General features: G+C 38.2%; 1 non-coding gene across 1 annotated transcript; it reads right to left on the bottom strand.

The window, feature by feature from the left end:
* Positions 1-30,934: 30,934 nt before the first annotated feature.
* LOC145033205 (small nucleolar RNA R71) lies at positions 30,935-31,041 on the bottom strand. Its single transcript, XR_013677441.1, has one exon. It is a non-coding gene; the product is annotated as a small nucleolar RNA R71 (small nucleolar RNA).
* Between the last annotated feature and the right edge of the window lie 41,048 nt (positions 31,042-72,089).

The following is a 72,089-nucleotide window of genomic DNA, read 5'->3' as shown; positions in this document are numbered from 1 at the left end:
GGCGAGTCATCGCTATTTGATGAAACCCTAATTCCAAGGGTTTGCTCCCTATTTAAGCTAGCTTGTACGACCCAAGCTCACCCCTATTCACCCTCATAACCCTATATCTCGTCCAAGCTTTGTTTCCTTGTGAGTTTGAAGCATTTGGTGTGTCCTCTTGATGTTTTGGAGTGGGAAGAAGAGTAGATCAAGAAGAAGAAGAGGAGGTCAAGAATCATTGAGCTATCTCAGTGTGTTCCCTAAGGTATACCTCGTTTTCCCCTTGTCTTCATGCTTATTGTCCCTTATAACTCGATTAAAGTCCTTATTGAACCATTTCCAAGCTTGGGTAGGTTTGAGGGTTCGTAATAAGCTGATTAACCTTTAGATCTAGGCATGGTTGAGCGCCAGGAGCTCAGATCTACTATCTTTTTGGAACCATATTACATGAAAGCCCTAGATCTATCCTTTTGATGCATTTTGGACCCTAAAACTCTCATGGTTGCCTATTTACACGTAAAGTTGGAAACTTTACGTGTAAATCAAGCCCCAGGATCACGGATCTATGTTTGGCATGAGCTGGATTCGAGCAGAATCAACCATATAGTAATTGCATGGTAACGACTTGGCGAGTCGTTCATCGGACTCGGCGAGTCGAGATGCGAGTCCCCAAGTTTTCCCCCTTTTCGTTATGGCGAGTAGTGTAGTAAGTCCGGGGTGGACTCGGTGAGTTGGAAGCCGAACTCATCCATGAAGGAAATCGGCGAGTCAATGACCTGACTTGGCGAGTTCAACACAATCTTCTTAGATCAAGAACAGACTCGACGAGTCACAACGTAGAGTGTTCTTCGGATGAAGGCGAACTCGGCGAGTTGTTCATACAACTCAGCGAGTAGGATGCAGGACTATTAAGACTTGGGTATAGAGAAAGGGACTCGGTGAGTCTGCAAGCCAACTCAGCGAGTCTGGTCAACTGGCAGTTTACTATGACTTAACTCATGACTTGTTAAGGGTAAATGGGCAATTTACCCTGAGGGCGGTTAGCAATATTTGACTAAGTGTTTGGTGGGAATTGCAGCCGGAGGATTTCCAGAGCAGCAGCAGCAGCAGACAGACTATTCCCACACAGATCAGCAGCTACGAGGTGAGTTACCTTCCAGTAGCGGTGAGTCTAAGGCCACAATGCCGGCCCACCAGTAGGAGATGTATGATAGATGATTGTCTTTGTGATATCATCTATGTTTTCTACTACCTGATATGTTATATGCTAGCATGATATGTTATATGTGATAGTAGTACAGTTCGGTTGTTAGGACCGAAGGGTAGTCAGACACCCCTGATACGACTGACAGTATGTGATTATATGTTTGCATGCTGGCTTGTTATGTTATATGCGATAGAGGTAGTAGGAGGGGACCAATCCCCGAGTTCGGTTGCTAGGACCGAAGGGTAGTTTAGGCACCCAATATATGTCTGATAATATGTTATGTTATGATATATGTGATAGTAGCAGTAGGGGGTGAAATAGTCCCCGAGGTTCGATCGTCAGGACCGATAGGTAGTCAGCACCCCAGAGTGGCTTGACATGGGTAGTCAGCACCCCAGAATAGCTTGACACGGGTAGGTCGGTACCCCAAAATAGCCGTACCGGGTAGGTTGGGCACCCCAGAAATGCCTGGCAATATGTATGATATGTGATTGTATGGTATGCGGTATGATGGGGGAACTCACTAAGCTTTGTTCTTATAGTTTTCAGTTTTGGTTTCAGGTACCTCTTCTTCGAAGGGGAAGGAGCTGGCGTTGTACCGGCCCATCACACACTTGTTTCGTATTCCGCATCATGAGATCTTCCTGGGGATTTGTAATATGACATTATTATGTTTTATGAAATGTGTTCCAGACATGTGATATCTTTATAAAATGCTATGATCAGTAAACGTTTTAATTCGAATGTTTTGCTAAGTATATGTTTTCAAAAATGAAATTTTTGGCTCGTATTTTTGGGGCATTACAAGATCACCACCAAAAACATCTTGCATGTTCTGTAAATGGTGTTGTTCCATGATCAAACCAAAGTCAAGAGCAAAGGTGAGCACATGAAAGCCTTATCTAGCACCAAAAACCGATTTTTCAAAAGTTTAGTCTCATCTAGGTTGGTTGCATGTAAGATCAAATGGTTAGAAAAAAACATTTCTATAGAGTATATTTAATATAATGTTTTTATACCTCAATCTAAGAAAAAGAAAATGATATCATTAGGTAAAATAGAAGTTTGGACTATGTTATCATGAGTTTTACTCTTGAACATTCTCTTAGATTTGTTTACTTAACTTTTAAAGGGCATAACTCACTCATTTCTTGACCAAATCATCATATTCTTTTTCTGAAGACTAGTTCCATGAGTTAAATTTCAAACCCAATTTGCCTTACTGTAAAACATTAGAAATATGATATTTGATGATATTTACAAAGCAATTGCGCAAACAACACTTTTTCTGTGATCAATAGATTTTCACTAAATGATTAAGGCCCTTAGACCCCACAATAAATCTGGAGAAAATTATTTTAGGAACTTAATACATGTTTCTCAGAAGATCTATAGCTTCATGAACAAAGACGTTATATAAGTTAGTACTAAAATTGTTGAACTTCTAGCTACATTTGGAACTCATGCACTAGTTAGTGCTACATTTCTAAACTTGTTGGGGTTGAATACCCCATTTAGCTCCAAAATAATTATGTAACCTCATGGTTTGAAGATATGTTCGGATGAACACCAAGTGCTAGAACATAATCTTTATTTTTCTACAAAAATAAGGATTTAATGGCCAAATAATTCAAAATAAATACTTAAAATTAAGATAAAAATCTAAAAAATTAAAAAACTTGGAATGATGTTGTTTTATGAACTTAGTGAACTTGGAACAACATTGATTTATGAACTTGATGAACTTCGAATGATACTCTTTTATTCCCCTGGTTAGGAAAATAGGGATCTCCTGGTGGAGGGTATCCTGCCATTTAATCTATACGAAGAATTAAAGATAAGATTCATAGTAATGATGTAGTTTTACAAAATACTCCTATAGTATTTTAAAATTTTGTTTTTCTCTAGAGTTTCTTCTCTATATGTAGTTGGTAAGTTTTAGATTTGCTGTAACACTACCATCACTTCTAAATACATGTTGGTCATATCTCAACCAATATAGTTGATCAGGCTATATTAATCCTAGATATGCTTACATAACTGCCCAGGTTTGACTGCAATGTCCAACATCCAAATACTTTTGAGTTGTTATGACTGTGATATTGTTCTTGTAAGTACGAGTGTTAGTATACTTCTTGTAAAAATATTTAAATTTTTAAACGCATACTTGTAGTCAGCGCTCTCAGCTCCAATGTATTTATAGTTTGTATATCTTTTATGGATTGATATACTAAGTTCACCATAAACAATGCTCTGATATCAATCTGTCATACCCCCAAACCAGACGACTGAAACGTCTAGGGGTGGATGACTTCATTTGTAGTATCACAACACATGCATCACAGTAATCAAAGTACAAACAACCAATGAATTTAAAAAGTAAAAATATTTACATATGTTCAATCTCTGTATATTGACACCAAAATAGTTATAGCAAAATACAAAAGATGCGACTCAAAACGGCTCTATCTTCTCAAAAGCTCGGGGAGTACCTGTTTATTGTTTCAATGAGAATACAAGTAATTTGAAAAGATAGTATCAATAGAAATTTGAGTGAGTACATAAGTATTTATGTTTAAAAGTATGTTTTCTGTTCCTTGAATATGTAAACTGTTCAGGAAAATCCTATATTTTCTGTTGTATATGAAAAGTAGTTTTAATCTCATTAAACCTTTTTATTTGTAAAAATTGTTTAGTGTTTATATCCTTTTTGTAAAACCTGTAAAAGTGAATGTTCTTGGCTTAATCGTTATTGTAAACTGTAATGTAATACTGTAAACTGTATCTTTGTAAACTAGTACTTTGAAAATATACTCATGTTTGGTTAATTATACACTAACATATTGTTAATATCTTTTTAATGAGTTATTATAACCATACTGTGACTAAGTGGCCTGAAAGAAACGCTTTAAAGGCATTTAGACTGTTGATAACAATTGTCACTCATAGGCGTGTATGCCCGACTGTAGCTAGCAGCCCGAGTGCGGGGTTGTCAATCCCAATATAGATCTATACACACTTGTTTCAATCCCCGGCTGGACGTTCTGGTTATAATGTCAGAACTTTAACTATGTTGTTCAGATGAATAAACATCCTGAACATATTGTCTCATAAAAAGCATATAAACGTTTTGCGTATAATGAAAACCTAGTCATTCTGAATTAAATGATTGATAGTATTTTCCCTTGTTTTTATACTCTAAATGTACTTGAAAGTTGTATACCCTTGTTTACTTTTGAATCAAACATTTGTTCTTGTACAATGGTATAAACCCATGTTCTTGTAAAATAGTGTACTCTAGTATACTTAACTCATGAGTTGGTGTTCTTGAATCATAAATTATACTTATTATAATTTATATGCACTTTCGGTATTGATACTAATTGTTCATGAATGCAACCCCTTACTCGACTTCTTACAAAGGGTATTTGAATCTGAATGAAATAACCTTTGTATATATATATATATATATATATATATATATATATATATATATATATATATATATAATTAAAATTAAAATTGAAACGATAGTCAGACAAATAACCGATACCCTAAATCCACATCCAAACAAGGAAAATGGAATAAAGTGAGTTATCAGTCCTAAGTCTTTTAAATCTTATATATATATATATGTATATATATATATATATATATATATATATATATATATATATATAATTTTTGGGGAAAATATAAGTTTATAAAATAGTGTAACATTTTGAAATACTTTTGATGACTTGATGTCATTTTATCACAATTTGAAATCATTTGTTTGTAACACAAAATCCTTGTGTTAGACTTGTATTCCCCCCCCCCCCCCCCCCTTTCAAATAGTAAAAACCATGAAAAATACGGGGGGTATGAACTCATATGATAGGTGGTGAATTAGGCAGCGTTTCTTTTCTCGAAAGGAGTTTTCTTGATGTAACTGAGAGTTTTGATGAAAATTCGGCTTTACTCGGGCAGAGTTTCCGCTACAAGATTGAGAACTTCGAGGCTTTGGGGGTTGCTTCAGGTGTTAGTTATGTCATCGGGGCTTCAGGATAGTTTAAAGAGGCTAGAATGTGTGTAGAAAGGAGAGAGGTTTTTAAAAAAACTAAACAAAACCTGAAGGTCTCGCATCCTATTTATAGGAGGGCTTCTAGCCTCATTAAATTGTGTGTAATATTCACGTACGCGAGGCATACTAGTGAAATCATTAGTTTTCTAGGCATAGTTCGTGTACGCAGGACGTACTGGTTGGATCCTTTTCTGAACTTCGAAGGTGGCAAGTCTACGAGGAACGCATCAAAGCTAGTATCATTATACTGTGCGTAATCTTCTCGTACAATGGGCGTAATGGCCACCTAGCTTTAGACGTGTTGTTTGTGCAAGATACATGTCATCTTGCGAAGAAAAGAGGCTATGTGGACAATCCGAGGCCTAGTATTTCAGTATGTTGGGCGTACTCTATATACCCGAGGCATACTTCTCTTTTTCAAACTTCAAAAATTCATATCTTTTGCATACGAACTCCATTTTTGACGTTCTTTATAACCACACATAGGTGAGACCATGCTATACAACTTTTGTCTTGAGTCTGTCGGCTAATTTTGATTTATTTTTAGTGTTATATTTTTTAATTGGTCGGGATAGGAAAAATCTATTAAAAATTCATAACTTCTTCATCCAACGTTCGTTTTCGTTTGTCTTTTTACAGTTGAATTTCTTTTGATAAGATCTCCGATTCTCGTTTAGGTTGTTTTGGCCAAATATTGATCAAACTAAATTTCGAGTTTTGGGTTGTCTACCGCTGTGTCGAAATTTAGAAAAATCATAACTTCTTCATAGCAAGTTAGATTTAGACGTTCCTTTTATGGATGTTCTCGATTTAACGAATTCTACGACTTTAATTTTGATTGATAAGGCTAGAAGGCATTCGATTGTAAACTCACTTTTTATGACACACAATGTCGTTTTGGCTTTGTCGTGGATCATCGATTGATTATTACGTCTTTTTTATAACTCGGATTTGGGTGTTCCTTATATGTTTGGAATCCTTGACACAATTTCTACCACCATATTCAACCCCATTAAGTTTATTTAACTTTTCATTTTTGAGGGTCAATTATGTAAAGGTACATAATATACGAAAATTTCTCTTTATTATTTTAATAAGAACTACAAATTGATCTATACTATTACATATATTTGACATAACGAGTTGTTGTAGTATTAGAACCAGCATGTTACTTTTCAAAATGATAAGGAGATTTATACGACTATCATCAATAAAAAATTTACTATCTTAATTCTCGTCACTGCACACCAAACATCTAAAATGGTGTATAGATCAATATGGTGAGAACTCGAAGCGGATAGATCGAGATGGGGATGTCAATCTCGTATAGATCTATACATATGTATCTCGCTCCAAAGATTAATAGTTATAGTAGTGTGAGTATTCTAAGTGTTTAGACTCAGCTAATGAATAATGTAACATCTCACTAAGAAGAACTTAACTGAAAAGCTTGTGAACAGCTCTTTGTCGTAACTTACTTATGGGTAAATCACGAGGCAAACTAAATATCATTGTATAAAGTTTATAAAAGCGGAGTATGTTTGACATGTATCTAAAAGTGTAATGTCTTGCTTTATAAAGATCTATGTTTGAAAATAATGAACATATGTACATGTATAAACTTTATGCATTTAAGCTTAGTAATATCTTGAATCCTTGAAATACTACATAGTTTTATAACGTGCTAGTTATAATTTGCAATGTCACATAAAAATCATATAATTTTGTAACATGTAGTATTTGTTGTGTGAACTCGTTATTTCATGATAAAATAACCATAGTACGTATATGAAATATTTATACTAGTTTATTTGTAACAATATGATAAATTGTTAAATAATAATATTTTTGTAAACTAGATTTATTATATTTTCGCATAAAAAGAAAAATGATTTGTATAAACAAAATATTTAGGCACATGTACTCCCCCCTCCTCTCCGAAATAAGTAAAATATTAAAAAGGGTTTGTAAGCACTCACTTTCTTAGCGTGAACGGGGCTCGTGGTGTGAAACATGTCGTGAAAGTTGTTATGTGACGTTCCTTGCTCTTAAAGCGAACCACCAAGTATATTTTATATTACCAAATAAAGCAAATGGATAGTTTTGGTATCAATTATTAAGTATATGGCTGTCTTTCATAAAATAAATAAAATCTAGTGTTCGATTTTGCGTAAATCATACTTCAGGAACTGATGCTATGAATTATTCTCAAGACAAGGGTTAATCATGTGCAATTGACACTATTTTGGGGTTTTAGGACTTAATTTATTAGGTTTTTCTAGGAGGGACCAATTATATTTAATTTTAATGAAAGTTTGGTTTTTTCATTCACCTTTGACCTTTGACCGGGTCAAAATCAAAACCCATTTTCTTAACGAAGCTCGATGACGAATCCAGACAAGTGAATCCATTTAAAAAAAAAAGATTAGGGCTTTTATCCATTTTCTTGTTTTGATCGGGTGATATTACAGGAACGGCGAATGTGCCAAAAGGAAACACGAAGGCAGTAGCATCGGTCCGACGATTGATGATCAGTCTTAGGAAAAAGGAGCGTCATCGGTGGTCGTTGATGCAGCGAAGCTGCTGTGGTCTTCGGTTTCTTTCCTGATCGAAGGGACGCAGATGAACGGAAGCAGATGACGTAGGAAGGCACTGAAGTTCGTCTATCGGCTCGCAAGTCGATATGGTCTTCGGGGGTTCAACGAGGCCAGAGGGGAAGGTAGTTGAAGCAACGAGGATGCGCCCTTCGGCTGCTAGGTGCGAAGGAGGATCGACTGGTGACATCGTGGGTCGATGGGTCGTAGTGGCTGGCAAATCGCAAATCGCAAGAAGGGGTGAGGGGTTCGACGATAGCTAACCAAGCATGCCGCAATCGTTGGGAAAGATTCTTTGTGTTCATCTGATCGATCTAAAAAGGAAGGAACACGAGGAAATAGAAAAATTGATGCAGGGGCTGGCAGATTTGTCGAGCAAAGAAGAGGAAAATGGAAGCATATGGGGCTCGGCTGTGGTTCTCGATGAGCAAGATGGAGACGGACTGCCCTCCTCAGGCGACTGCAGGTAACAGACGGGGGTCTTGACACGAAATCAAATGGGGGTCTTGGTGGTTGAAGGTAATTGGATGGGGGTCTGCTCCGGCAGCCTCTGTTGCTCTTCTTCTTTCCCTTCTTTAGACTGTAAATGTTTAATCAATAGGTTTAGATGGGCTTTTGGTGTTTATTGGGTTTAATATTCAACACGAGGTGAAAACGGTGATTGAAAAAGAAAGGAAACAGGAAGAGCTCCATAATTTTTCTTTGAATCTGACCAATTTTTATGTTCAAAAGTTTAATGGTTGTTTGATTGTTAGTGAATCAGTAGTTGATGAGTAGAAGTAATCTTTCCTCATACCTGTGTGTGAGCCGTGTATGCAGGTCAAAAAAAAAACGTGGGGAAAAAGTATAGTGAAGTGCAAGAATGTATTTCCTCTTTGAGTGTTCATTTGTACAAAATATAATTTAGAACAAAATATAATTTAGAAGTAACCACAAATGTGCTGGCATTTTAAGTGTAAAGGTATAAGTTTTATTTTTAATATTTTAAATAATGTATTTAATGTGTGTGTATTTGATTTGAATAAATATGTATATGTGTATGAATTTATATGTATTTGTTGGTACAATTGATTAAGTGGGTATGTGTTTGGTTTAAATTTGATATATACATTAGGAAATGTATAATTTTTAATTTGTTAAACATTGGTTTCTTAAATTAAAATTGATATATATCTAACCTATATTTATGAAAATTTAATCGATTATATATATATATATATATATATATATATATATATATATATATATATATATATATATATATATATAGACACACACACACGGAAGCACATACTATGAGATTAAACATTTGTTTTTCTCACAACGACTTAATACGGAATTTCAGTTTTTTAGACACATTCATATGATTTCAGTTTGAGCTTTTTGATTTGTTTACCAGCTTACATATTTGGAAGTAAGATACCATCTTGTATCCTATAATAGTTGAAATAAATCATTTATTTTAGAAACTTACTGTGAACTTGACCGTTCACCGTCCTTGACCTAAATTCCGGGATGTTACAAGTATGATTTAATTGATAACTGGTTGTCGTTTTTCTGCCTTCTCAAATTGGTTTTGGTATCACAATCAAGAGTAGTTAATTAGATCATTTATTGTGTCTGTAGTGTTATTTTGCTGGTTATTAGGAGGCTGCCATCTACTCATCATGCTTTGGCTATTAAATGGTTATATCTCTCTTTTTTTTGTCTAGATTAGTTCATTATGTTTGTTGGTAAATGAAAAGCAACACCATTTATGGGGTTTTCCTCAATTTGATCATATATGAGACCATATGAAATAACTTGTTTCTATAGGCTACTAATATATACGGAAGAGATATGCATGTTCTCTTTGTTAATAGGTACTATTGAGATTCTGATTGTTGTTGATAGATTGATAGATGCTATTTTATGCATCTTTTAGGGTAGTTTTTATTAGCATTTTGATTTTTTTTATGTTTTTAATGTGCATTAGATTAATTAATGTTCAGATAATGTATTTCGTAAGAATTACCGTACTGCCAATGTTTTAGTGTTTATTTTAACGTAAATTGAAGTGGTGCGGGAGCTTGAATGATTTTAGAGCACATTTGGAGCTTATTTGGAGCCAAAAACGCTAAAAAAACACTGATATGAGCTATATCTCACCAAAAAGGGTCATTCTTCACTTACGAAACATAACCGGAGGATTTCTGATTTTTCTATTGCATTTTAAAATTCCGGCCTTGAAGCACGGGCCGTGCCTCCAAAGCATGGGTTATGTCTACCTCCTGCTGTCTTTATTTTGGGTATTTTAACCTACAAAGACCAAGCACAGGCCAGGACACCAAAGAACGACCCGTACTTCCCAAAATTTTGAGGTTTTCTGGTTTATTTTGGATTATCAAGTTGCAATAAGTTGGCACGGGCGTGCCCCCCCCCCCCCCCCCCCCCCCCAAAGCACGAGTTGTGCTTACTGCTAAAACCCTTATTTGTTTCCTAGACTATTATATAAATACCAGATACGCTCTAAGACGAAAAGAGAGACGGTTCCAGACAACAAAAAACCCTTCTGAAGGCGATTTTCTACAATTTTCATCACTTTCTGAAGATTTGAAGGTTATACATCATCTCTCACGTTTAGTTTAGTAAGATTAAGTAGTTTAATGTTTCTTTTTATTATTCTAGATCATTTTTTAGTCATGTCTAGCTAAACTTTAGGTTTCAGTTCTACATAGACTAGTAATTTACATGTGATTAGTTTTTAAATATGATTTTCGTTTTGTGTTTATATCCATATTTTTCAGTTTTGTTCTTAATGAGTGTTTGATGTAATTTCTTGTTAGTCTGATCACCTAATTAAGGTTTTTTCATTCCATTTAATCAGTTAATAGAATCCGTAATTGTTCTATTAATTGGTAATAAGTAACAAGTAATATATTGGTTCTGTGTTTGGGATTTGACTTTATTATAAACTAAAAAATCGCATCTTTATGCTTCTGAGCTTGCGAGAAGTATTGCCTATTGACTATTGTTGGGAATTTTAAACAGAACTTAATGCAAGTTTTCTGATCTTAATTATGAGCTTGTTTGATTAGACAGTAAAAAGTTAGGTTTAATTGAAGTGCTTGTTTTGATTAACTAATTTAGGTAAAAGAGAATTTACCAGAGCTTGTTCATTTTTCTCAATACCAACTTAGATAGAATACATCTCAAATAATCAGATTTGGGTTAGTTGCATGGTTAGGAAAGTCGCAGCAGAACCGAAACTATTTTTATTATTGATTTTGGTTTAATTTAATATCACTGTATTTTTAGTTTTAAGTTTATAATTAAAAATCCACTTCTTAATAATTTATGTATTAACTAGATTGTGCCCGATGCAAAAAGACATTTACTTTTAGGCTGTGTCACTGAGGATTTGACCCTACTTCTCTGTGCTATATTTTTAGTGCAACCACCAATGACAAATTTATTTTTTTAAATCGGGTATGACACCCGGTTTAACAGAGTCTAATATGCCAAATAATAGTATTGTGCTTTGTCTATGTAGGATTGTTTTGTGCCAAATATCATGATCCAAGAATCTTGAAGACTTTATTTCGCTGTGATTTTTTCACATCTTATGATCATATTCATTTTTTACATTACTGGTATTTCATAGTTCTATCATGACGGGAGTCTTTTTTTTGTTATCTTGATTTCTTGTTGACAGGTATATCTACGCTTGTATGTGGATTGGAACAGATGATTGGCACTTACATTTGATTAGTGTTCTTTTTATGACTTATAATCTCATTTTTTTCTTAGTTCCCAAATGTCACACCCCGCTAAAGCGGTAACACATGGCGCGACAGTATAAATGGTTTCATAGCAAAAGATAAAGATAACACCAACCATAGTATTTAAAGCTTTAGAATTTACAATAAGTTTTGAATTATTTTGAAAAGAATTACAATACAATCCAAAAATAACACATGAGAATACTCCTGCAACTGATGTGTCTCTATGTGCCACTTACTAGATGATCCCTGAAAAAACATGTAAAATGCATGGTCAACTATCAAAATAGTTGGTGAGTTCACAGGTTTATAGCATAACATAGTTCAAATCATGAAAATTAAAATATTGATAAAAGTTTTCAATAATGAAAGTTCGTTGCTAAAACGAGTATACATGTTTGTATAAATAGTAGTTCATTGCTAAAATGAGTAAACAAGTGTATAAACTATAGCTCGTTACTAAAATGAGAAAATAAGTTTGCATAACAAAGTTCGTTGCTAAAATGAGCTAACAAGTGTACAAACTGTAGTTCGTTGTTAAAACGAGTATACAAGTTTGTATAACCAGTAGGTCATTGCTAAAATGAGTAAACAAGTCCATTGTTATAATGAGTAAACAAGTACATTAACAAAGTTTATTGCTATCATGAGAAATAAATCCCGTTAACATCATGAGAAACAAATTTTGATGCTAACATGAGCAACAAATTTCGTATGTGCATAAGGAACCAACCATGAGTTCACAACCCAATCTAAACAAACAAGTGCCCTCTTGAATACTATGTCTATCGCTAACATAGGGTGAAATATGGTAATATGCACTCCGCGAGTGTGTGATTGAGGAGTATTCTATGTCCTAATAACGCTATACATAATGACCATGGGCTTAAAATAGTTAATGAGTTGTGTGAAATATTCTAGGGGCTTAGTGCAATATAGGCGTCATGAATCAAAATAACATACACATACATAGAAAAATATAGCAACCAATATTGATACAAGTCAAATTACCAAACTGTTCAGAGATGAGTATGTTCAGAGATATGTAGACACGTGCGATATAGGCCTCCTACAGATCATGCTGCAGTGAATTGGGAGAGGTTTACCCACCTGTTCAAAGATAAGTATGTTCCCCCAGTGGAGAGGGAACGTTTGGCCCAAGAGTTTCTGTCTCTCAAGCAAAATACAGAAACCGTGAAGGTCATTACAAGGATGCTTCATGAGAGGGTGCTCTTCTACCCTGGGCACATGTCTACTGAGCAGGCACGTGTGAGCCAGTATTTGAGAATCTTGAGGAGAAATATTTGGGAGTTCATGGCGAACCCATCATATCGGACATTGGCTGAGTTGCAGACCAGTGCCAGAAGGAAAGAGATTGAGCTGGATATTTAGACCAGGGAGGAGGGAGAGCAGTATAGGAGGGATAGGAGACTAGTGCAGTCGCAGCGGACGACGAAGCAGGCTAAGCCCACTGATTCGAGAGTAGGAGGCCAAAAGGGCCGAACTTGTGGCAAGTGCGGCAAGAGTCATGAGGGATTTTGCTAAGAAGGCATTTGCTACAAATATGGCAAGGAGAGGCATATGGCGAGTGTTTGGTGTTAAGTGTTGCATCATTGGGTTGTTTTGTAGTTAGTCCAACATGTATACGGTTTGGGCCTGTCCAACTGTCTTATTGTTTAGGGTTTATGTATATATAGTGCATGCATGCACCGTAGGAGGTTAACGTTTTTATCTTTTGAAATCATCTATAAACCCTAACACACCTATATAGTTGAAATTCTTTATCGAGTTCAACTGAGGCGGGACTTTTAATCAGTCAACATATGTTTGATTATTATTATGTCATTACTTTAGCTGTTTGAATCCCATCAATCTTTTAGATTTTAATCTCACCAGTTAGTATTAGAGCAGGAGACTGTGTAATCTATACACATCTCTTCTGTTAAAAGAAAGTAATAGGGTTTTCGCTAATATTTGATCTTTTTTAGCCATCATCTCTGTGTTCTTGACGTTGTAATTGTGATCTCAATATTACCCTAAGTTTTTACACATCTGATTCTTAAACAGGTTTCGAAGATCTTGTTAAAATATCGCATGAAGATGCTCAAATCAATTCCATCGGCAATATTGGGTCTACAACAAGGATTCCCATCCTCTTTCCTAACAATTATGAAGTCTAGGCATTTCACTTTGAGGATTATGTCCTAGGTTTAGAGGATAATGGTTAGTTGATTTGACAAGTTATTACTATTGGAGCTTGTGTTCATTCTCGAACAAGAAGGGTGATTAAAACTCAAACCGATCACAATCGACTTCTTCTTGATGTCAAAGAAGTTCCTCAAGATGAAAGAGACAAGCTGCAGAGCAACATCAAAGCAATAAGAATCATCAGATTGACATTGCAGGCTGATACCTTTCGTCCCGTGAGTTCCTGTGATACTGCCAAAGCAATATGGGACAGGCTAAAAGAGCTTCACTTGACAGCCGCTGTCACACCCCAAAACCAAGAACGGCGGAAATGTTCTGGGGCGGAGGACGTCATGTAATGTATCACAACATAGTAAATGTAAATAAGAAAACAACATCATCCATTGCATTTAAATATATAATTTTAATACAAGCGTGTTCTTTACAGTTTTAGACACCAAAAATATAATGCGAATCAAAATAATATGATGAGTCTTGAATGCGCTCCATCTTCTCAAAAGCTGGCATCGGTACCTATCTACTGATGACCTGAGAATACAAGTTATTTTGAAAGAGTTTATCAGCATTAAGCTGGTGAGTTCATAAGTGTTTTTAGTGTCGGTGTTTGTTATTAAAAACATTTGAACCTGTTGCAAGTATAAGTTTGTAAAATGTATGTAAGTGTTTGAATCTCTCAGAAAAACCTATATTTTCTATTAAAGTAGCCTTCTACCAAGGCTTAACTGTTTTGTATGCTCGTTTGATGTAAAAGTGTGTAATTTCCCAAGTGTAACTATCTTTTAACAAAATATAGTTTGTACATTAAAGTTAAGTGAGGTTATCACTAAAATGTAATGGGTAAATCATTGTAGTACTGTAGTTTTGTTTTATAGGAACTACTAATGTACCACCTACCTTAAACCGAGTTTATATTAAGGTATCATGTGATAAATTTGCACCATACTATCGACTGGTAACAGCGACAACGTATAGTCGAAAAATAAGGTATGACGTTTGGCACCCGCAGACCTGTCGGTACCGCTGTAGCTAGCAGTGAGGTGTAGGATAGTCAATCCAGTATAGATCTATACGCAAACTCACGCTCTCCCTCCAAGACTCTCTGGCTACAACTCGGGTCATGACAATTAAGACATGCTCCCATACAGTGGATCACAATTGTTAACGTATTCGTATATATGTAATATAATGTTACTTGTTCTAGTATCGTTGTATATGTTCTCTTAGTAATAAGTATTGACTCCTGAATGAACTGACTCGTTGAGCTAGAAATTGTAGTAGTATGATCCTGTGTTACCCCGATGGTAACTTACTAATGATGTGCTGATGAGTATGAGTATGAAAGTACTTTTATGTCTATATATGTATAGTTGATATATAATTAATATTGAAACGACCTTCGGATGGTTACCCGAAATCCCACCAGACCACATCTCAATGCGCGAAAAGGAAATAGGGTGGATAGCCTTCCTAAGCCCTTTAAACATTTCTTATATATTTATACATATATGGCCATGCAATTTATAAAAAGTAAAACTAAGTTTAATAAAAGAATTTGATAAGTAGAAGAGTTTGTAATTTTTTTTGAAGTGAAACAGTTTGATAAACAGTTTGAACAGTGATAAAATCATTGGTTTTCTAGTTATTAATCACATGTGATTAAACCAATCACATGTGATTGATGTAATAACTGTAAGTGTTTAACTTGTATCCCCCCCCCCCCCCCCCATAAAGTATTTAAAACATTTAAAAGCATTTCAAAGGTTGAATAAAGGGGTATGAACTCACTTGGAAGTTTGAAGATAGCGAGATGGAAAACCGGGCAGAGTTTCGTCTCGGAAAACGGATTTTTCTCGGGATTTTCGGGAATCTCGGGAGTAAAACCGACCCTCAGGACTTGAGCAAAAAGACCAGAGCTTTGGGTTTGAATGGGCACGGAAATCGAGGCAAGATCGTGAGAGAAAGAGAGAAAATGAGCAAAATTTTCGGAAAGCCTCGCATCCCTTTTATAAGGGTGCTGAACCGCCTCCGTACGCGGGGCGTACGGGCGTACGCAGCGCGTACCCGTGCGTCATCGCTTACGCACTTCGGACGGGACGGGTCGGATGGGGCGGGTCGGATGGGACGGGTCGGTAGCTTCGCATAGGGCGATGTGGACGATCCGAGGCCCTTGATTCGAGTACGCGCGGCGTACGAGAGTACACAGCGCGTACTCCGGCCCTATCTACTGACTCCCCTTCGGATATTACCAAGGATTTTTAATTATTTTTATATTTATTTTAAATAAACTTCTAAAATTCATATCTCCTTCATACGAACTCCGTTTTCGACGTTCTTTATATCCCCGCGAAGGTGAGACTACGATCTACAACTTTCGTTTAGATTCCGTTGGGAAATTCCGAAATTATTTTTATTATTTATTTATTAAAATGATGTGATTAAGGAATTTCTTTAAAAATTCATAACTTCTTTATCTGACGTCGGTTTTTGCCAGACTTTTTACCGCTGAACAACCATTGTCGAGACCTTCGATTCACGTTTAGGTCGTTCCGGCCAAAAGCCGCTCGATCTCTGATTCGAGTTTTCAGCTGTCTGTTGCTAAGCTGAACTTGGAAAAATCAGAACTTCAATATACGGAGTCGGATTTGGGCGTTCTTTTTACGTACGATCATGGTTTGATGACATTTAAACATAGAAGAAATTTAAATAGGAACTTTTTGGACTTTTTAATATCGAAGTTAATTTTATTAACTCAAAAGTGGTTACAATACTTGACTTTTTAGGTCATTACAAAGAGTTGAAATATCGGGTTGTCACAGCCGCAGATCCAGAGCATTCTATTCAAATGCTCTTGTTGTCTGAATTTGGTGCTTTCGCACAAAAAGCTGATGAGGATTTGAGTCAAACGTTTAATTGCTACAATCATCTTCTGAGCAGGATGAAGAAGCATGGGATTGGAAGAGAAATCATCGAGCAGAAGGTGACATTCATGAATAGTTTAAGGTTGGAATCGATGGCAGTGGATTCAATGGTAAAAGCTCACGAGCAGTTCAGGAATTATACCTTGGCAAAGCTGTTAGGTATCTTGAAATGACACGAAAATGAAGTAATAAAAGAAACGAAAGTTGTATCTGGCATGGGTATGTTGGCTCTAGTTGCAAAGGGAACACAAGTTGTTGAGGATGATGCTGAGTCTAACCTTTCTGACTGTGAACTCACGAATGAAGAGTTCGATCCAATAGTGTCAAATCCGAGGATATTCGCAAAGAAAAAGTTTCCCTCCAAAAACCGAAATTGGCAGGGAATCTATAGTTCGGAAAAGGAAAAAGAGGATAAAGTAAATATCTTCCATAAGGAATAAGATAAGAAAGAAAAAAAATTTGCAGGTGATTCAGGCTATGATTGCAACTATTGTCACGACAAGAATCATTTGGCAAAGGAATGCATGCTGAGGAGAATGAACGAGAAAAAGGAGGGAGAATGATATTGCCATATTTATACATGTTTTTAGGCAATATTTACTTATTTTTTTATTAATATTTTGGTGATTTGCATTGAATAATGATACGTATAAGGATAAATTTTTCTTTGTAGCCCAATAGAAGCATTTTCAAGGATAAGGACTAAAATGACAAAACATGGAACTTTGGAGACTTGGAGAATAAAAGAAGAAGAAACCAATGAAATTAGCTACATTCACGACGTGAACCACCAATTCACGACGTGACATGAATATTTTGAGGGTAAGTACAACCGAGGTAAAAATCCTTGCCCCATAAGGATTTCTCCCAATTCATGACGTAAATGCATTATTCACGACATCAAGCGCAAATTTTTGAGATAATTATATATACTCTTGCTCATTACGGCTTGAAGGACTTTTGGCTAATTAAGGGAGTTCCTAGAGACAAATATCAGAAGAAGAGAAGGCCTAGAATTCACTTTCAACACCAAAGGAGAAGAGAAGTTCATAATTTGGTTCTAGTTTTGGTACTTTAATTATCTTTTTGAGTATGAGTTATTTTTGTTTATTTGCTAGGATGTCTAGCTAAATCTAGCTGCTTCTGTTAGCTAGATGAAGCTAGAACTCATGGTGTTAATACTTTGGATTTGACTTACTTGTTGGTTATGAATTGTGTTTGATTGTTTGAACCTAGCATGTTTGATTTGATGTTTGATTGCTTTAAATTATTGTTCTGTGTAGTTAATGAATATGAATCTGCATGAATATGAACACCTAATAATTTATTGAACACTAGGTTATTAGAGCTAAGATCTAACCAATCTTAGATAAGCAATTAAGTTATTAAAATTAGGCTATGCTAGAGAACTCATATTATGATCATAGATGTGTTTGTCAAATCAATCTTACATAGCTCCAATTCCATTTAATAATTGATTATGTGTTAGCTATTATGTGACCATACATAAATTTACATGAATTAATTAATGTTAGTAGATTTAGAACTAAATTGCTAATACTATCCTAATTGGTAACCAAAAGTAGTTGTCATAGCTAATTTATAAACCATTGAGGGAAAGTGGATTCGAACTAACAGAAGTGTTTTGTTTACTGACTGAATTTGAGTTAAAGAATTAAGTTTATTTAAACTTGCAAAATTAGATAAATCCCCTTTCTTTATTAGTAAATTAGGTTAATTTAATAGTATATATATTAATTAGTTAAAACCAATCCCTGTGATCGACACCCGAGTTACCCGAGTATTCTATAATTTAACTAGGTACACTGCATAGGTGCACTTTAGTTAGTTAAGTTAGTTAGGTTATAAATATAAAATTTGGTGTAGCTATTTACATGCATCAAGTTTTTGGTGTCATTATCGGGGAACGACTTATTTAATTTTTGATTTATTTGCATTAGATTAATTGATCCTTTTTGAGGGGTCATGTGACAATCTGACACCTTTACGTTATGAAATTGATCCATATATCTATACCTCACGTTAAATTACCATCTTTTAATAATAAATATAGTTTGCGCTTGTGTTTTAGGTCTAATATATCATAGATATGGACATTAGGAAGGATTAGGAAGGGTGTTGCATTACAAAATCCAGCCAAAAACACCAAGAGAGGTGTGTGCGGCCGCACACTAGTATGTACGGCCAAGTCAGCCGCACACCCAGCCGCAAACCCTTCCAGCCTCACACTCAACCCTATATAAAGTGGAAGACCCCGTTCCATTCACTTTTGGCTGCATCCTTTCTCTCTCTATACTTTCTTTCTCTAGAAAACCACCCAAGAACACCTACAACGCATCCAAAACGTGAAGAAAACCATCAAATTAGCTTATCATATAGGTAAAACACTTGTATCTAAGCCCCAAACTCATAATGTTCTTCATGTTCTTCATTCTATTAAGGAGTGCGGCCGCACACCTTCATCAGGTGGCCGCACACACTCATAATACCCTCCAAAGTGAGAGTAAGGCCACACACTCAACATCTGGGACTCAAGAAAGGAGTGTACGGCCGCATACCCCTGTGTACGGCCCCACACATACACTTTACGGCCGCACACTTTATTGTGCAACCTCACTCACAAGTCTGGCCGAATACCCCAACCGCACACTCAACCTTATGGCCATACACACATTCTAATACCCATATTTGACCTTAAACTTACATAGATCATTGAGTATATAATACGGGACACTTAGCCCTAGTGAATCCAAGCCTTTAGGAAAGATTTACCATCATGTTTAGTCATGAAATACATCAGCTCTAACTTATCTATCTGTCATCATATAATTAATAGGGACTACTCGCGTTCAGAGCATCCGTTGACACTCGACACTCATACGAATCGCATACTTGAACCCTACCTTCAACAGTGAGTTCATACCCCTTAACTAACCTTTCAATTGTTTTTAACTACTTTTATGGGGGGGGGGGGAATACAAGTTGAATTCAATACATTGTAGTATCAATCATACATGATTACGACTTGCGATTAAAAAGGATTTTCTACAATATCATGTTAGTAAAGTTATTTCAAATATTTATTAACCTCATTTCCAAAAATTAATTGTTTCAAAGCTGACTTTCATTGTTTCCAAACCTTAAATTATTTCCAAATCATGTCTACCCCAATATATTTATATAAGTAAGTATTGAAGGACTTAGAACTGATAACCGGCCTTATTTCCTATTCTTGTTTGATTGTGGACTTAGGATGTTAGGTTATCTGTCCGAATGTCGTTTAAAACTTTGTTATATATCTTGTATATTTGTGTTAGACATAAAAGGTTTCACTCTAGTTCGATGATTCTACATAATGAAGACACTCAATTAAGTACTCAATTTAACTATTATAGGTATAGTTAAGACTATCTCTCATTTCTGATATTACTATGGTACACACTATGACCAACACAATTACAAGACTATATGTATAATATACGATACGAAGAGGACACTATACATTATCCTAAAGGAAACACTAAATGTTACAAGAAGAGATACTATAAATTACATCAAGAGAATAGTACAAAGTATACTAATAGAAAACTATATACCATACGAAAGAAAATACTACAACATAATGTGATGCACTATTTCTCTAAACGACCTATCGCTATGCGATCTTCGGATAAATATCTCCTCCTGGAGGGAGAGCGACCACTACGTGTATAGATCTATATGGGACGGATATTTTCCCCATTCCGACTGCTAGCTACAGTATGAGCCTATTAGGCCCAAGGATGACAAACACTACTACTCTATTGGTAACCTGGAGGGTCAGCCATTACGCTATAATCACTCATTATGGTTACATACGAGCTCACATTCAATTAAACACACATCCCGAGGAGTGTACACAAAATAATACTATCCGAAGTTTACGTTCACTAATACATTTAACGGCAGGGATACTACTGGAGTAAAACTATGTTATTTCTCTACAATGACAAGTATAAAACCGTATTTTTCACTTCTGATATGTTGATAAGAAAACTAATTATGGGTTCAAAGAAACGAATTTACAAATCACTAAGTCTTGGTAGAAGACTACTTTTGCTAGAAAATATGGGATTTTCTAGGGATAAAATCATCTTCAAACCTTGTTAATAAATGACGTACTATGAGATTTGCATACATTTTTATACAAACATGACACTAAATACTTATGAACTCACCAACTTTATGCTGATACTCGTTTTCAAAACAAGTTGTATTCTCAGGTAAAAAATAAACAGGTACTGGTGTGGTTTTTGGGAAGATGGAGCACATATAAGACTCATCTTTTAATTTTGTTCATACTTTTGGTGTCTACTTAAATGTACAGAACACACATGTATTGAAATTTACATTTTAATGTGATGATTGTTGTTGCTTGTTTTTACTATTATACATTGTTATGATACTGAACATGAAGTCCTCCACCCCAGAACGTATTCCGCCGTTCTCGGTTTTGGGGTGTGACAGATTGGTATCAGAGCCTTGTTTATAGTGAATCAAGTATATCAACCTATAAAAGATATACGAACTATAAACACTTCGGGACTAAAACACTATGACCAAGGATATATACTGTTAAATATTAAAATATTTAACTAAGTATATGTATATACATTCACGAATACAAAGGGTCAGTATTATACTAGAACATAACAAAAGTATTAAGATTGTTGAGTAGCCTAGTTAAGCTTAGAGACATATAGTCACATTTGGGTGGATGTAGCCTGATCAACTACATTTTTCTAGGAGTGACTAAGCATGTGCCTAAGGATGGTTGTGGTACTGCAACAAGTCTAAAAACTTACCAACACTATCCCAATAACTCTAATACGAGAATACTATAGGACTATAAAGCATTACTATAATTTACATAAATGAGAACTAAAAATGTCACTATTAGGAGAGCAATAGTTGCTAAGTGGATACACTACGATTGCATGTAACTAAGACGACATAGACTTAGAATCTGTGATCTTTGCTTTACTTCCCGTTCCTTGTTTGGTTGTGGACTTAGAGTTAGGATCACTTGTTCGAAGGTCTATTTCGTTTCGGTCGCATATAATTAGTATGCACTATGCAAGTATTGGTCTGGCTAATAATGATTATCTTATAAGTATCTTAGATTAGTACGTCTATTAACTACTCTTCTCCTTTTCTCTTTTCTCGCATAGATATCATGGCCGGATTTCATCATGGTGACTCACACTTCCCAAATCACGGAAATGTGGGGTGGCTCGATGAAGACCCTGATGAGGAACATCAGATCCCTATGGATGACCACCAAGCAGAAGGTTTCTCAGATGGGTCAAACTCCGAGCCCAAAGTCAACAACCTACCCCCTACGGCCTCGGTCCCAAACCCTAACCCCCGCCAGGCCTTCCACGACCCTACGCTTGCGTTGGTGGAATGCATAGAAATGTGGGGAGAAGAGAAAAACCAACCAATGCCTTTCAACAGAGACCGAAGCTTCTACAATAAAAGTGAAGGAGGAACGACGGACAGGGTTTTACCCATTCTGGTCCGAAGGGTTGCCCGCAACGAAATTCAGGGCAGGGCTGATCTCCCGCGCATCGCGGAGGTTGATACAAATGGAGGACTGCACTCCTTTTGCACCAGCCGCCTGGAACATGCCAATGAGAGCTTCGCAGCAAGCCGCGGGGCCTTGCTGCAAGCATTGGCCGAGACCTGGGCTGAAGTTGTAGAACTCCGAGGTCGCCAGAGGGTCTACGAGCGACACCTCCTCGACATGGAGCACCAACTGGCTGATCTCCGAGTCTGCCCGAGAAACATCCGCCGCCGCCGATGAAAGATGACTAGCGCATCTTTTTTTTTTTTTTTTTTTTTTTTTTTTTTTTTTTTAACTTAGGAATAGTCTCTAACGTCTACTTTTGAATGTAACATTTGTCTCTGTAATATTCTCATCTTTTAGTATGCTATGTAGCCATCTAGACTGTCAAATATTTTTCTTCTCATGGTTTGATGTAAGGCCTACCGTTAGGCTATTTTTCCAAGACTTATTTACATCAGTAATACCATTACTATGAACAGATATCTAACCTATTGGGAAAAGTCTATACTCTTATGTCTCCCTGCTCAGTATATAACCATGTCTAACAACTTGTGTATGGTGGTTTAATGCATAAAACACTCTCATCATACTCCCTATGGTTTCTCACTATTATCATTATCTATGCAAAATTATCAGCAAGAGATTCCTCCCCGTAAGCGCCCAAACATAGGCAGACCTACGGCTCAAACACCTCCACCACCACCCCCTCCACAGTTCGATCCAGTAATATTTCAAACGGCTGTAACTACAGCAGTGATGGCAGCTCTAGCCCAAATAAATTCTGGTAATGCAAGTGGTGCTGGAATTGGTGGAAATGCTAGACATGGTGAAGATCATCCACGGGCACAGGGATGCACTTATAAGGATTTCATGAATTGCAAACCAACCTTCTTCAATGGGACCGGAGGAATTCTTGCATTATCCCAGTGGATCGAAAGCGCCGAGGCTGTTTTCGAAACGTGCTCATGCCCGGAAGAGAGCAAAATCTAGTTCGCTGCTGCTACCTTCACTGAAAGGGCCCTAACATGGTGGAATGGCCATGTCAATTCACCTCCTTTAGTAACAACCAATGCCATGGGTTAGGACACACTAAAGGACCTATTGAGAAAAGACTACTGCCCTAGAAGTGAGATTCAGAAGCTTGAGGAGGAACTCTGGAACCTCAAGACGAAAGGGACAGATATAGTGGCTTATACGACCAGGTTCTGCGATTTGGTGGCTATGTGCCCTAACATGATCCCTTCTGAGAGCAAGAAAATCAAACAATACATCTGGGGTTTAGTGCCCCCGTATCAAGGAAACGTTCTATCTTCACATCCTGCAACCTTTGACAGCGCCAAAGAGCTCCCCACAGGTTGATTGATCACGAAACTCCTTCCACTCTAGCCACGACAACCACAACGATTACTACTACGCCAGCTATGTCGTCCGACAACAACAGGAAACGGTGGGACTGGAAGAAGGGCAAGTCAACTCAATCATCCCTCAAAAACCAACAGACAATGGCTATTCATGCTGCCACCACTCCGGCTGCCCCTACACCAGCCAAAACCTATGCAGGAAACCTACCCAAGTGCAACAAGTGCTCTTTCCATCATCACGGCCCCTGTCATGAAATGCACTGCACTAATTGCAATTGGAAGGGCCATACCATCTAGTTTTGCAAATCTCAACCTAAACCTATCAGTCAAGTTCCCAGTACCGGAGTGAGTCAAGCCTGCTATGGCTGTGGAGAGGTCGGACACTTCAAAAGAAATTGCCCGAAAGCTGGGAATGCCGGAGGAACAGCAAGACTACTTGGTATTGGTCACAATGAAGCGGTGGCAGACAGTACAGTAGTCATGGGTACGTTCCTTCTCGATAACTGTTATGCTTGTATCCTCTTCGATAGTGGAGCAGAAAGAAGTTTAAGCTCTTACTTAAAAAATCCCCACAACCACTAAAAGAAACATTCGTCGTAGAAATGGCTAATGGGAAGACAGAGAGCTCTAACGAAATCTACTTAGGTTGCACTCTCACACTAGATAATCATACTTTCCCAATCGACCTCATCCTAGTATCGATCAAGAGTTTCGATATAATTTTAGGCATGGACTGGTTGAGTCTTCATCGCACCGATATCCTGTGCTTCGACAAGGCCATTCTTCTAAATCTACCGCATAACGAAACTCTGTTAATCTACGAAGACAAACCCAGTACGAGCCTTCGCATCATCTTGAGCATCCAAGCCCAAAAGTACCCGCGTAAGGAATATCGCGCATTCCTTGCTCACGTTCTTGATACGAGCTGGAAAACAAAAGATCTCAAACACTTTCCCGTAGTGTGCGACTTTCCTGACATCTTCCTCGAGGAGCTACCAGGTTGACCCCTGCAACGTCAAGTCGAATTCAGGATCGACTTAATTCCAGGAGCTACCCATGTAGCCAAATCGTCCTATCGCCTAGCACCTGCTGAGATGCAAGAACTATCTGGTCAACTTAATGAGATGCTCAACAAGGGATTTATAAGACCGAGTTTCTCACCTTGGGGAGCACCAATATTGTTCGTAAAGAAGAAAGACGGATCGTTCCGTATGTGCATCGATTATAGGGAACTGAACAAACTGACGATTAAAATTGCTACCCTCTCCCTCGTATAGACGACCTCTTTGACCAACTGCAAGGGGCGAGTTACTTCTCCAAGATTGATTTAAGGTTCGGATACCATTAATTGCGAGTGCTCGAGGAGGATGTTCCAAAGACCTCTTTCCGAACTCGCTACAGGCACTATGAGTTCGTAGTGATGCCCTTCGGACTGACCAATGCGCCCGCAATGTTCATGGACTTAATGAATAGAGTGTGCTGTCCTTATTTGGATCAATTTGTCACCGTCTTCATTGATGAAATACTGGTTTACTCTCGAAGTGAGGAGGAGCATAGCGAGCATCTACGACGCGTCCTGGAAACCCTACGATCAGAGAAGCTATATCCGAAATTCTCTAAGTGCGAATTTTGGATCCGAAAGGTAGAGTTCATAGGACACGTGGTTAGTGAAGAGGGAATCCACATGGACCCATCCAAGATTAAAGCTATTGAGAACTGGTCAGCACCGAAGATACCTAAATAAATTCGTCAATTTCTAGGTCTCATAGGCTACTATCGTAGGTTCATTCAGAATTTCTCCCGGATAGCAAAACCTCTTACAACATTAACCCATAAGGATGTGACTTTTGAATGGGGAGAGAAACACGATAAGGCATTCCAAACTCTGAAACGAGCCTAATGCACCGCGCCGATACTATCCCTTCCTAAGGGAACAAATGATTTTGTGGTTTATTGCGATGCGTCTAATCAAGGGCTCGGTTCTGTTCTGATGCAACGAGGTAAGGTCATCGCCTACGTTTCAAGACAGCTGAAGACACACGAACTCAACTACACCATGCACGATCTCGAGCTAGGAGCGGTTGTATTCGCTCTGAAGATCTGGAGACAGTATCTGTACGGTACGAAGAGCACGATATACACCGACCACAAAAGTCTCCAACACATAATTTACCGGAAAGAGCTCAATACGAGACAACGACGGTGGGTCGAACTACTCAATGATTAAGAATGCGAAATTCGATACCACCCGGGTAAAGCCAATGTAGTAGCAGACGTTCTTAGTCGGAAGGAATATTCTGGTCGAAAGGTTAAAACACTGACAATGACTATCCATTCTCATTTATCCGCACAAATCTGTGAGGCCCAGATAGAAGCTCTGAAACCAGAAAATGTCACAAACAAAACTTTGAGAGGAATGGATAAGAATCTTGAGAATCGAGGAGACGGAGTTTATTGTTTCATGGACTGGATCTGGAACCCAAAGTTCGGTGGTTACAGAGAGGTGGTCATGAACGAAGCTCACAAGACCAAATACTCCATTCACCCAGGATCGGATAAGATGTACCTTGATCTCAAAAAATTATATTGGTGGCCAAACATGAAAGCCGAAATTGCAACCTTCGTGGGTAAGTGTCTAACGTGTGCCAAGGTAAGGATCGAATATCAGAAACCCTCGGGTCTGCTCCAACAACCTGAGATACCTGAGTAGAAGTGGGAGATGATTTCTATGGATTTCATTACCAAATTACCTAAATCTCCGAGTGGGTACGACAACATTTGGGTAATTGTTGATCGACTGACGAAATCCATCCATTTCCTGCCAATCAAAGAAACTTTCAAGATGGAAAAGCTTACACGAATATACATCCAAGAGGTTGTTCGACTACATGGTGTTCGTATATCTATTATCTGCGATAGAGATAGTAGGCTCCCTTCAAGATTTTGGCAATCGCTACAAAACGCCCTAGGAACAAGGTTGGACATGAATACAGCTTACCATCCACAGACCGATGGACAAAGTGAGATGACCATCCAAAGTCTGGAAGATATGCTGCGAGCCTGTGTGATCGACTTTGGTAAGGGGTGGGATACCTACTTACCTCTAGTCGAGTTTTCTTACAACAAAAGTTACCACACGAGCATCAAGGCAGCCCCATTTGAAGCCCTATATGGCCGAAAGTGTAGATCCCTCTGTGATGGGCTGAGGTGGGTGACACCTAGTTAGCTATAGGACGAATACCTGACAGTACTCTCACAGGTCCAGAGATCATTCGAGAAACAACCGAGAAGATCGTTCAGATTCGTGAAAGATTAAAGGCCGCTAGAGACCAACAGAAAAGCTACACAGACAAACGAAGAAAGCCCTTGGAGTACCAGGTGGGAGACCGAGTCCTTCTGAAAGTCTCACCCTGGAAAGTCACAATACGCTTTGGAAAGCGTGGAAAGCTAAATCCAAGATACATAGGGCCTTTCGACATTCTCGCTAGAATCAGCCATGTAGCCTACAAACTCAACCTACCCCGCGAACTTAGTAACATACACCCTACTTTTCACATTTCAATCTTGAAAAAGTGTCTATCTGACGAGACTCTCGTACTCCCACTCGATGAGATTGAGATAAATGAGAGCCTCAATTTCGTGGAAGAACCGGTGGAGATTATGGATCGAGATGTCAAACGAACGAAACAAAGCCGCATTCCTATAGTGAAGGTTCGTTGGAATGCCAAACGAGGACCGGAGTTCACGTGGGAGCGTGAAGATCAAATGAAGAGTAAATACCCCCACTTTTTTTACCTAGTTATTTGTAATAACTTAACGACTTGAACTCTAAATTTCGGGACGAAATTTCCCTAACGGGGAAGAATGTGACAACCCGACACCTTTACGATATTAAATTGATTCATATATCTATAATTTACGTGGAATTAGCATCTTTTAATAATAAATTGAGTCCGCGCTAGTGTTTTAGGCTTAATATATCATAGATATGGACATTAGGAAGGATTAGGAAGGGTGTTGAATTACAAAATCCAGCCAAAAACACCAAGAGAGGTGTGTGCGGCCGCACACTAGTATGTACGGCCAAGTCAGCCGCACACCCAGCCGCAAACCCTTCCAGCCTCACACTCAACCCTATATAAAGTGGAAGACCCCTTCCATTCACTTTTGGCTGCATCCTTTCTCTCTCTATACTTTCTTTCTCTAGAAAACCACCCAAGAACACCTACAACGCATCCAAAACGTGAAGAAAACCATCATATTAGCTTATCATATAGGTAAAACACTTGTATCTAAGCCCCAAACTCATAATGTTCTTCATGTTCTTCATTCTATGAAGGAGTGCAGCCGCACACACTCATAATACCCTCCAAAGTGAGAGTAAGCCGCACACACTCATCACACCCCTGTGTACGGCCCCACACACACACTGTATGGCCACACACTTTAGTGTGCAGCCTCACTCACAAGTCTGGCCACATAACCCAGCCGCACACTCAACCTTATGGCCATACACACATCCTAATACCCATATTTGACCTTAAACTTACATAGATCATTGAGTATATAATACGGGACACTTAGCCCAAGTAAATGCAAGCCTTTAGGAGAGATTTCCCATCACGTTTACTCATGAAACACCTCAACTCTAACTTACATATGTGTCATCATATTATTAATAGGGACTACTCGCGTTCGGAGCATCCGTTGACACTTGACACTCATACGAATCACATATTTGAACCCTACCTTTACCAATGAGTTCATACCCCTTAACTAACCTTTCAATTGTTTTTAACTACTTTTATGGGGGGGATACAAGTTGAATTCAATACATTGCAGTATCAATCATACATGATTACGACTTGCGATTATAAAGGATTTTCTACAATATCATGTTAGTAAAGTTATTTCAAATATTTATTAACCTCATTTCCAAAAATTAATTGTTTTGAAACTGATTTTCATTGTTTCCAAACCTTAAATTATTTCCAAATCATGTCTACCCCAATATATTTATATAAGTAACTATTGAAGGACTTAGAACTGATAACCGGCCTTATTTACTGTTCTTGTTTGATTGTGGTTTAATACTTAGTTCTATATCTTGTATATATCTGTCCGACTGTCGTTTAATACTTAGTTCTATATCTTGTATATTTGCGTTAGACATAAACGTTTTCACTCTAGTTCGATGCTTCTACATAAAGAAGACACTCAATTAAGTACTCAATGTAGCTATTATAGGTATAGTTAAGACTATCTCTCATTTCTGATATTACTATGGTACACACTATGACCAACACAATTACAAGACTATATGTATAATACACGATACGAAGAGGACACTATACACTATCCTAAAGGAAACACTAACCATTACAAGAAGAGATACTATACATTACATCAAGAGAATAGTACAAAGTATACTAATAGAACACTATATACCATACGAAAGAAAATACTACAACATAATGTGATGCACTATTTCTCTAAATGACCTATCGCTATGCGATCGTCGGATAACTATCGCCTCCTGGAGGGAGAGCGACCACTATGCGTATAGATCTATACCGGACGGGTATTTTCCCTATCCCGACTGCTAGCTACAGTCCGAGGCTCTTAGGCCCAAGGATGACAATCACTACTACTCTATTGGTAACCTGGAGGGTCAGCCATTACGCTAGAATCACTTAGTATTGTTACATACGAGCTCACATTTGATTAAACACACATCCCGAGGAGTGTACACGAATAATACTATCCGAAGTTTACGTTCACTAATATATTTAACCGGCATGGATACTGCTGGAGTAAAACTATGTTATTTCTCTACAATGAACAAGTATAAAACCGTATTTTTCACTTCTGATATGTTCATAAGAAAACTAATTATGTGTTCAAAGAAACGAATTTACAAATCACTAAGTCTTGGTAGAAGACTACTTTTGCTGGAAAATATGGGATTTTCTAGGGATGAAATCATCTTCAAACCTTGTTAATAAATGACGTATTATGAGATTTGCATACATTTTTATAAAAACATGACACTAAATACTCATGAACTCACCAACTTTATGTTGATAGTCGTTTTCAAAACAACTTGTATTCTCAGGTCAAAAATAAACAAGTACTGGTGCGGTTTTTGGGAAGATGGAGCACATATAAGACCAATCTTTTAATTTTGTTCATACTTTTGGTGTCTACTTAAATGTACAGAACACACATGTATTGAAATTTACATTTTAATGTGATGATTGTTGTTGCTTGTTTTTACTATTAGACATTGTTATTATACTGAACATGAAGTCCTCCACCCCGAAACGTCTTCCGCCGTTCTTGGTTTTGGGGTGTGACAGGTCAAACCTGCAAAAAGTTACATTTTAGTTTAGTTTTTCTTTAATACTAAATTCACGACGTGAGCTTTATTGGCTCGCGACGTGAATCCAATAATTTCCATTTTTATTTGTTTTTCTGTTTTAGTTTAGTTTTACGTTTTTATTTTTTTTTATTTTGGAGAAGTTTAAGACCAGAGACTCTAACACACCTTTGGTGCCACCACTTGAAGATCCAGAGTCAGCCCTTCACAAGAAGACACATAAGAACACGGGAGTGAGCGAAGCACCAAAAAAGTCATCTTTCAAAGACCTCAAATCAGTCTTTGGAAGGAAGTCATGAAAGAAAGCAGGAGAGTCGAGTACATCATCAAAGGACAAAAGCAATATAAAAAGCTTTGAGCAAGATCCAAACCCAAGGGATACCGAATATGATACCGAGCCCGAATTTTCCTTACATAGAAGTGAATCCGAAGACGAGTATGATAACGAAATGGCGGATATTGCGGGTATGTCCATGGGAGCTTACAAAAAGAAAATTAGAGATGATGCTGGTCCTAGCCTAATACAACCGACAATTCCTGCAACTGCCCCACTCGAACTGAAAGGATACATCCTTGTTGCACTTAGGGATGTGCAATTTTTTTGGAAAGGGTCATGAAGATGCTTACAAGTATTTGGATGAGGTAAATGACATAGCAGATTATTTAAATACCCCAAATGTTCCAAGATACACAGTCTTGCTAAGGATGCTGCCAATCATTTTTAAATGAGTTGCTAAAGATTGGCTAAAGGCACTAGCACCAGGTGCAATCACTACTTGGGCCCAAATGCGCGAACAATTTTTAGATCATTTTTTTCCCACCTTCCAAGATAGCTAAACTCAAAAAGGCGATAGCAAATTTTGAGAAAAACCCAAGTGAGTCACTTTATGAGGCATGAGAGCGCAGTAAGGGATTATTGAGGAACTATCCTTAAAATGACCTCAATATACAACAAGAAGTGTCAATTTTTTATGATGGTGTTAATGTCATGACAAGGCAACTCCTTGATTACCAAGGACCACTTACCAAGAAAAATCTGCAGGAAGGTAAGGAGTTAGTTGAAGAATTTGCATAGGATTCTCGTGAGTATCACAATCCAAGAAGTAAGGGAGTAAAGGAAGCAGGGGTGGAAATTCTGCAGACATGGCTGTTGTGATGGCCATGCTTGATACAACAGATAGTAGGATAACAAAAATGAACCAAACAATACATGTTATATGAGTTGGATGTGAAAGTTGTAATGGTCCACACTTGACTAAGGATTGCAACTTAGGTGATAATGGGTATAAAAAGGCTCAAGTTTGTTATTCAACTGGGGATAAATATGATGAAGATTGGAGAAAACCAAAGAAGGAGTGGCTGCCATATGATGAATACAAGAAGCAAAAGGAAGAAAAATATAAGCAAACAAACCGAGGCTTCTACCAAAAAGAGCAACCATCAGCCGAGAAGAAAGTAGATTTCAAAAACATGTTGACCTGATTTATGGAAGATTCCGAGAAGAGACACGATGATATTGATGCAGTGCTAAAGGAACACATGAAAATGATGAAAGAATAGCAAACAATGATGATTGACCAGCAAGCTTCATTAAGAAATCATCAAGCATCAATCCATCATCTTGAAGTCCAAATTGGTCAACTGACTACTTTGGTGAGCAACAAATTATCCTCATAATATCCCGAAAAGAATGCACAATCCCATGTTATGATGATTGAGAATGAAGAAGAGGAAATCAATGAGTTCTTAGAAGCACTTGAAGTGGAGCCGAAGCAATCCGATCCAAAGCTGAAGAAGCCAAAGCTCAAAAATAAAATGTTACTGAAACACTGAAGTCACGACTTGAACCGCTTAAGTTCATGTCATGTACACTGTCTAAACAAAAAATTTCTGAAACCATTCCGGCTTATCATCCGCCTTTACTGTCACACCCCAAAACCAAGAACGGTGGAAACGTTCCGGGGTGGAGGACGTCATGTGAAGTATCATAACAGTGTAAAGTAGTAAACAAGCAACAACATCATCCATTGCATTAAAAGTAAAGTTTTAATACATGTGTGTTCTTTCATAATGTACAACAATAAAATGAATAATCAAAATAAGACGAGTCTTGTCTGTGCTCCATATTCTCAAAACTTGGCCATCGTACCTGTCTAACTAGTGACCTGAGAATACACGTTATTTTGAAAGAGTTTATCAGCCTAAAGCTGGTGAATTCATAAGTATTTAAGTGTCATTGTCTTGTTTTGGAAAGCTGTTATGAATGCCATGCAAATCTTTGAATGAAACAGTTGATATAAGTATGAAAACCCTAGAAAATCCCTTATTTCCTACCAGTATGAAATGTAGTCTTCTACCAAGACCTGAATGTCTCGTAAGTGAAAATGATAGTTTTTCCTATCTTTTGACTATTACTAAAAGTACTTAGTCTAACTCATCGTTTATGTGAATGTATCACAAAAATAAAGTAATAGGAAAATGTACTAATCTAATTGTTATCCTTTTGTATTAGGATTAACACGACATCGCGAAAAGCGAAATGTATAACCTTTAAACATCCGTAGATTTTTCAATTTTCCTCTGTAGCTACAACAGGTGAGAGGAAGGGTTAGTCCCGTAAAGCTACTCCTAATATAAGTATTAACCGTAGGCATCCGTAGATGTTCATCAACCTCTGTAGCGAACAGTAGGCCCAAGGAATGGTTAGTCCCGTAAAGGTACCCCTAATATAAGTAATAACCGTAGGCATCCGTAGATGTTCATCAACCACTGGTGCTAACAGCTGGGATTTGGAATGGTTAGTCCCGTCTAGGTATCCCGTTGAACTGGGATAAGCAGGACAATTTCCACAGAAGGTACTAATAAATCATCCTAATAAATCGAGGTACAAGTATACTTGTAAATGTATACAGGAAGATGTATCTACGTAAAGGTACTCATGTAATGTATTCATGTAAGGTACTCATGTAATGTATTCATGTAAGGTGCTCATGTAATGTATTCATGTAAGGTACTCATGTAATGTATTCATGTAAGGTACTCATGTAATGTATTCATGTAAGGTACTCATGTAATGTAATCATGTATGGTACTCATGTAATGTTTAGTGTAGACTCATGAATGAACTGACTTTGATGTAATTCCTTATAATAGGAATAATGTTATGTATCTCCTAACTATCCCTATAATAGTTAACTGGAAGGTAATTGATTGTCCAAATAGGCTTATACACCCTTGCTACACAAGAGTGTGGGGAAACTGAATGAAGGATGAAACTATAACATCAATACATATAAAAGAACATAAGTGTATAGATATAGTTTTGTTTAAGAACGTAAAAATGGTTTTGTAAGACATCTAAGAGTTTCGTACAATAATTAACAATGACTTGATGTCATTGTAATAAAGATTTCAAGCGTAATACTTTTGCTATCAAGGTATTTTGTAGGATATAAAACCATTTCATGCATCACATTTTCTAGTATGTGAGATCTGCTGAATGAAAACACAGTTATAAATATATATGATTGATTTAATAACATGTTATTTTCTACCTATATCCCCCCCCATTAAAGCATTTAAAATCATTTAAAACATTGATTAAGGGGTATGAACTCACCTGTTGTGAGTGGTTGTAACGGGTATGCGTGTAGGGATGAGAAGTTCCATGAATGAAGTCCCGAGACACACTAAGTCCTAAATGACATATAAGTACACATATTGACATGAATATAGTGTTTATAACATCTATACGAAAGGAAAAACCTTTCGGGACTAGGAAACACATTGACCAAGTGTTGGAATCACATGTGATTCAACATAGGAAGGTATAAAGGAACTCACATGAGTTTACTACCATGAGTTCACGGCCCTTATGAGTTTACTACCATAAACTCATGGCCTTTTATGTTTATGAGGGTCCTAAAGGTCATAAGGAAGTATTCTAAATTCAAGCCTAAGCCTTAAGAAGTGTTTGTGGCATCAAAACACCCCTAACTTGATTTTACGGCCCATGGACCATTTGGTCATGTGTTTGCGGCCATAAACACTCATGGGTGTTGGTATTTTGATTGTTTTGGGTCCTAGACACATCAAGGTAAAGTGCTATATTTGTCTCTTGGCTTAATGAAGGCATTCAGGGCATTTTGGCAACCTAAAATGGAGTTCACGGCCCAAGAACATCCTTGGCTATGAACTCACTTTCAACCTTTGATTCATAATGCTTTGGATGTCTAAACAAGCTATGGGTAGTCTCAAGGTTCATTTCCATGGTTTGGAGGGACATTGGGCACACTTTGGCCCTTATAAAAGAGTTTACTCTCCAAGTGTTCTTGGGCGGTAAACTCTCAAATCTTGGGGTTTTGATCTGATTTTGATGTTATTAAGCACAATCTAAGCTATATAATACAACTAGATGGAAGTACTCAGGATTTGGGATGAAAACCCGAAGATCCGTGAGAGAGAATTTGGCTTTTCTCTAGTTGGAAATGTAACTAATGAATAAATATGGTTCAGAATCCTATATATAATCCTGGGATTTTTGGCATAAAATATTTTATTCCCGAAATGAACTCTAATATCATAGAGTTTTGGAATAACAGTGTTGCACAAAACCCTAGTTCATCCACTCTTCTGATATCTCTTTAAGTGTAAATCCTGAAAACTATCCAACTTATACCCAAAAGTCTGGGAGGTCACTGTACCTGTTCTAACTTCTATTGACTTGATATGGTTTGTTCAGAATGGAAATTTCGGGTTGTGACATTTACCATTTCCATCTCGAGTTAATCTTAGTCCACTGGAATGGGAGCATTTTCAATTTTCTAAATCACGTAAAAGGTATTCCTATGAATATTCCTTTTGTCGAGTCATTAGCTAAAATTCCCGATTATACGAAGTTCATACAAGATTTGATAGAAACTCATCAACAATTGAAGAAGAATTCCAAGGTTATTTTAAATGAGTAGAGTTCAAAAACAGTGTCGGGAGAGCTACGTATGAAGATGGGAGATCTTGGATGCATCACTCTTCCATGTGAGTTTGGGAATAGTATGAAGATTTTTGCTTTAGCTGATTCTGGGGCTTGCATAAATTTGATGCCTTATTCATTTTATCAGAAGTTGAATATTTAGAAGTTGAAGGCTACAAAAATGACTATTCACATGGCAAACCGTTCAGTGACACAACCCTGGGGAATTGTGGAAGAAGTTCTAGTGAAAGTGGGGAAGTTTGTTTTTCCAATAGACTTTGTGGTTTTGGATATGAAAGAAGATCCCGATGTTCTGATTATTCTTGGTCGCCCATTACTTAATACTACTGGAGCCTTGGTTGATGTTTGTGAATCCAAGCTTACTTTGAGAGTTGGTGATGAAGAAGAAGTTTTTGGAGTACACGATCGGTTTCAAGGAAATGATGTTCAAGGTGAGGTCTTTAACATTGATGAAGAGAAGGAACTTGAAGAATTTGAGAAGCTCATGGAGGAAGAAATCAAGATAGTTCAACAAGTTAAACATACCAAACCAACAACATCTGTTCCACTTGTATTTGAAGTGTTTTCTTATAAAACTCCAATATCTTTGGTGAGTAAGGAAAGCGATGATTTATCAAGCGATGAAGACGAGGTTACTTCTAAGGAGATGAGGCCAATGAAGAAAGAAGAAAATATTCCTATGAAGCTTAAAAAGAGTGAGGGAAAATTAGAAACTAAAGGGATCAAAAGAAAGCTTAATGAAGACGATAAAAAAAGCTAAAAAATTAGAGAAGGCATGTATTAGAGGAGTTCAAGCTTACAAGAAGCGATGGAAAGAGAAAAAGATTTAGGTGGTGATGGATTCATTTGAAAACTCAACGTAGGGAGGCATGACGTCCAACTCACGACTCCATAAAAAAGAAGCACTTCTCAGGAGGCAACTCAAGCTCGGTTTGAATTTTCTTTTCTTTTCTTTTTATTTTAGTTTTTGCATTTTCAATTTAGAAAATTGATCATTTTGTCATCTAAAATCTCTTAAATGGTAAAAAAAAAATTAGATGTGGGGTACTTCAGAAATTTAGGGGTAAACAATTAAATTAGACAAGCATCATTAATTAAATTATTTTTTGGTCCAGACTATATTCACGTCGTGCGCATATAGTTCACGTAGTGAATTATGATGAATTACGATGATGAGATAGCTTAGTCCATTCCTGAAGCCCATTAAGTGCAACTGTTGCATGGACAGGATTTTTTTAGCCCAACTAGCCATTCACATTGTGACCTTCAAAAAGTCACCCGGGGGGGGGGGGGGGACCAGTTATAACAAAAACTTTGACCCACTCCAATTGTTTACTCATTTATCGCACACGAATGGAGATAAGGAACCCACAACCGTTTTTTCTTCTACTTTTCTTCTAAATTGCTTCCATCTCTTGTCTTCTAACTTCATTTTGTAAATATTTCATCTACTAATTGTTTCTATTGTTCATATTTTATGCATTTTAGTGGTTAGGGTTTATTTAGATGTTAAAAATCCCAAAATTGGTTGAATTAGTTGGTATTTTGTGGATGCATGGTCTTAGATTAGTGGAATAAAGAAACCCCAAGTACCATACATAACAAATTTTGACTGTTAATTGGTCGTTCCAGTTTCTCGTTTGGACTGCGATTCACGACATGAAACACCAGTTCACGTCATGAAGCCTGGGCGAACAGATTTCCAATTTCATTTTTAATGAGACATCTTGGGTGTTTTGTTTTGTTTTGCTTTGTTTTGTTTTGTTTTGTTTATGGTCATTACAAGAACATGGGTCCTAGAAGAGCAGTCCAACAGGAGAATGACCCAATTGATGTTGTTAGCATTCATTCGTTATACTGGTTGCCATAAAACCTATCCCACGCTTTGTTGAATAATTATGAAAGTCGGTTGGGATGCTTATACAACTGCAAATTTGCAATTGCACCTCCTGTTGATTGGGGTTGGCTTCGTGGAGTTGGTATGGTCTTTGAGTTGGAGAGATATTGGACAAAGTATTTGAAGGAGATGGTTTTACATTCACTTGCCATGGTTGGAGGAATCTTTTCGCTATTCTAGAACCCATCTATCGGGAGTTGTCAGTAGAGTTTTTTGCTACCGTAAGCTTTGAGGAAAGGACCATGGATTTTGACTACAACTGGGTGCTTGTTTTCCGATTTGGAGGGGTGTTTTGCGACTGTAGTCTTCACAAGTTTGCATGGTGTATGGGTTTATACACCGAGGTAGAAACACAATCACCATTTTTTGTGCCATTCTTGCAAAGGTGTGTTCAGGATTTTACCCCCGGTGTTTTTGGTGTCCAATTTTGGAGGACCATCTTGAATCACGAGTATAACCCTCGTGATGAAAGTGAGGGAAAAATTAGGAGTCCCGTTTATCAATTTTTGCATCACCTCATCACTTTTTCTGTCGTTCACAAACATCGTGGAGACAAGGTGCGAATCCAAAATTTGTTCTACTTGTGGAGCATCATCACACTCGAGATTTGTTGTGATATTCCTTATATGATGGCAAGGTTTTTAGGAAGGAAGGCGGATAGTTCTAGGCCTGGGATTCCTATCATGGGTGGACATTTAGTCACCCGCCTTGCCCAGTTATACGAGATTTTGTCTCCTAATTTTATTAGGAACATTACTCGCTTCCTGGAAAATGATTTGGTGATTAAATTCTTGGGTATTATGAGGATTGTAGTGAATGTAGGGGAGGATATGTGATACCCCTGGAGGATGATGAGCAAAAACATGGGAAACCCGAGCAACAACCTCAACCAAGGCCCCGAAGAAAAAATGTGAGAGCCCGGGGAGACATGGAGAGAGATCGAAGAGGGGTGCAACAATATACGGGTGGAGTACCCACCGACCCGTTTCAAAGTCAAGTTGGTTCTTATTTGGATCATCTTTTTGGTGGGATGACTTACAACACTCAAGTTCTTGAAGCCATGTTCTCTCATATGAATGTGGTGCGACAACCCACCGTGCCACCTCAATGTCCGTATATCCTGACATGGGAAGAACTTTGGATGCCAAGGGGCGATGGAGCGGAACCAAGTAGTGCTCAAAGAGATAAAGATGACGGTTTATTTTATTTAGTTTTTAGTTTTTAGTTGAATTGGTTTTTCTTTGTTTTTGAAATTTGTTTTGGTTTGTAAGTGTGGGGTGATTCGAGAGAGAGGGTAGAGTTAGAGAAGAGTCATTAAAGTAGAGTTTTGGAAGAGTCTTAATGGATTAAGACATTAGTGAAAGTTCTAAGTTGAAAGAAGAAGTAGAGGATTTTTGTTCCTGTCTGTTCAGTTTTTCACGAAGTGACATACCTGTTCACGTCGTGAACCATAAATCAATGGATTTTCAGATTATGTTTTTAAGCGACATCATGTCGTGTTCCTTTTCGTCACGTCATGAATTTGTATGTATCATAAAAATGAAGCCCATTGATACATTTTACTTCATGGTTCACCACTTTTCTTCTTGGGATTATTATGAAGATTATTATGGCCTGTTTCCTATACCATACAATGTGGCGTATGCTTACCCACATTGTTCTTCAGGCCTTGGAGATTTGCACCACCTTTATTGAAGATTTAAGTTTCGATTCCATATTTTGTTGGCGCTTTACATATTTTGTGAGTTCAAGATCCAAGTTCCTATCTAGAAGAAGTCCATATTCGAGATGCACATTTCATCCGCACGATTGGAGTCCAATCTCGCCACTACTATCCGAGGGGAGCCTACTCCTTTTTCTCACTTTTATTGCTTTAATTTATTTTATGCATACATTAAAGGCATTGTATGTAATAAGTGTGGGGTAGGGTGTCGAAAAAGTAAAAAGTAAATTGCTAGAAAATTTAGATAATTTATATAATTAGTAATGAATTTTAAAAGGTTTGAAATAATAATCTAATAATTAATCTAGTAACAATAATTTGAACTTTAGTTGCTAGTATTATATGGGGTGATCCGATGAGAGCTAAAGTATTTAGTTGAGCCAATATAGGTTATAATGCATCTGTGACCTCCTTTATTCTAGTGAAATCATTGGACAAAAACAAAACCTCGCTTAGTTTGTGGGATGCAATATGTTTAGCAGCCCATACTTGAAATGTATCCAGGAAATCTTATGTAGTCATTGGAAATCGACTAATGCCTTAACCAATAAAGGTTGAAGTTAAGCGCCCCTACTTAAGCATGTAGGTTTTTGAGTGAAAATCATGAGTACATGTAAAAAAAAAAAGAGAAATTACCGAAAAGTTGTAGAATTTCTGGAGCAATCAAAGTATAAAGTATGAAGATTGAAGATCAAAAATTTTGAAAAATCAAAAGTTGAAGATACTAAAAATCACACAAAAAGGTGGTGAATTCAAAGAAATTGAATATCAAATATCAAATAAAGTGAAGAATTCAAGAGCTCCATATTGTGGTATCTTAAGTTGTAATTTTCTAGATTATGTATGCTTGGGTAGCTTTACAAAAATACCTTAAGGTTAGAAAGTTTTATGTGGATGGATTCGGAGGGATGCATAAAATGAACATTGTTCAAAAGAAGTGGGTGAGTGCTTATGAGGATTGTGAGTATTTAGAATTAACAGGGGTCCATAGGAAAACTTTAGACACAAATGCATACATTGAGGTCTTGGCATAATGGCCGAGCTTGATTCGGATCGTTCTATGTGATGTTGGTGATGAAGGTTTGAATTAAAAATAATTAGATTTGCTTGAGAACAAGCAAAGTATAAGTGTGTGGTATTTTGATATTTCCATATTTATACATGTTTAGGCAATATTTACTTATATTTTTATTAATATTCTGGGTATTTGCATTGAATAATGGTACTTATAAGGATAAGTTGTTCTTTGCAGCCAAGTAGAAGCATTTTTGACGGATAGGGACTAAAAACAACAAAACATGGAACTTTGGAGACTTGGAGAATAAAAGAAGAAGAAACCAATGAAATCAGCTACATTCACAATGTGAACCATAAGTTCATGACGTGACATGAATATTCTGAGAATAACTACGTGCGAAGTAAAAATCCTTGCCTGATAAGGATTTCTCCCAATTCACGACGTGAATGCATTATTCACAACGTGAAGCGAAAATTTTGAGATAATTATATAAACTCTTGCTCATTACGACTTGAAGGAGTTTTGGCCGATTAAGAGAGTTCCTAGAGACGAAATTCTGAAGAACAGAATGTCTGGAATTGGCTTTCAACACAAAAGGATAAGAGAGTTTCATAATTACGTTCTAGTTTTGGTACTTTAATTATCTTTTTGAGTTTGAATTATTTGAGTTTATTTGCTAGGATGTCCAACTAAATCTAGCTACTTCTGTTAGCTAGATGAACCTGGAACTCATGGTGTTAATACTTTAGATATGACTTTAATTGTTGGTTATGACTTGTGTTTGATTGTTTGAACCTAGCATGTTTGATTTGATGTTTGATTGCTTTAAATTCTTGTTCTGTGTAGTTAGTTATTATTAATCTGCATGAATATGAATACCTAATAATTTAGTGAACACTAGGTTATTAGAGCTAAGATCAAACCAATCTTAGATAAACAATTGAGTTATTAAAATTAGGCTGTGCTAGAGAACTCATATGATGATCATAGGTGTGTTTGTCAAATCAATCTTACATAGCTCCAATTCCATTTAATAATTGATTATGTGTTAGCTATTGTGTGACCATACATAGATTTACATGAATTAATTAGTGTTAGTAGATTTAGAACTAAATTGCTAATACTATCCTAATTGGTAACCAACAGTAGTTGTGATAGCTAATTTATAAACCATTAAGGGAAAGTGGATTCGAACTAACAGAAGTGTTTTGTTTACTTATTGAATTTGAGTTAAATAATTAAGTTTATCTAAATTTGCAAAATTAGATAAATCCCCTTTCATTGTTAGTAAATTAGGTTAATTTAATAGTAGATATATTAATTAGTTAAAACTGTTACCTTTGATTGACACCCAACTTACCTGACTATTCTATATTTTGACTAGGTACGCTGCCCATGTGGAATTTAGTTAGTTAAGTTAGTTAGGTTATAAATTTAAAATTAGGTGTAGCTATTTGCACGCATCAGAGCAGATGATGAGGCATACCATCTTTGCAAGCTTGAGGAAATAATGCAGAAAAAGAAAGTTGATAACGCTATGCCTGTTCTGGTTGTGCAGCGAAATTATGATGAAGATGAGTTTGGTGGAGTGGAGGTATGGTCCATTGATTCAGAGGATGAAGAAGTCAAGAAACCCACTCATGGGAAGAGCTTTGTGACAAATGAAGGAGATTCGCATATAGGTGCAAGATGTTTTGTGGTGACAAATAACGTGTCACAAATGTGAGGGTATGCAACAAATGGAGGACAAGAAGAAGCTAATGAAATAAGGGATGACTATTGCTTCACTGTGAAGCCAATTCTTGCACAAATCAGCGAATGTGATCAACTGATTTATAAGGTACATTCAATTCTTGAATCTCTTAATGTTCTTGTATCTAATTATGAAACTAAATTAAACGACTTAAAATTCACCTTTTCAAGTATAAGTGATAGTTTGAAACAAACTCTTCTTTCAAATGCAAACCTCACCGATCAAATCAACAGGGTGTCATAAAAAAGTGAGGAGTAGAGTATGTGGATAGAGAAAATTGAGTTTGAGCTTTCTAGGTCTAGGGATGAGTCTATTTATTTAGAACGATACAATTTAAAGCTTTTAACACAACGTAATATCTTTTGTTTGATTGCTAAGAGGCTTTATTTTAATATCAATCAATTGCATTTGGATTGTGAAATTGGTAAGAAAATTCGTAAAATGATCTTGCCATTTTTGGAATTAAAAGAAGATGAAATTGATGTTGATTGTTATCAATGTGAATCTATTGTCAAATCAGACGAAACCTCGAAATCTTTTAAAATTGGACTTCACAAAATTGAATCATATTTTCAATCCAAAGACCACAAGGACATGCTGATATAGTTACTCGATGAAAATGATAGACTGAAAATCAAAAAGCTGATACTGTACATAAATTTGATTCATTGAGTTCGAAATTGAGTTCAGACAATAAATTAAATGTTGCAAATATCTCCGAATTCAATGAGGATGGTGAGATGAGTGAGATGTTTGTAGAAGATGAGGTGGACTGTTCGTAATTCCTTCAAAACGAACATGGAAAAGCGAAAGCTCTTATTTCAGAAAATTCAGTTGAATTTGCACATCTTTCTCAAAACAATCCAAAAGTTTTAAAGGAAAATGCAACTATCTTTCCAAAGGTCCAAACGACTCCTAACCGCAGTTAATGGTGTAGCTAAATGTAAGACTGTTGAACTAATAAACTTAGTGGAAGATGATAATGCTGATGGGTGTGATGAGTACTTTTGGTCCGCCCCGATTGATAATGCAGACGAAACCATAGGTCTATCTAATAAGACCTCTTGGAGAGTTAAAGGAAGATATGTTTCCGAACCTTTGAATAAGGTGAATGCCACCTACAAAAAGGGAAGTTCTAGTGGAAGCAAAAATCCCACTGATAACTACTCAGTTCAAACAAAGTCTCCTGTACAAAAGACAACGGAAAAAGCGAATGTTCACAAAGCCGCTGAACAGTTCGCTGCACATAAACATCAACGAAATGGCAGGTACAAGAAAAATATGCAGGAACGAAAGCAATTTTGGAAGTCGAGGAATCCTAACTATGTTCACCATGAAAAGTGTTTCAATCCTCAGGTGAACGTTGGATAGAATTCCAAAAGCCAAAAAGCCTCTTCACATGCGAATACAAAAGGTGTCTCACCTCATCCGGCTCACAACGCTTAGGATCCGAAGCACACAGTTCATCATAGATCCACTATCTCAAAACATGCTTCTCATTTAAATTACAAATCATCTCCCAAAAACACCTTTGTTTCTAAACCAGGAGTTTTGCACTCTTGCAAATTAGTGCGACAAGTTAAAGGGAAGGTGAAGATTGTTTCACAGTCTAGCACTCCTTTTAAATCTAAGGAGGAAGAGAAAAATTTTGTTTTAAATCAAATAAGAAAAAAACAAAAAAACTAACCAACTTGAAAGATGATTATATTAAGGTTTTAACAAGAAAGAAGAAAGATCAAACAACCTTAATAAAACGAACTTATAAGATTGATCTCTCTATTGCTTATCAGGTTACTGTAAAAGGCTGATGAGGACCCAAGCACATTTGGGTTCCTAAATCTGCTTAATTTTTGCATATTATTTGTGATGAACAGTTTGATACGGAATGGTATATCGAAAGTGGCTGTTCACGTCACATGACAAAAAGAAAGGGGGAGCTGAGAGAATACAGGGAACTGAAGAATGGTGGTCTAGTGAAGTTTGGTAATAATGCACTTGGGGAAATAAAAGGTTGTGGAATGATAACTAATGGCGAATTCTTTATTCGAAAAGTGGCATATGTTGAGGGAATCTAACAAAACTTAATAACTATTTTGCAGTTCGTTGTTGGTACATGATTAAAGGTCTTGTTTGACGATCAAGTATCTGTAATTATCGAAAAGAAGACGAAAACAGTGCTGCTTATATCAAAACGCAAATTCAATTTGAATCCATTCAACATCAATCCAATATGGGGGAAGTCTTTTATTTTTCTACTCACTAAAGCTACAATAGACGATAGTTGGTTGTGGCATAGGAGACTTTCACACCTTAATTTCAAAGACATCAACAAGCTAGTCCTTAGTGATCATGTGCGAGGTATTTCCCTTTTGATATATGACAAGGATCATCTTTCTGCTGCATGCGAATTAGGAAAGCAAAGAAGGAAAATTCATCCAACTATAGTGAACACGAAAGTTATTGAGCCACTCAAACTACTTCACATTGATCTTTGTGGCCCATCTGCAACCGAATGTATTGGTGGTAATAAGTATATTCTCGTAACTATAGAGGATTTTTCTCGTTTCACTTGGGTGTTCTTTCTTAAGTAGAATTCCGAAGCAACTCATAAGCTCAAAGATTTTATCAAGCAAATTGAGTTACAACTGCGAAAGGTGGTTTGCAATGTTCGAAGTGAAAACAGTCTTGAATTCACGAACCAAGCGTTCGACAAATTTCTTACTGATAATGGAGTCTCTCAGAATTTCTCTGCTCCCTATACTCCACAGCAAAACATGGTCGTTGAAAGACGAAACCATGACCATGCTTTGGTTTGCAAACCTGCCTCTTTACTTCTGGGCTGATGTTGTTGTCACTGCCTGTTTTACTTAAAACATATCTCTTCTTAATAAAAGATTCTCCATTACTCCCTATGAAATCATCAATAAACGAAAACCTAACGTCAAGTTCTTTCATGTTTTCGGTTCCAGGTGTTTCATTTTCAATTCCAAGGAACAACAAAACAAGTTTGATGAGAAGGCTAACGAAGGCATTTTTCTAGGATATTTGCTGACGTCAAAAGCATATAGGGTTATAAACAAACGATCCAAAAGGATTAATGAAGCCTATTATTGCACTTTTTGAAACATCCCAAAAATAAACCCAAAAAGTTTCATTTTCAAATCATTATTAAATCCGTAAATCATCCAAGGTCATAAGTAAAATCGTGAATCATGTATCATAACATTCTTCTTAATCAAAATCTCATAACAAAACCTCACAGTAAACTACCAGGCTAAGACTGTGGTGTGTGCCATGCTATCACCCCAAGCTCTTCCCCTTGCTACCGGAACTACTTGAAACCAAAACTGAAACTATAAGCACGATGTTTAGTGAGTCTCCCTAAACTACCACATATCATACAAATATAATACAACTAGGAGACACGGGCCTCGTCTACTCTCATGGAGATTCAGGCCCCGCCCACACTCTGTTGTCTAGGAAATTCGGGCCCCATCCACACTCCACTCTCTAGGAGATTCAGGCCCCACCCACACTCCGCTATCTAGGAGAAGTGGGCCCCATCCACACTCCGCTGGCTAGGAGATTTGGTCCCCGCCCACACTCCACTACTAATATGCACACAAGTATCACATAAACAACAAGTATATCTACCAAATAATCATGTATCCATGCTCACGTAATACTAAGAGAATCGGGCCCTACCGATACTAAACTACTAACATATCACATAAACAGGCCGGCCTTGGTGCCTTGGACCCATTCCTACTGAAAGGAAACTCACCTCGTATGACTGTCTGCTGAAGATCTGGATGAGGAATCCCTACCTGCTGCTCCGGTAACTCTCCAGCTATAATTCTATGGTGACACTTAGTCAGAAACTGATAACTATTCTCAGAGTAAAATGACTATTTTATCCCTGCTCAAAGTCAACATCCTGGTCAAAGACAACCTTCCAGGTTGAAAGAACTCACCGAGTCCTACAACTCAGATCCCTCAAATCGTGACTCGACTCGCCGAAGTACCCTATGACTCGTCGAGTTCCTATGCTACTTGACATCACGATTTTTCAAACTGAATCGTCGAGTCTTCCTTAGACTCACCGAGTCTTGGCATAATCAGAAAAAAGGGACAAGATCCTCCTACTCATCGAGTTTCTTAATCAACTCGCCAAGTCCTATGAACATCATCGGGGTTTCTTCATCGGACTCGCCAAGTTCCCTTATGAACTGTTCGAGTCCCTTGCAGATCTAACCTAGTTAACTAGTTTTACACTTCTACAACTCCATAATACAGATCTAGGTTGTTTCCAAGGTTCATTTCTATAAAGTTGGAGACTTTATGGATTTGCACACCTCAAATGGACCCAAAATGAAGTTATAATAATCTACTTTCACGAACATGGTCATGGCTTGGAAGAAAACAGGTTTAAGACTCTTTTTATGGCTCTAGAGACTCAAAATCATAGAAAAAGAGAATTGTTTTGGATACAATCTATGAGAACAACTTTTCCTAATCTAAAGGGTCAAAAAGGACCCAAGAATCATCCTACAAAAAGATCTAAGCTAAAGTTCATCAAGCTAAGAGCTTTTTACCTTGAAAAGCTGCTTAATATGATTATACTTCTGGATATTGTTCTTCTTCCACAGCCTTACAAGATCCAAGCTCTACCAACTAACTCCAAAGGAACAAAACACACTCAAAAACTCAAGGAATAGGCTCACAATCATATTAGGATTTCCGGAGGATAGAGAGGTTGATAAGGGAGGCCCAAAAATTAAGAGGTTTAAATAGGGTGCAAAACCCCAGAAATAGGGCTTCCTCCAGGTAGGCCTACTCGTCGAGACGAGTCTTTAAGTCCCGCATCCTTTAATACATCTACTCGACGAGTTATGGCTACCAACTCTTTGAGTAGCTTAAAATAAATACTTGAATAAATAAGGAATTGTGTACCAGGAATGGGGTATTACAAATCTCCCATACTTGTCTTAGACTTCGCCCTTGAAGTCTGTTGTGTCTGAAAATAACTTTGGGTAGTGCTCCCTTATTTCCTCCTCTAGCTCCCATGTCCACTCCAAACCCTTGAAGTGCTGCCACTGCACCTTCAGTAGCTCGTCCCGCTTGTTCCTTAGGTCCTTTATCTTGCAAACTAAGATGACCACCGGTCTCTCTATGTAATTCTGTTGGGATTCGAGAGTTGTGTCATATGGGCTTATTGTTATAGTTTTGATTATCCTATTTGGGCCTTTCCAACCATGATTTATGGATTAGGGCTAGCATATATAATATGCATGCATGTATAGTTTTCAGGTTAACGTTTTCATTAATTATGATTGCATTGTAACCCTAAACCACACCTCTACTGTCGAAGTTCTTCATCGAGCTGTTTTGAGTTGTGAGACATCAATCATTCGACATCTTTTGATCTATTCAGTTGTTCTTTACATCATTATTCTTGTTAATCTGTTTAGAATCTATCGATCTAATAGCGCAATATACTGAACAATTGGTATCTGAGTAGGAGGTTGTGTAATCAATACGCATATCTTCTGTTTCAAGAATCTTTTAGGGTTTCGGCTTTGATCGAATATAGAGAATCCGTCATCTTTTGATCGATGGTGTATCGTGTGCTTGATAAAACCCTAAATTCATCTTTACAAGTCTGATTCTAGCAGAGATAAGAAAAGACTCATCATCTCTCACGACGACTCTCAATCCAATCCTATCAACATCTCCAATAGTATTAGATCCACTACTAGGATTCCCATTCTCTACACTCAAGACTATGAAGTGTGGACGTATCACTTTGAAGAGTGTGTCGTTGGATATGAAGATAATGGTTATCTTATCTGGGAGGCAATAACGATCGGCCCGTTTGTTCACTCTACAACAAATAGAGCTGTCAAGACTCAAAAGGATTGCAATTAACGCTTGATTGACGTAGAAAAGATCCCTCTGGATGAAAAAGACAAGGTGATGTGTAACATTAAAGCTATGAGGATGATTAGATTTACTTTGGAGGAAGATACTTTCCATTTGGTGAGCTCATGCACTACAGCTAAAGAAATATGGGATAGGTTGAAAGAATTATACTCAACTGATGAAGATCTAGAGCACTTGATTCAAACCTTATTGATCACTAAATTTAGTGCTTTTAAACAAAAACCTAAAGAGAAACTCATTCAGACATTCAATCGTTTCAACCATCTTCTTAGCAAAATAAGGAAGCATGAAATTGGAAGGGAAGTGATAGAAAAAAAGCTTACCTTTATGAATGAGCTAAGGCCCGAATGGATGGGTGTGGTCTCGATTATAAAGGAACTTGAGCAATTTAAGTCCTATTCACTGGCAAAACTAACGGGTATACTTAAATCTCATGAGAGCGTGGTGACTAAGCAAGCAAAGGTAGTTTCGGGTGTGGGTTCTCTGGCCCTTGTTTCTAAAAGAAAGAATGTAGTTCATGAAGAAGAAGAATCTGATATGTCAGAGTGTGATCTGACTAATGAAGAATATGCAATGATGGTTACAAACCCAAAGAAGTTTGCTCGTAAGAAGTTTCCTGCTAACAAGAACCGAAATTGGCAAGGATGATATAGCTCTGAAAAGACGAAGGAGAAGAGCAAGAACAATACTCAGAAGGACGACGGGAAGAAGGAGGGTAGGCTTATGGGAGTCTCATGTTATGACTGCAACTTCTGTCATGGCAATAACCACTTTGATAAGGATTGCATGATGAGAAAGATGTCTGACAAAAGAGAGGGAGAAGATGACGGAGCATACCACATGAAAATGTTAGAGCAGATAAAGAAGAAGAAAGAAACTAATGTTTCTATGAATACTTTAATTGTACAAGAACATGTTGTTGATGAAGAATTTGGTGGAGTAGAAGTCTGGTCTACAGACTCTGAGGATGAAGAGGTACGCAGACCCTCACATGGAAAAGATTATGTTGCAAGAGAAGGAGTTTCTGAGCCGATTGGGAGATGTTTAAGGGTGACATCGGAAGAGTCAACCGAAGGAAAGCATGAGGAAGCAATACTTAAGGAAGAAAAATGTTTCACTGCCAACCCTATCAGTGAAAAGATCAACGATTATGATCAGTTGATTAAAAAGGTAGACTCCATCCTTGAATTACATAAGATACATGTGTCAAACTATGAAACTGCATTAAACGAATTAAAATTCAAGTTTTCTAACTTAAGTGGTAGTCTTATACAAACTTGCTTAGCAAATTCTAACCTAACCGACCAACTCAGAAGGGAGTCTTCCAAGAGTGAGGAAAGAAGTATATGGATACAACTGAAGGAGTCAGAGTTAGTTAGGGCTAAGGATGAACTTTTTTATGTGAAACGAGACAATTTGAAGTTTTTAAAACAAAGAAATGTTTTCTATTTGATTGGAAAATGTTTGTACACTAATATCACATAGTTGCATCTAGATTGTGAGATAGGTAAAAAGATTCACAAAATTATTTTGCCCTTCCTTGAATTTAAGGAGGGCGAAGTTATTGCTGAATGTGAATCTATAATGTCCTCAGATGAGATTTATGTCACCTATAAATATGGACTGGACAAAATTGAATCTTTCATTGAGTCCAAAGAACACAAATGTATGTTAAAGAATTTGATGGACGGAAATGATAGATTAAAAATAAAGACCGAGACCATACAAAAATTTGACTCATCACATGCCAAATTAAGTTCAAAACATAAGATGAACATAAAGAACAGTTCTGAATTTGATGCTGATAGTGAGATGAGCAAAATATCAGTAAAAGATGAGGTTGATTGTTCTGAATTTCTTAAGCGCGAACCCGAGTCAGCGAAACCACTCATGTCAGAAAATACTGTTGAGCTCGCTCGAACATCCAAGGATAAGTCTAAAGTTTTCAATGAAAAGGTGGTTGTCTATCAGAAGGTGCAAACTGTACAGAAGCAAGTATATGCTGTTACAAGTGTAACTAAGAAACAAACACCAGAATTATCCTCCTTGGTTGATGAAGACAATGATGAAGGTTGTGATAACTACTTCTGGTCTTCTCCCATCGATAATGCAGATGAAACGGTTGGCATGTCAGAGTGAACCTCATGGATAGTCAAGGGAAGATACGTGGCTTAACCCAACAACAAACCTTCAAGTTTTGGTAAGCCAAGTACAAGTGGCACGAAAGAAATACCAAACGAACCAATGGAAGCATTGGGCTCGTCTTCAACCTCCACCAAAGCCACTGAAGAGAAACCAAAACCAAGAGTGAACATCTACAAATCTCAGAAAGAACTTGCAGAATAGAAACGCCAGAGGAACAAGAGATACATGAATAATCTCAATCAGAGAAAATAGTTTTAGCAATCCCAAAACTCTAATTATGTTCACTCGAAAAAGGAGTCCAATAAAAATGCAAACAACAAATCAAAGGACAAATCTCATTCAAGCAAGAATTGCCACCCATGTAGTCAGACAAACCGAAAAGGAAGTTTTGGTCCCAACTCTTAATACGTCAAGAACCGAAAGTCAAGGTTCAGTCCTAAACCTCTTTATCCTCATTCACAATCGAATTCAAACCCTGTAAAAGATATCAAGGGAAAGGGAAAGCTCATCTCTAATCATAAAGCTAAACTTGAGAAACAGGTAGCTAACCTTAGGAATCAAGAAAAAAGCTCAACTAAAAAAAAAGACTGACAATAATACACCCAATTGGAAACAAGATAAAAATAAAATCAAAGTTTTCACCATCAAATGAAAAGATGAAACCACATTGATAAAAAGAACATATTTGGTTGATCTCTCTATTGCAATTCGTTACTCTGTAAAAGACTCACCAAGGCCCAAGAGACTTTGGGTTCCTAAATCTACTTAATTTTTTGCAGGTTTTCAGTGACGAGCATTTCGATGATCAATGGTATATTGACAGTGGCTGCTCTCGTCACTTGACAGGAAGGAGGGATGAACTAAGGGAGTTTCGGTCCCTTAAGGATGGTGGTTGTGTAAAATATGGAATCAATTCGTTTGGCACGATTAAAGGATATGGGATGATTACAAACGGAAAATTCTCAATTCGTAAAGTAGCTTATGTGGAAGGGCTGCAACATAATCTTATAAGCGTTTCTCAACTAGTTGTGGGGACGAGATTAAAGGTTTCATTCGACGATGAGGGTTCAGAAATCATTGAAAAGAAAACAAAGAAAGTCGTGTTGAAATCCATGCAAAAAGGTGAGATGTTTCCTCTGAATCTAAACCCAATAAGAGGAAAGCCAGTTGTTTGCATATTGACTAAGGGGAACTCAGATGAAAGGTGGTTGTGGCACCGAAGACTTTCTCACCTGAACTTCAAAGACATTAATAAACTGGTGCTTGGGGATCACGTGCGTGGACTTCGTGTTCTTAAATTTGACAAGGAACATCTATACGCGACATGCGAGATAGGTAACCAAAGTCAAAAGACTTACCCTTCTTGTATCAATACAAAATCATCGAACCTGTTGAACTACCGCACATCGATTTATGTGGACCTTCGGCTATCGAAAGCATCGGTGGTAGTAAGTTTATTCTTGTAATTGTAGATAATTTTCACGCTTCACCTAGGTTTTCTTTCTTAAACAGGAATCAGAGGTGACTCCTAAGTTGAAGGCGTTCATCAAGCAAATTGAAGTACAACTGCGAAAGGTGGTGAGGAACATAAGGAGCGATAATGATCTGGAGTTCAAAAATAAAGACTTTGAAGAATTCCTGGCTGAAAAGGGAGTAACTCACAATTTTTCTACTCCCTACACTCCACAACAGAATGGGATTGTTGAAAGGCGAAACCATTCTCGATGTGAAGCAGCCAGAACCATGCTGACCTTCGCTTCTCTTCCACTCTATTTCTGGGCAGATGCAATAGCTGTTGTATGCTACACTCAAAACTGATCCTTTCTCAACAAGAGGTTTTCCATCACACCATACAAGATCTTAAATAATCGCAAGCCTAATGTGAATTTTTTCCACGTGTTTGGTTCACGATGATTTATTTTTAACTCAAAAGAGAACTGAAACAAGCTCGACGTAAAAGCTGACAAAGGGATCTTTCTTGGTTACTCGCTTACTTCAAAGGCATATAGGGTTCTTAATAAACGATCACAGATGATTGAAGAAACCTATTATGTAACGTTCAATGATAACTAAATGAAGAAGATCCAATCAAGAGAAACTCCAACGAAGGACATCTTTTAGGAGTCAGATCAAGTCTCGGTTACCATTTCCAACTTGTTTGAGGAGTACATGCTACATTTTGATTGTAACGACCGAAAAATACAACCAATTTAAAATTTTCAAAAACAACCCGATTTCATTAAATTGTTTACAAAAAGGTTTTCAATTCAATTCATTTAGAGTACTCCCAGAATCACATTGCTAAAAAATCATGAGGAGCGGTACGATCACGCCTTCGCCTTGCCACAGTCTCCTGAAGAACCTAAAAAACATTAAACTACAACTGTAAGCCCGAAAGCTTAGTGAGGTACCGCCAAAACTGTTGGAATAGTGTCTAAGGCTGCAACTATATTAGGCAAGTACTTGATCCGGTTGTGCATGGTCCTTTTGGGTTGCCTTCACCATAGCAACTTGATGGATGATTTGTTAAGAGAGAGTAAATATTATAAGGAATAATATATGGTTATTTGATTAATATAAGTCATAGATTAATTGGAATTAATTTGGTGACTTAAAGTGATTAATTAAATAAGAGGGTATAAACTATCAATTGTTTGATAGTTACACTTTAGACTATAAATCCTTATCCATGATAGGATGGACGATTTCTAGGGCTTGGATAAGCCAAAATCGTCCATAGGGTTATCAAGGAAAGGATATGGATCAACTTAAAGTCTAAGTTATCCAATTAGGGTTAAAGCTGTAATCCTTAAGGAGTCTACAAGTATAAATAGACCCTAGGGGAGAGGGAATTCAAGTAATCACAACACACCATCAAAAGTAGAGATACTCTGGCTGAATTCCTCCCCTCTCCTCTCTCCTAAATCATCTTGCTTGCTATTGGTGTTTGTAAGCCATTAGAGGAGTGACATTTGTGACTCTAGAAGCTCCAAGACAACAAGATCAACAAGGAATCCAAAGGTATGATTCTAGATCTATTTCAATGTTGTTATTTAACCTAATTAGCCATTAGAAGTCTTGGATTCAAAGCATGTTTAATTAGAAAGCCTAGATCCGAGCATTAGGGTTTTGCATGCGCACATAGGAAAGTTCTTATGGCTAAAACCCATCAGTGGTATCAGAGCCTAGCTTGGTTTTCTTTAAATTGTTGCTTGATTAACTGAAACAAACCTGCAAAATTCGATTTTTGGGTTTCTGAGTCATGGACTCGGCGAGTTCCAAAGTGGACTCGGCGAGTAGGCCTGACTCGGCGAGTCCCTTTGTGTACTCGGCGAGTCCGGGCGTCAGGATTAGGCAAAACCGGTATTTTTTCATGTTTATCTTATGGAAACTTACCTTAATCATATTAGATCAACCCTAATCTGATTTTTTGATATATATGACTATAATCTTGATCTAATTAAAGATATTTATCATCTAATAAAATATTTAATTTACTTATATGATAATTGATTAATTATTTTGATAATTATCTTAAAAGAAATCTTGGATAAATCAAATAAAGATAAGTAGGATATTAATTGTTAATTGGAATTATTTGTTATTTGATCCTCCATGTTTTAAAATGTTTAAAACTTGCCCTCAAGTTTTGTAATTTATATTTGTGATTAAAAGGTTTTAATTTAGACAACTTAAATTTCAAACCCTACGTTTTAAAATGTTTAAAACACAACCCTATACTAATATGATATTACTAGAATAATATATATATGTATAACTAAATGCTAGTCTTACCGTTAGTAGGCCTCATTCACGAAGCCGATCTATAAGGTGGGTATAAGGTTGCGGCCTATAAAATGGCGCTTAATGGGTGTACACTCACACCCACCGCTTGCTTGATTGGTGGAGGGTCGTTAGCCGAACGGGTAGGATAGGGCAACCTCATCCTCTCATTAAAAGTATAATAAGAAATATAAAGTAACTACACGTTTTAAAAAAATTTCTCAATCTTAGTTACTTTAGGAAAAGTGAATTGATGCAATCCCATGAAATTACACTTTGCACCCTTGATAAGAAGTTAGTGGAGCGTGTGTGGTTTACCGGCACACTAATTAGTTCTAAGCAAAGGTGGCAAAGGGTGATTTATTGTTTATCATAGTTCGATGGAGCGTGTGTGGTTTACCGGCACATCAAATAGGTGATCGTTATAATGAAGGCACCATGTGAATTTACATGGTAATTCACACCCGCTTTGTGATCCTCGGCATCCCAGTCACAAACAAGAGGGGCATATCGAGATTTAAATATGCCATTGAATAGTTCAATGAATCTCATCCGAACCTAGGAATTCTCAATACACTTAGGACTAATAGTCTAGGTTTTGTAATGGAGAATTAGTGAATCATCATTCACTTACCTTCAATTTATTTTCATGTTAGATTACGGCATCCCTTTTCTAATATGTAAATGTTATTGTTGGATCCTAACCCTAATTTTTCTTATTGGGTGATAATTAGGGATTCTTATTCTAATCTATCTTTGTCCTTTCTATAGATGTCGAACACAAACAACGCTGCTGCGAGTTCTTTCACGTTGATGAGCCTTTGCCAAAAGGTCACCTTCGATGGAACGAACTTTAGCGAATGGATAAGATACATTCGTACCATTGCTCGCTACGAGGATAAGGAGTATGTCCTCGATGAAAAGCTTGAGAAGATCAACCCCGAAATCGCTACTCCGGCTGAAATCACCGCTTTTGAGACTCATGAGCGAGATGCAACGAAGGTACATTGCATCATGATTGCCACCATGAACTCCGAATTCCAAAAGTCCTACGAGGACATGTATCCATACGAGATGCATCAAGACTTGTTGGAGAGATACCACCAAAACGCGAGACAAGAGCGTTATGAGATTTTCACTAACATGATTTCCGCTAAGATAGGTCATGGAGAATCTCTTACCGTGCACCTGCAAAAGATGCAAAGGTATGTCGATCGCCTTCGCAAGTTAAATGTTAACTTTGGGGAAGACTTGGGGATCGACATGGTGCTTCACTCTTTGCCTCCGATGTACAACCAATTTAGGATGACCTACCACATGAACAAAGAGGAGGTCACCCTAAGCAAACTCCAAGGTCTTTTGAGTGTCGCTGAGAGCAACTTCAAAGACAAGTCTGTTGCACCTACTCCCAATCCTTCTGCTACTCCTGTCTTGGCAATTGGTCAAGGAAAGGGAAAGAAGTGGAAGGCTTCATCAAAGAACTATCGCAAGGTTAAAGCCCGAGATGGTGCCTCTTCTGGTGGGACCAAAGTTGATCCCACTAAGCCCTATCCTAACTCGAAGGAGGCAGAGTGCCACCACTGCCACAAGATAGGACATTGGAAGAGAAGCTGCCCAGAATACTTGCAAGCAATCAAAGAAGGAAAGATCAAGCCATCTTTCGCAGGTATATACACAATTAAATCTAACGATTCTAATCATGCTATTTCTTGGGTTCTTGACACCGGTTGTGGTTATCACATTTGTTCAAATGTGCAGGGACTAAGAAGAAGTGGGGATGTGGAGCAAGGAAGGATCAATCTAATCATGGGGAACAGAAGATCGTCGCCTGTTACCAAGATTGGAGTGTATTCTTTAGTGCTTAGGAATAATTTATGTTTAGATTTGAACAATTGTTGCTATTCGCCAGAAATGGCTAGAAACATCATTTCATTTCATGGTTTATATAGACAAGGATTTAGATTTTCTTTTAATAATGAGAATGGTTCTATTATGGCTTATCTAAATAGTGTCTTTTACTTTGAAGTTATAATGGTTCTATTATGGCTTATCTAAATAGTGTCTTTTACTTTGAAGTTATACCGTGTAATGGAATATATGAAACCGTTATGATTGTTGATAACTTAGGAAATGATGTTTTGAATATTGATTCTTCCACTAGCATGGATAAAGCATCCTTGTGGCATTGCCGTATTGGACATGTCAACAAGAAACGCATAGCCCAACTCCAAAAGGATGGAGTGTTGGAGTCATTCGACCTTAGGGAAGATGACACATGCGAGTCTTGTTTACTTGGAAAGATGACTAAGTTACCCTTCACGAATACTTGTGAAAGGGGTGAGGGGCTATTGGACCTAATACATACCGATGTATGTGGACCCTTTAGATCAACCACGAAGGATGGGAACCGCTTCTATGTGACTTTTACCGATGATTATAGTAGATATGGGTATATCTACTTAATCAAGCAAAAGTCAGAAACCTTTGAAAAGTTCAAAGAGTTCAAGAATGAAGTGGAGAATCAATTGGGCAGGAAAATCAAGATGCTTCGATCCGATCCAGGAGGAGAGTACCTAAGTCTTGAATTCCACGATTATCTCAAGGAGTGTGGAATAGTTTCGCAATTGACGCCTCCTCGGACACCACAGTTGAATGGTGTGGCAGAAAGGTGTAATCGAACCTTATTGGATATGGTTCGCTCTATGATGAGTCGTGCTTCACTACCTATCTTCTTTTGTGGGTATGCCTTAGAGACTGCCGTCCATATCCTTAACCGAGTCCCTACTAAGAAGGTTGCCAAAACACCTCACGAGATGTTGACGGGGAAAGCTCCCTTGTTGGCACACATCAAGGTTTGGGATTGCGAGGCTTTCGTAAGACGAGATACTCACGACAAGCTTGAACCTCGAAGTGAGCGATGTATTTTCATCGGCTACCCGCAGACATCCTTTGGATATCTCTTCTATAGACCAAAAGACAATGTTGTCTTTGTTGCAAAGAGAGGAGTTTTCCGAGAGCGAGAACTCATAACCCAAGGAGACAGTGGGAGGCAAATCGAACTTGAAGAGATTCAAGAGTCGATAGATGAAGGAACCTCTACCGCTGGCATTCAACCCGAGGAGGAAACTCCGGTTGAACCGATTGATGAATCCTTACCTCTTAGACGTTCCGATAGAGTTAGAGTTCATCCCCAGTTTTATGGTTTTCATATTACTACCGAAGGGGACACGTATATTAGTGATGGTACATTAATAAATCTTGATGAACCTAATAGCTATAAGGAAGCCATGGCAGGCCTGGAGTCTGCGAAATGGAAAGAGGCAATGGATAGCGAGATCCAATCCATGTACGATAACTAAGTTTGGAATTTGGTTGATTATGTGCCCGGACGTAAGACCGTTGGGTGCAAGTGGATCTTCAAGAAGAAGACCGACGTGGATGGAAAAGTACACACGTATAAAGCGCGATTGGTTGCGAAGGGCTTTACTCAAACTCCAGGAGTTGACTATGATGAGACCTTCTCGCCAGTTGCAAAGATTAAATCTATTAGAGTGATGCTAGCAATTGCCGCATTTCATGATTATGAGATTTGGCAAATGGATGTCAAGACCGCCTTCCTTAACGGAAAGTTGGCTGAGGATGTTTACATGGCTCAGCCATAGGGGTTTGTGAATCCGAAGCATCCAAATAGAGTGTGTAAGCTTGAGAAGTCCATTTATGGACTTAACCAAGCGTCTCGCAGATGGAATCTTTGCTTCGATGAGAAATTCAAAGAGTTTGGATTTGTACGAAGCGAAGACGAATTTTGTGTATATGTCAAAGCCAGTGGGAGTATAGTAAGCTTCCTCGTTCTATATGTCGATGACATATTACTCATAGGAAACGACATCCCGACTCTGCAGGAAGTCAAGTCCTGGCTCGGGAAGTGTTTCGCTATGAAGGACCTCAGAGAGGCTTCTTACATTTTGGAATAAGGATAGTAAGAGAAAGAAGTAAGAGACTAATTGGACTTAGTCAGAATACTTACTTAGAGAAGGTACTAAAACGTTTTAGTATGGAAAACTCAAAGAAGGGAGAACTACCGATACAAGGAAATGCCAAGTTGAGTAAGACTCAAAGTCCGAGTACCGAAGCTGAGATAGCAGAAATGAGCCAAGTACCATACGCTTCCGCAGTTGGCTCAATCATGTACGCTATGACTTGTACTCGCCCTGATGTAGCCTTCGCTTTGAGCATGGTTAGCAGATATCAAGGGAACCTTGGCAAAGCACATTGGATTGCGGTGAAGAACATCCTTAAGTACATTTGGAGGACGAAAGAATGGTTCTTAGTCCTTGGAGGGAGTGATGACTTGAAGGTGCGAGGGTATAGTGATGCTAGTTTTCAGACCGATAAGGACAACTACCGTTCGCAGTCGGGCTGGGTCTTTACCCTAAACGGAGTAGCTGATTCAACGTGCGAATCAGAGTACATCACAGCGAGCGAAGCGTCGAAGGAGGCGATATGGCTAAAGAACTTCATTGGTGATCTTGGAGTTGTGCCAGCCATAAAGGAGCCCATGGAGATTTTCTGTGATAACGAAGGTGCGATTGCCTTGACCAAGGAACCGAGGGATCATGGTAGATCTCGACATATTGACACAAAATATCACTTCATTAGACATCGTGTAGAAGAAGGACAACTCATAGTTAAGAGGATATCATCAGAAGATAACCCAGGAGATCCGCTTACGAAGGGACTGAGTAGGGTTAAGCACTTGCAGCATGCTAGGAGTATTGGGCTGAAGGATGATATTAGTATAGATTAGATAGTATTTAGAAACGTATAATAGATAAATGTAATTAACATTTGATGATTAAATAAAGGAGTTTTATTTATAAGTAAAGTTACTGTCATATGTTAATTGTTTAACTATTGTTTCACTTTGCATGTTTTGACTTCCAGAATAATTGAGTTTATTAGGAATAATCGAATTATTCAAATTGTCCACAATCGTTCATATGTTGGAAGTAGATATAAATGAAGATTGTCATGAATTGGTGTGTAGATTGTCTAAATGGTGTTAGACATAGCAAGGGTTGCTGCAACGTTCATGAGTGCTTATGAACTGGTTTTGAGCATTGGAACAAACCCGTGCTTGCTGGAATCACTTTATGGAATACGATATAAAAGGTGATCGCAAGACGATAATATCATATAGTCTTAAAACCTAGATATATGGTTTATTATTTGTTAATTGATTGTACATTGATAATGCGAAAACGCATCAGTAACTTGGTGTTATAAAACGCATTGTTGTGTATAGTTGGTTAATGAATAAGTAAATACATATAAGTCGAAGTTTATCTGTAAATTTTATCCTAAGAGGGTAGAAGAGAAATCTTGGCCACTCGATGATTTAATTTGACTTATGTGCCGGGCCCGGTCAGAACTGAATTGATGTGTTTGATTAAGTTCTATGTCGAATAAATCGGAGATCGAGAAATCAAATGCTAGACTAACCATTCCATAGGATTGTCAGCATGGTATCTAACAGAGGACTATACGATCCCTTATCTAAAGGACAAGATTGATTAGATCAGAGTTGACAGCGTCTTTGAGAGCTACGATTGCAAACCGAATTGTACTTGTATAGTTACTAGACTTATCCAAGTGGGAGACTGTTGGAATAGTGCCTAAGGCTGCAACTATATTAGGCAAGTATTTAACCTGGTTGTGCATGGTCCTTTTGGGTTGCCTTCACCATAGCAACTTGATGGATGATTTGTTAAGAGAGAGTAAATATTATAAGGAATAATATATGGTTATTTGATTAATATAAGTCATAGATTAATTGGAATTAATTTGGTGACTTAAAGAGATTAATTAAATAAGAGGGTATACACTGTCAATTGTCTGATAGTTACACTTTAGACTATAAATCCTTATCCAAGATAGGATGGACGATTTCTAGGGCTTGGATAAGCCAAAATCGTCCATAGGGTTATCAAGGAAAGGATGTGGATTAAGTTAAAGTCTAAGTTATCCAATTAGGGTTAAAGCTGTAATCCTTAAGGAGTCTACAAGTATAAATAGACCCTAGGGGTGAGGGAATTCGATACACCATCTAAAGTAGAGATACTCTGGCCAAATCCCTCCCCTCTCCTCTCTCCTAAATCATCTTTCTTGCTATTGGTGTTTGTAAGCCATTAGAGGAGTGACATTTGTGACTCTAGAATCTCCAAGACAACAAGATCAACAAGGAATTCAAAGGTATGGTTCTAGATCTATTTCAATGTTGTTATTTAATCTAATTAGCCATTAGAAGTCTTGGATTCAAAGCATGTTTAATTAGAACGCCTAGATCCGAGCATTAGGGTTTTGCATGCGCATATAGGAAAGTTCTTATGGCTAAAACCCATCAAGATAATCCACAATAGCTCGAAGTACTAATCGATAACCATATCGATCCTTCAGGGAACAAAGGATACCAAAACAAAATCTCGAACACAACTCGTCAAACCCTCAAGGAACAACGGATACCACACGAAAACCCGAAACGCAATTCCATAACCATCCAACGAGACTAGCAGATAACGCTACTCTACAATAATCATAAATAATCAAAACAACAGAAAGAAACATACCCGTAGCAGCAAACTGAAAAGCACGACCCTAAGCCCTTGGGGGCTCCGCTCCACCCTGACCTCCACCTGTGATCCTCAACGTAGCCGGTGCTGGAGCCTGCACCGGTCCTGCAGCAACCCTCAAATGTCCAACCTGATGACAATGATAGCATATCCTCAAATCCCGAACTGGAACTGACTGCCGACAATCCCTCGCATAGTGTCCCTCCTTTCCTCACTTGCGGCATGCTCCACCGGACCGACAAACTCCGGCATGACCCCTTCCACACTTTCCACAGACGTGGCTACCCTGATCTCCCATCCTGGAATCAATGGTCTTAGATCGTTTCGTCGCCGGATGCGACTGATCTGGAGCTTGCCTTAGCTCACGCATCTACAACTCAATCTCTAACTCACGCCGCCTGGCGGCCTCCTGCAACTCCAGCAAGGTCTCGCACCTCTGCGCAGACACAAACTGCCTGATGTCTCTCTTTAGCATACTCAGATATCGGGACATCTGAGCCTTCTCCGAAGCGAACTAAGGGCAAAACATCGCCCTCTCAGTAAACATCCTGGTGATTTCCGTCACCGACTCCGAATCCTGTTTCAGCTCCAAGAACTCCTGAGCCAACCTCTCCCTCTCGACCTGCGGAACATAACGAGTGCTGAACATCTCTCTGAACTGATCCCATGAAATCGCAGCCCTCTGCGCATCCGAGTACGACCCCATGCTCAATTTCCACCAATCCTTTGCCCCGAGCCTTAACAGGTTCAGAGCGCACCTCACCCTCTGATCAGCAGGGCATGAACACATGAAGAAACATCCCTCCATATCTGATATCCATCTCATAGCAACGATCGGATCCTGAACTCCATCAAACGTGGGAGGCTTTGTATTATCGAAGTCCCGATACTGAAAACCTCTACTAGCTCCTCCCCCTGCCGCTGCTACAGCTGCTGTAGCCGCCGCGGCAGCCGTCTCCATGAGAGCCGCATAGCGTTTATCAAAATACTCCACCATGGCGGTCTTGATCGACCCAAACAACTCCGGCAGCTCAGCCCGAAACAATACAACAACCTCATCATGCTGGATCTCACGAATCCTCGCATCCAACTCGTGCGTACTCATCTGACTGACAACCTCGGGCTGTACAGACCCACCCAGAACTCCCTCTCCTGCTCCTGATCCTAACCCGGATCCACTCCCAGCGTGCCCTGAAATCTCCATACTGAAAATAAAACACCAAAATCTCAGACATTTCCCACTATCCCGGGAACCAGCTCTCATCCCAACCCTAGAGGTCATGATTTCCCTGATACGCGTATGAGTCCTTTCTTTCAGTAGTACGGGCCCATACTACCTTCCACACCTACCTATATTTGTATGAAGTAGTTCCACAACACCCTAGTGACATACATAACAACGCTTTATCCTCACAACTAGAGGAACACTAGAAATCTCTCACAAGAAAATCCTAGGCTAGCAGGCATCATAAATCAGGCAACACATCGAGAAATCTTGAAGATCGCTAGCCTAACTCTAGCATGTTGTTCTATCAAAGCTCAATAAAACAAATATCATGTATGGTATTTTGGGGTTACTTACTGGCTCCGGCTGATCGTACCTCCGCGTCCTCCTTTACTTATTTTGAAAACCATTTTAAATTCCCTTTTGAAAACCCTCCTCGATTTGAGACTGGAGTCACATAAGTGTTCCTCCAATTCACTCAAACCAAGGCTCTGATACCAACTTGTAACGACCGAAAAATACAACCAATTTAAATTTTTCAAAAACAACCCGATTTCATTAAATTGTTTACAAAAAGGTTTTCAATACAATTCATTTAGAGTATTCCCAGAATCACATTGCTACAAAATCATGAGGAGCGGTACGATCATGCCTTCGCCTTGCCACAGTCTCCTGAAGAACCTGAAAAACATTAAACCACAATTGTAAGCCCGAAAGCTTAGTGAGATACCCCCAAAACACCAACCACATATACACCTTTCCAGGCTACGACCTTCCGGTCCAAAACATATTGCCTTCCGGCCCATAACATATAAAACACACATAACATAACAGAACATAGGACAGCCATGCATATCGTGTCTACTGTGTGACTGGTCCGCCGTATCGGGCCTTCAGTCCACCGGATCCATCCTCCAGGTCTAGTCATGTCCTTCGCGTCTACAGTGTGACTGGTCCGCCCGCATCGGGCCTTCAGTCGGCCTGGTCCACTCTCCGAGCCTCAGCACGTCTGGTCCGCCCTCGTCGGGCCTACAGCATATCTGGACCGCTCGCTGGGCCTTTGGAACAACCGGTCTGCCCTGAGTATCTTGGCCTACAGCACAAAGCAGGACCGCCTGAACCCATCTCCAGTCCAAATGTAACATCCCCAAAATCACGGCCAGAAAAGACCGATTTTGTTTATGCTTTATGAAAATCAGAGTACTTCATTTTATAAAAAGGTTGCGGAATTTGTTCCCAGAAAAACACGATAAATACGTTATTCAAACATTTTCGAAGAAACGTATTTTTATTCATCTTAAAACGTTTGGGATGTCATTGTTAATACAGAAACATAAGCATAAACAGAACTTACAATTGTTTACACTAGTGATCTACATCTCTTTAAATCTCTCAGTGTAATGTCACTTCATTTCATCACCTGTGATATACATAAACTGAGTGGGTCAGGTTGGGAAACCTGGTGAGTACATAGGGGTTTCAACCCACAATAATATAATTATTATGTTTAAACAATCAAACAATCAACCCAATTACCCATCCCCATTATCTTCTTTAGTCTGAAGGATCTACCCTAAGAACCCGCTATTCCTCGTTTATTTATTCCTAAGGATCATCCTAAGGAATCGACACGAAGTCCATCATTACCAAGGCTTATAGAATATATCTGGTGAACACGTAGTCCGAAACATCTTGTAAACACTTAGTTAAAAAGTAACTAGTGAACACACTTAGTTCAAAATACCTAGTGAACACACTCAGTTCAAAGATACGTAGTGAACACACTCAGTTCAAAAATACCTAATGAGCACCTAGTTCAAAAATACCTACATGTTACGAAACTGCTATCGTTCCACTGGACCGTCTAGTATCGTCCATAGTCGTCATCTATACTCCACTAGATGACTGGATCACTGACAACACTGATGTCTCCCATCGTGTTATCACAAAACAACTATTTCATCTACCCATGTTTTTCCCAACACGTTTTGTAGATATAAAATACGTATACATTTTAAATCATTTAAAACATGTATAAAAATCTTTTACTCAGCATAGACAGCAAGTATTCAGACAATATGTACACATAGCACGTAATTTATATTAAAATACTTCATATCTAAGTGTAAGATGAAAGAGACTATGCACTCACAACACGTAAATTATATAATAAATACTTCATATCTATGTGTAAGATGAAAGGGACCATGCACTCACCTGAGAAGGTGGTGACTCGGTACTCGGACATCGCTTCGTTTACTTTAAAATAATTTCCTTCGACGAAACCTAGTATTATCACCAATAGATTTTAGTCTATTATTCGCCGAGACTAATTAATAGTCTAGCTATTATTACTATTATATAAGCGTTAAAAAAATTATATAACCCATAATAATAGCCCAAGTATTTATTATATGTTCTTAATAACGTTAATATAATTAAATAAAAACTATATTAAAAATAGCGTAGGCGTAGCTCACTTACAGCGGGTTTTATAGAAAACCAGGCTTTGCTTGGAGCAGCGTTTCCGAGCCGGAAATCTCTTCTTCTCGGAGCCGTCGAGCACTCCGGGGCTTCCGCCTCGTGCTAGGGAGGTTCCCTAGACTTTTCGGGGGATTTCGGGGCTAGAGAGAGGTTTTAGAGAGAGGGTAAAGAGAAGAAAGAATGGGAAAGGTGTGAAGAAAATGAGGGGGGAGAGGTGGTATTTATAGGGTGAAAATGGCTGAAGTTGGTGCCACATGTCACCATCTAGTGGCAAGACTTGGGGAGAAAGCAATGGCCAAGATTGTGCCACATCAACCATTTTGGCACAGCACACTTCCGACTTCTAAAATTTGTAACTTTCACATACGACCTCCGTTTTTGACGTTCTTTATATCCACGCGTAGGTAAAAATAATATCTACAACTTTCATTTTGACTCCGTCGGCTAATTCTTGACCGATCTTAAATTTAACAGTACGAGGCGTTTAGACTGTTAAATGACCGCGAAGAATCTGTAACTCCTTCATACGGACTCTGTTTTTGTCTGTCTTTTTACCGTTGAGTTCCTATTAATGAGATCTTCAACTCTCATTTAGGTCGCATAAGCCAAAAACCGCTCGAACTAAAATTCAAGTTTCGGGCTGTACACTGCTAAGCCGAATCTTAGAAAAATCATAACTTCTTTATACGAAGTCAGATTTGGGCGTTCTTTTTATGGATTTTCTCGGTTTATCATATTCTATGACTTTCGTTTAGATCACTAAGGCTAAATATCGCTCTGTTGTAAATTCACTTTTTACGCTTCCCGGTGCCGTGCCGGTTCCATCGCGAAACTTCGACGGGTCATAACTTCTTTGTTATAACTCGGATTTCGGCGTTCTTTATATGTACGGAAATCTTGTGACATATACTACAACTTGGTTCAAATTATTTATTCTAAATAATATTTTGTCAAAAATTCATTTTCGACCCCTATTATCTCTAAATTGACTAGCCCGGATCTACGGGCGTTACAATTATCTCCCCCTTAGGATGATTACGTCCCGGAATCATCAACGAAACAGGGCAGTGTAATGACTCCATACATTATCTCTTCATCCTAGGTAATAACTGTAACTTCTATGTTGCTTCGAACGGGTATCTAACTCTTGGACTCCTTGATTGCAGGTGGTGCTTAGTCTTGCACCTGCTCGTTAGACTTTCAATCATGAACTTCATGTCACAAGCTCATTCATTATCAGAGACACCTTCTTCTTCTTAGGATAAGTTAATTTGATTTCTGCAATTGATCGAGGTGTCATATTCTAATGACCTATTATCGTACGTAACAATGCGTAGACTCAGGTCTCTTAGAGTCAAATTCCGGAATGAAATATGTCTTCCTTCATGGTCTAATGTGATATAATCACATTTTAACATGTAGAATTTCTAGCTACCAACTTTTTTTTAACAACGAGCGCGATACTTCTATTGATCGCTTTGATTTCAATCGTTTGGTTTAAGTCGGACACTACATCAAACTTGGTTCTCTGAACCACGTAACCTACTCATCGTAGTCGGACTCAATGTGATATGACCACTAGGGTCGGGATAACAACAATTTTCTTAGTTATTACCGAAACAATGGTAATGGCATACTTGAATAAAACGAAATCAATTACTAGCTTCTTGGTAACCTTGTGACTTTCCCTGATCCAAGCGTGAGTCCTGTGCTTCCGGTAGTATATGCATCTACTACCTTTCACACGTACTCATACTCGTCCCAAGTATTGTCTCGTAGTTTTCCAAGTCATCATTCAAGAAAAATCACATAACAGTTTAACACACCAGGTAACAAAACGAAGATTTTATTATTTCTTGAAACTATTACATAGGTGTTCAAGTTCACCCTAGACTATGCCTCTAATAGGCTACATCATATGGTTCTATCTCTTTGGCTACCTCATAGCTTGATCTTCGGGTATGAATTCCTCATCCTTGGTTCCTTGCATTGTTTTCTGCTTCGTCGAGGATCATGTGGAATGCCCTTGGCCTCGGTGGCGTTTCTGGTCTTGCTACTTTATTTTTCTTTGGGCAATTCCTTGAAATATGCCCCCCTTCTTTACAATCATAACACAACCTCTTGTTGGATGTACACTCATTGGCGTAATGCCCAGATTTTCCACACTTGAAACATGTCACCTCTTCGCCGCATTTTCCAAAGTGTTTCTTCTTGCATTTATCACACCATCTTGCTTCACCTCCTCCTCCAGGCTTCGAGAATTTTCTCTCCTGGTTGGACCTTGAAGATCCTTCAAACTTCCGCTTCTCTCCTGCCTTATCTTTTTCTAGACCCTTTTCCCTTATCTGGGCCTCTACATTCTTAGCTGCCCTAACAGCTGTTTTCAAGGTAGTTGCCATTTTGACCATTGGGCCAAAGTCAGTGGGTAGTCCGTTAGCAAACCTATCAATCTTGGAGATTTCAGTAGGCACCAAGTAGGGGAATAGCTTCATCCTCTCGGTGAATGCGGTGGCATACTCATCAACACTCATCTTCCCTTTCTTTAGGTTCTGAAACTCATTGTTTAGGTCTATCAGATCTATCTCTGAGCAGTACTGCATTTTCAACTGTTCCAAGAACTCTTCCCATGACATCCTTAAGGCTTCTCCTCGTGGCATCGTATCTGCCAATAGCTTCCACCAGCTCAAAACTCCAGTTTTTAGTTGTCTTACAGCGAAGATGGTCTTCTGTTTCTCGCTACAGTCACAGCTCTCAAACACCATCTCCATCTCGGAGATCCAATCCATAATCTCAACAGGCTTTGGGCTTCCTGAGAGACTTGGTGGTTTCGCACCTAAGAAATTTTTGTACATTCGCCCATCCTTGTCGTTTCTCCTCTCCGGGCCATCCCTTTGATCACCTTGAGTCCCCACTTGACTCACTTGGCGGCTGTAGTTTCCTTCCTCCGATTGCTCGGGAATCAGCTCGTGTTGCTCAGTGGGCATAGTTGGTTCGTCCCTATTCAACATCCGCCTCATTTCTTCCCTTTGTTCAGCTAGCATAACCCGAATCATGGCTTGAACTCCAGCCATGGTGACTGGCTCAGGTGCAACTTCTTCTACAACAGGTATTTGCTGAACCACTGGGGGTTGGTTCCTATTCTCATTTGCATTCACGTTTCCGCTACGGGTCCTTGCCATCTTGATCTATACACCGAATAAGGTGAATCTAGACCCTTACATAGGATTGACGTTTAAATCATCCTTATCGCTCCGAAACGTTTATATGCTAGTTCTAATATCGTATTCGTACGTTTAGAATCCTAAACACATAAGGTTTCCAGATCCGGTTGGCAACGGACCATAGATCCGATCAAACTATAGCATAACAAATCATTTAGCACATAAAAGTAATTTAGGCATCATTCCTAAATTAAGCAAGTGCTCACACCTCACAATCATCGCTTAGCATCCTAAGTTTAAGTCTAGAAATAAATCCATATTCCTAGTTCGCTTAAACTAATGCTCTGATACCAACTGTGAAATCCCCAAAATCACGGCCAGAAAAGACCGATTTTGTTTATGCTTTATGAAAATCAGAGTACTTCATTTTATAAAAAGGTTGCGGAATTTGTTCCCAGAAAAACACGATAAATACGTTATTAAAACATTTTCGAAGAAACGTATTTTTATTCATCTTAAAACGTTTGGGATGTCATTGTTAATACAGAAACATAAGCATAAACAGAACTTACAATTGTTTACACTAGTGATCTACATCTCTTTAAATCTCTCAGTGTAATGCCACTTCATTTCATCACCTGTGATATACATAAACTGAGTGGGTCAGGTTGGGAAACCTGGTGAGTACATAGGGTTTTCAACCCACAATAATATAATTATTATGTTTAAACAATCAAACAATCAACCCAATTACCCATCCCCATTATCTTCTTTAGTCTGAAGGATCTACCCTAAGAACCCGCTATTCCTCGTTTATTTATTCCTAAGGATCATCCTAAGGAATCGACACGAAGTCCATCATTACCAAGGCTTATAGAATATATCTGGTGAACACGTAGTCCGAAACATCTTGTAAACACTTAGTTAAAAAGTAACTAGTGAACACACTTAGTTCAAAATACCTAGTGAACACACTCAGTTCAAAGATACGTAGTGAACACACTCAGTTCAAAAATACCTAATGAGCACCTAGTTCAAAAATACCTACATGTTACGAAACTGCTATCGTTCCACTGGACCGTCTAGTATCGTCCATAGTCGTCATCTATACTCCACTAGATGACTGGATCACTGACAACACTGATGTCTCCCATCGTGTTATCACAAAACAACTATTTCATCTACCCATGTTTTTCCCAACACGTTTTGTAGATATAAAATACGTATATAGTTTAAATCATTTAAAACATGTATAAAAATCTTTTACTCAGCATAGACAGCAAGTATTCAGACAATATGTACACATAGCACGTAATTTATATTAAAATACTTCATATCTAAGTGTAAGATGAAAGAGACTATGCACTCACAACACGTAAATTATATAATAAATACTTCATATCTATGTGTAAGATGAAAGGGACCATGCACTCACCTGAGAAGGTGGTGACTCGGTACTCGGACAGCGCTTCGTTTACTTTAAAATAATTTCCTTCGACGAAACCTAGTATTATCACCAATAGATTTTAGTCTATTATTCGCCGAGACTAATTAATAGTCTAGCTATTATTACTATTATATAAGCGTTAAAAAAAATTATATAACCCATAATAATAGCCCAAGTATTTATTATATGTTCTTAATAATGTTAATATAATTAAATAAAAACTATATTAAAAATAGCGTAGGCGTAGCTCACTTACAGTGGGTTTTATAGAAAACCAGGCTTTGCTTGGAGCAGCGTTTCCGAGCCGGAAATCTCTTCTTCTCGGAGCCGTCGAGCACTCCGGGGCTTCCGCCTCGTGCTAGGGAGGTTCCCTAGACTTTTCGGGGGATTTCGGGGCTAGAGAGAGGTTTTAGAGAGAGGGTAAAGAGAAGAAAGAATGGGAAAGGTGTGAAGAAAATGAGGGGGGAGAGGTGGTATTTATAGGGTGAAAATGGCTGAAGTTGGTGCCACATGTCACCATCTAGTGGCAAGACTTGGGGAGAAAGCAATGGCCAAGATTGTGCCACATCAACCATTTTGGCACAGCACACTTCCGACTTCTAAAATTTGTAACTTTCACATACGACCTCCGTTTTTGACGTTCTTTATATCCACGCATAGGTAAAAATAATATCTACAACTTTCATTTTGACTCCGTCGGCTAATTCTTGACCGATCTTAAATTTAACAGTACGAGGCGTTTAGACTGTTAAATGACCGCGAAGAATCTGTAACTCCTTCATACGGACTCTGTTTTTGTCTGTCTTTTTACCGTTGAGTTCCTATTAATGAGATCTTCAACTCTCATTTAGGTCGCATAAGCCAAAAACCGCTCGAACTAAAATTCAAGTTTCGGGCTGTACACTGCTAAGCCGAATCTTAGAAAAATCATAACTTCTTTATACGAAGTCAGATTTGGGCGTTCTTTTTATGGATTTTCTCGGTTTATCATATTCTATGACTTTCGTTTAGATCACTAAGGCTAAATATCGCTCTGTTGTAAATTCACTTTTTACGCTTCCCGGTGCCGTGCCGGTTCCATCGCGAAACTTCGACGGGTCATAACTTCTTTGTTATAACTCGGATTTCGGCGTTCTTTATATGTACGGAAATCTTGTGACATATACTACAACTTGGTTCAAATTATTTATTCTAAATAATATTTTGTCAAAAAGTCATTTTCGACCCCTATTATCTCTAAATTGACTAGCCCGGATCTACGGGCGTTACACCAAACAACCATATACACATAAACATATAATCATATAATAGTTCACATTCAAACAAGCCGATCTAGCAGATCACATAGCATAACATACTCTAAGCAGGATACCGACCTAGCAAGTCATTAGCATAGCATCTCCCTATCTCTTAGGATACCGATCTCAATCAGGTCTCTAACATATACCGTCCTAACTCTCAGGATGCAGGCATATCACAACAACAAAATAATAACAACTACCCAGATCTCAATCCGATAAGGGCCGGCCTTGGTGCCTTAGACCGTGTTGATATAGTGAGGATAACTCACCTCGAAACTGCCGGCTGAAAGGATAAGATCCCGCTGCTCGAACCCTAACACGAACTCCTCCACTGAACACCGAAACATTCAATTCAATAAATACCCTTAATTACCAAAATACCCTTGGAAGACAGCTGGTCAACCTTGGACAAAGTCAAAGTCAACCCCTTACTGACCCTACTCGCCGAGTCAACCCGATGACTTGCTAAGTCCCTATGCTCAGAACTTCCCTCAATCAGCGACCCAACTCGCCGAGTCACCCCAAGACTCGTCGAGTCCAACAACTCTGAGTCCACTCGCACCCAACTCACCGAGTCATCCCTTGACTCACCGATTCTCGACTCAACCAGGAAATATTGGGACTCTTCGACAAGACTCGCCGAGTCCAAGAACAGACTCGCCGAGTCTAAGGCTATCTTCAACCTACTCGCCGAGTTGTTCTTCCGACTCGCCGAGTTCCAGGCCATCTTCAAGCAACTCGTCGAGTCCACCCATGTGACTCACCGAGTCAACCCGATCTGAATCAATTCAGAAGCACTCCAGGCCATGCAATTGATCCAAAACATAGATCCAACCTCCTACAATCCATCCATCACGTAAAGTGGCAAACTTTACGTGAATCTAAAGAGATCTAGGCCTTATTCACCTTAGAACTAAGGTTTGGGACATGATAGCTCCATTAACAACACAAGAACAGGGGCTTTAATGCTCTTAAGATCTTCTCCACTCCAGATCTGAGGTAGCAACCTCAGATCCATCCTTCAAACTCAAGATGTCACACAACTAAGCTTCCCACACAACCCCAAAATGAGAATCTAGGAAAACACAGCCCAAGAATGAAAGTATTACCTCCAAAGAATGCCTCAACAGCAATGAAACTCGAATCCAAGCAAAGCCCTTTGATCCAAGCCTCTTCTCCTTCAAGATTTCTTCAACCCACACCTCTCTAAGCTCCAAATTGCTCAACAAAGGGGTTCCTCCACGGAATTAGGATTTCTGGGACTCAAGGGGGGATCAAGGAGGTTGCGGAGGAACATAATGATCTTTATATAGGGCTCATTCCCCGGATTTAGGGTTTTTCTTCGCCCAACACCTACTCATCGAGTCCATCTTTGGACTCGCCGAGTAGGCCATTTGACACGCGACCAAAGTTGCGACCTGACTCGCCGAGTCCATCCGTGTGACTCGCCGAGTCGCCCTCCAAAACTTACACTTTTAACCCTCCACTCTACTCTTGCGATTCCGGGATGTTACATTGATGAACCAGAGAAGGCAGTTCACTCAGAAGAGAAAGCAACAAATAAAAAAATTGATCACTTAAAGAAGGTCATTGATGATGCTGCAAAGGATTTGGAAAGAGAACCTCACGTCAACATGAAGACATCAGGTGAACCTATCGAATCAGGCAAAAGTTCAACTTCAACCGATTTCCTAACAGAAAGCTCTACATTCTAGGGGAAGGGGTCCTCTGCACCAAAACCAACCGAATCGCCTTTCCAGGGGGATAAACTAATATCACACACTTTAGCCCATGAAAGTCTGACCGAGGGGGAGGATTCTAATCGAAATATGAGAGACACTTCGCCATTTGAGGGGGGGAATGAAAATACAAATGACGAGGGAGATCAATCAGAACCAGAAGAAGAAATCAACGCTGAATTGGATCCTACCCATGATCCAAATTACCCTCTTCTCTTAAAATGGAAAAAGGATCATGCTAAACCTCAAATCATTGGTGAATCATCTGCGGATGTTCTCACATGCTCTCAACAGAAGGCGAAACAAGCCGCTTTATTCTCTCAAGTATAATTCTACATGTTTAATTCGTTTGTCTCCAAAATTGAACCAAAAACGGTGAATGCTGCTCTTGATCATTCTGATTGGGTGCAAGCAATGCAAGACGAACTTAATGAATTTGAACGAAATCGAGTTTGGAAGCTGATTCCTACACCAAAGGATGCATCAGTGGGCAATTTAAAATGAGTTTTTATGAACAAGTTAGACAAAGAGGGAAACGTGGTTAATAATAAAGAAAGGCTTGTAGTAAAAGGATATTGTTAAGAAGAAGGAATAGATTAAGAGGAAACCTTCACTCCTGTAGCAAGCTTGGAATTAGTAAGAATCTTTTTGGGACATGCAGCACACAAAAACTTCAAAGTTTTCCAAATGGACGTTAAGTCTGCTTTCTTGAATGGAGAACTAGAAGAAGCGGTCTATGTTGAACAACCACT

The sequence above is a fragment of the Lactuca saligna genome, chromosome 2, assembly GCF_052625555.1.
Source record: "Lactuca saligna cultivar CGN05327 chromosome 2, ASM5262555v1, whole genome shotgun sequence".
Taxonomy (NCBI): domain Eukaryota; kingdom Viridiplantae; phylum Streptophyta; class Magnoliopsida; order Asterales; family Asteraceae; genus Lactuca; species Lactuca saligna.
The sequence above is the reverse complement of the archived record's forward strand: the minus strand, read 5'-3'. Positions and strand labels throughout refer to the sequence as shown.